Below are 72089 nucleotides of genomic sequence, written 5' to 3'. Positions count from 1 at the left end.
ATTTTTAAATAACTCCCAATTAGTTTTCCAGTAGTTGCCCTATTTTACATTTTCGACAGCAGTGTGTGAGGATTCTAATTGCTCCACGTGTCTACTTTATGCTTGTGATCCACCTATATTTACTGGGGAAACCTCTCCTAGGTGGTTATTCAATTTAGTGATATTACATAGATACTTGGCTAGACTGGGTGCATGCCCTTTGGTGGTAATGTGAATATAAAAGGATCAGCATTCTGTTATGTCCAGACAGCAAGGTTTTATTATTACCACCCATATGGGTTATTATAAGGATAAAGGGCTACAGAGCAATCATTTATAGCCAAAGTCTTTGGTTTGTCAAACCACTCCATCTCTACCCACCTTCCTTCAAGCTCTGCATATTTAACATCCCTACGAAACAAATCCCCTATTCAAGTGTGCACTCTGCAGTTAGTTACTTTTGGAAGAAACTGACCTTCCAAAATTGGACTTTCTATTTACGAATTTGTTGAGGTTTATTTTACTTTTTATATGGCCAAAGTAACTGCTGGTTAGAGCAGCTTTTGAAATTTTCTACAACCATGCTTGGAAGATATAGTTTGCCCAGTTATCCATGTGGTTAAACCAATAAAAGGTTATTCTCTGGGGAACTTGTGGACTGGATGACAAACGCTTCCTCTGATCAATTTTAAGGGGAAATGGAGAAGGTGTTCATCCAGAAACATGTCCTTTCCCTTGTCTTTTAGACAATAACAATCCTACCCCCATGCTCTTGAGTCATTTAATCAATGGTCCTGTAGTTAACTAACACCATGGGATGGCTGCACTGCAGGTACCAGTAGCACACATGGGTGACAGTAACAGGAGCTCATATGCATTAAGCACTTGCTGTTTGTCAGGAGCTATGCTTACTCAAAACTTTCTTCTCAATTATTACAACAGCACTGTAAGATAGATATTATTTTACAGGTGAGAACATTAGGGAGCTTAAATAACCTCTAGATCTCTGAGCTAGGAAATGACAGAGTCGTGATTTTAACTAGGCCGACCTGCACTAATACTCACTCTGCTCTGGCTCCCTGGTACTTGATGGGCTATATAATTTGGAATGCTCAGCTGCTCAACATTTTCAAATGTTCAGCAAAAGAAAAACCTAGGATTTAATTAGAAATGCATGATGGATGTGAAATCCTTTTATTCCTCTAGATACTTTGAAGTATCCCTGGATTAAGGTAGATTTATAAACAGCCATACAGCTGATCCAGATCGCTTTGCTCCCCACAAAGAGTGTTTATTCTTAACTGTGCTGTGGCATGATGCCTTAAGCCTGCATTGAGGGATGTTGTCAGAAAGAGCCTGGTGGCACTGATCTTGGTTTCCAGGATGGAAAGGCAGTGGTCAAGGTCATGGACAGCCTTATTTGTATGCCTGCTCTGTCACTTGTAGCTGGATGAGCTTGGACAACTTTTTAACCTTTCTGTGCTTCAATTTCCTCATCTGTAAAATGCAGGGTTGACTGAACTATGGGGTGAGGGGAAGTTTCTTTCCACCTTCTGAAGTCTTAATAATTTCAGCCTCTGGTATAGACTTGACAGCTGACAGGTTAATAGGAGAAAGGCATGCAGATTTAACATGCATATACACAGGAGCCTGACAAATATCAAAAGACTCAAAGATGGGCAAGGCAGTTGAAGCTTAAATAGCTTTTTGAGCTACAGAAGGAAACAGGATCTTGAGGCTTCTGGTGAGGAGGTGGTGACACAAGCTATGGGTGGGTTAAGGGAGGAGATGCATGATGAGCATAGGCTGTCTTATTATACTGGTAAAGTCCCTCAGATAGCAGTCCTCAAAAATCTCCTTTTCTATAAGTTATCTTCTCTGTTTGATGACGTTCTAGTGGGAAGGCTCATGAAAATTACATGCCTCTGGAGGAACTTCCGGTAGTCAGATAAGGGAACTTCAGAGAAAGCCCCTCCCTGCATTTTGAAAGGGAAAGAGAGGTGAGAGACAGGGGGTGAGAGAAGGACAGAAAGAAAATGGTTCTCCTTTAGTTCCAAGCATTCAACATTCCAAACTGCCATACTTTAGGGCATTGTTTTCCAAACCCAAATAGTACTTCGTGTAACTTTTCTGAGCCCCAGTGGTACCTACTTCAAGTAATTACTTCATGTGATTAGAAGTTAACGTGTGTCAATTACCTGGGACAGTAGCTTTTACTGAGTTGAGGCAAAATGTGTGCCCCACAAGGGTATTTGGATCAAACAGGCATCTTTGGTTCCATGCAAGAGAAATGTACTTTGCCTAAATTGAGCAGAAAAGGCAATTTAATGGAAAGAAGCTCAGAGAACCTGACAAACTGGAGAGGGTCAGGAACCCAGCAATGGTGAGAACCCAGACAGCAGAAAGAGACGGAGAGCCTCTTGAGGATTCACAGTATAAAATGCTATCCATTTGTAAAATCATAAAGAGTTGTGCCTCTTATGAACAGTTGGTTAGTTTTTTCCTTGTAGATATTGTGAAATTTTTAACTGCTCGTGTTTCTTTTATTGGGATGGTTCCTAGAAGGCTTAAAACTATGTTAGTGGCTCATCTCTGGCAAATGGATAAACTGTGTGGCCAGAAATTTTCACACTATCCTGGCTTTGTCATTTTCACTACGTATAATTATCAGTTGCCTCAGATATTTCATTTATTATAAATCCGCTCTGTCTTGGGTGCCATAGTGGCTACCGTTTATTTAGTGGTTTCTATCTGCCGGGCATGTGCTTAGCAACTTAAATGCATTATTTTATTTAATTCACACCCCTTATCCCCCAAAAAAGCCTAAAATGAGACTGCAGCTGTTATCCCATGTTACAGTGGAAGACACTAAGTTTCAGAAGAGCTAAGTAATTTGCATAAGTTCACATAGCTATGAAGGGGTAGAATTAAGTTGAGTTTCAAGCATTTAAAAGTGACAAACTTTTAGTCATATCGAACTTCTCAGTTCAGTTTTCGCACACCCTCAACTATATTTTTAAAAAATAGTGGTGGTGTAAATACCCACTGGTAACATTAATTGACTATAAAATGTATAGCAGCACTGTGCTAAATGAGTCACATTTATTATCTCACAGAATTTTGAGTCACTGCTGTGAACTGAATTATGTCCTCTCAAAATTGATAGATGGAAGCCCTAACCCTAATGTGACTGCATTTGGAGACAGGGCCTTTAAGGAGGTAATTAAGGTTAAATAGACTCACAAGGGTGAGGCCCTAATCCAAAAAGACTGGCGTCTTTCTGAAGAGGAAGAGGTACCAGGAATGTGCACGTGTAGAGGAAAGGTCATGAGAGGACACAACGAGAAGGCAGCAGCTGTGAGCCAAAGAGAGCGCCTTCACAAGAAACCAACCCTGTCGGCACCTTGAGCTTGAACTTCCTGCCCCTAAAACTGTGAGAAAATTCATTCCTGTTCCTGTGGTGGTGTTACGGCAGCCCAAACAGACTCATACAGGCAAATTGTTACCATCGCCTCTTTAAGGAGAGAAAAGCTTCAGACATTGGATTTGGCTATATATATTTATTTTTTGATATGGTACCAAGAGCATAGCAACAAGAGAAAAAAGTTGAACATCATAAGAATTAATCTGTGCATTAAAGGACACAATCAACAGAGTGGAAATGTTACCTATAAAAAGGGAGAAAATATTTGCAAACCATATATCTCATAGGAAATTGTAGGGTCTCTGAGCCCAAGCCTACACGTATACATCCAGATGGCCTGAGGCAACTGAAGAACAACAAAAAGAAGTGAAAATGGCCGGTTCCTGCCTTAACTGATGAAGCTACCTCATGAAATTCCTTCTCCTGGACAATGAGTCTGAGAAGCTCCCCCACCGAGCACCTTGGGACCCCTGCCCCTGCCCAACAGAGAACAACCCCCTTTGACTGTAACTTTCCACTACCTACCCAAGTCCTATACAAACTGCCCCACCCCATCTCCCTTTGCTGACTCTTTTTTCAGACTCAGACTGCCTGTACCCAGGTGGCTGGCTTTGCTCACACAAAGCCTGTTTGGTGGTCTCTTCACACGGATGCGTGTGAAGAAACGCATCGTGTGAAGAAATTACTGTCCAGAATGCTTTTTAAAAAACTCCCATAACTCAACAACCCAATTAAAAAATGGCCAAAGGACTTCAATTGGTGCCTTTTTCCCAGGAAGGCATATAAGTGATGAATAAGCACATGAAAAAATCATCAACATCAATAATCATTAGAGAAATACATCAAAACCACAATGAGATGCCACCTCACAAACATTAGGATGACTACAGTTAAACAGAAATTACAAATATTGGTGAGGATGTGGACAAATTGGAATCCTGGTGCAATGTTGGTGGAGTTGTAAAATGATGTTGCCACTATGGAAAACAGTATGTCAGTTTCTAAAAAAATTAAAAATAAAATTACCATTTATCATCCAGCAACTTCACTCTTAGAGATATATTCCCAAAAAATGGAAATCAGAGGCTCAAACAGATATCTGCACATCCATGTTCATAGCAGCATTATTCCCAACAGACCTTATTCATTTTGGTGGAAACAACCAAACGTCCACTAACAGATGAATGAACAAACAAAATTTCTACCCTACAATGGAATATTATTTAGTCTTGAAAAGGAAGAAAAGTCTGATACGTGCTACAGCATGGATGAACCAGAAGACAGTTATGCTATGTGAAATAAGCCAGTCACAAAAGTACAAATATTCTAGGATTCTACTTATATGAAGTACTTAGAGTAGTCAAATTCATAGATACAGAAAGGAGAATGGAGAACGTTAAGAGGCTAGGGAATGGGTGATGGAGAATAGGGGAATGGAGAATGTAAAAGGCTAGGGAATGGGAGTTGTTTAATGAGAACAGCTTCAGTTTTTCTAGATAAAAAGAATTATGGAATGGTGATGATGGTTGCATACAATGTGAATGTGCTGAACTGTACACCTAAAATGGTTAAGATGATAAATTTTGTTATGTTTATGTTTACTATACTTTTTAAAAAAAATTAAGCCACATAAATGCCACACATATTTGTAAATATTTTTAAAATTCTAACTTTCATAGAAGTAAAAGAAGAAATCAAAATAATTTTTAAATCTTAAAACTGAATCATAAAGTCTCTCTGTAAATAACAGATAAGATAAAGATAATGTGGTATTTTAAATTCTTAACACTTTAGAAGGAAACATAATAAAACAGTCTCTCAACCTCAAAGCAGGAAATGATTTCTTATGAAAAAGAGTGCAGACTTTGAAAGAAAACACGAATATACCACAATCTATAATTTCTGTTCATCAATAACCGCATTAGAAAGTGAAAGGGGAGAGGCGGAGCAAGATGGCCGAATAGGAACAGCTCCAGTCTCCAACTCCCAGCGCGAGCGACACAGAAGACTGGTGATTTCTGCATTTTCAACTGAGACTCCACCTCTGGGGACAGGGCACCGTAAACAATAACAAACGCAGCAGCTCTGCAGACGCAAACGACTCTGTCTGACAGCTTTGAAGAGAGCAGTGGATCTCCCAACACGGAGGTTGAGATCTGAGAAGGGACAGACTCCCTACTCAAGTGGGTCCCTGACCCCTGAGTAGCCTAACTGGGAGACATCCCCCACTAGGGGCAGTCTGACACCCCACACCTCACAGGGTGGAGTACACCCCTGAGAGGAAGCTTCCAAAGCAAGAATCAGACAGGTACACTCGCTGTTCAGCAATATTCTATCTTCTGCAGCCTCTGCTGCTGATACCCAGGCAAACAGGGTCTGGAGTGGACCTCAAGCAATCTCCTACAGCTACAACCTACAGCTGAGGATCCTGACTGTTAGAAGGAAAGCTATCAAACAGGAAGGACACCTACACCAAAACCCCATCAGTACATCACCATCATCAAAGACCAGAGGCAGATAAAACCACAAAGATGGGGAAAAAGCAGGGCAGAAAAGCTGGAAATTCAAAAAATAAGAGCGCATCTCCCCCGGCAAAGGAGCGCAGCTCATCGCCAGCAACGGATCAAAGCTGGACGGAGAATGACTTCGACGAGATGAGAGAAGAAGGCTTCAGTCCATCAAATTTCTCAGAGCTAAAGGAGGAATTACGTACCCAGCGCAAAGAAACTAAAAATCTTGAAAAAAAAGTGGAAGAGTTGATGGCTAGAGTAATTAATGCAGAGAAGCTCACAAACGAAATGAAAGAGACGAAAACCATGGCACGAGAAATACGTGACAAATGCACAAGCTTCAGTAACCGACTCGATCAACTGGAAGAAAGAATGTCAGCGATGGAGGATCAAATGAATGAAATGAAGCGAGAAGAGAAACCAAAAGAAAAAAGAAGAAAAAGAAATGAACAAAGCCTGCAAGAAGTATGGGATTATGTAAAAAGACCACATCTACGTCTGATTGGGGTGCCTGAAAGTGAGGGGGAAAATGGAACCAAGTTGGAAAACACTCTTCAGGATATCATCCAGGAGAACTTCCCCAACCTAGTAGGGCAGGCCAACATTCAAATCCAGGAAATACAGAGAACGCCACAAAGATACTCCTCGAGAAGAGCAACTCCAAGACGCATAATTGCCAGATTCACCAAAGTTGAAATGAAGGAAAAAATCTTAAGGGCAGCCAGAGAGAAAGGTCGGGTTACCCACAAAGGGAAGCCCATCAGACTAACAGCAGATCTCTCGGCAGAAACTCTTCAAGCCAGAAGAGAGTGGGGGCCAATATTCAACATTCTTAAAGAAAAGAATTTTAAACCCAGAATTTTATATCCAGCCAAACTAAGTTTCATAAGTGAAGGAGAAATAAAATCCTTTACAGATAAGCAAATGCTTAGAGATTTTGTCACCACTAGGCCTGCCTTACAAGAGACCCTGAAGGAAGCACTAAACATGGAAAGGAACAACCGGTACCAGCCATTGCAAAAACATGCCAAAATGTAAAGACCATCAAGGCTAGGAAGAAACTGCATCAACTAACGAGCAAAATAACCAGTTAATATCATAATGGCAGGATCAAGTTCACACATAACAATCTTAACCTTAAATGTAAATGGACTAAATGCTCCAATTAAAAGACACAGACTGGCAAATTGGATAAAGAGTCAAGACCCATCAGTCTGCTGTATTCAGGAGACCCATCTCACACGCAGAGACATACATAGGCTCAAAATAAAGGGATGGAGGAAGATTTACCAAGCAAATGGAGAACAAAAAAAACCGGGGGTTGCAATCCTAGTCTCTGATAAAACAGACTTTAAACCATCAAAGATCAAAAGAGACAAAGAAGGCCATTACATAATGGTAAAGGGATCAATTCAACAGGAAGAGCTAACTATCCTAAATATATATGCACCCAATACAGGAGCACCCAGATTCATAAAGCAAGTCCTTAGAGACTTACAAAGAGACTTAGACTCCCATACAATAATAATGGGAGACTTCAACACTCCACTGTCAACATTAGACAGATCAACGAGACAGAAAGTTAACAAGGATATCCAGGAATTGAACTCATCTCTGCAGCAAGCAGACCTAATAGACATCTATAGAACTCTCCACCCCAAATCAACAGAATATACATTCTTCTCAGCACCACATCATACTTACTCCAAAATTGACGATGTAATTGGAAGTAAAGCACTCCTCAGCAAATGTACAAGAACAGAAATTATAACAAACTGTCTCTCAGACCACAGTGCAATCAAACTAGAACTCAGGACTAAGAAACTCAATCAAAACCGCTCAACTACATGGAAACTGAACAACCTGCTCCTGAATGACTACTGGGTACATAACGAAATGAAGGCAGAAATAAAGATGTTCTTTGAAACCAATGAGAACAAAGATACAACATACCAGAATCTCTGGGACACATTTAAAGCAGTGTGTAGAGGGAAATTTATAGCACTAAATGCCCACAAGAGAAAGCAGGAAAGATCTAAAATTGACACTCTAACATCGCAATTAAAAGAACTAGAGAAGCAAGAGCAAACACATTCGAAAGCTAGCAGAAGGCAAGAAATAACTAAGATCAGAGCAGAACTGAAGGAGATAGAGACAAAAAAACCCTCCAAAAAATCAATGAATCCAGGAGTTGGTTTTTTGAAAAGATCAACAAAATTGACAGACCACCAGCAAGACTAATAAAGAAGAAAAGAGAGAAGAATCAAATCGACGCAATTAAAAATGATAAAGGGGATATCACCACCGACCCCACAGAAATACAAACTACCATCAGAGAATACTATAAACACCTCTACGCAAATAAACTGGAAAATCTAGAAGAAATGGATAATTTCCTGGACACTTACACTCTTCCAAGACTAAACCAGGAAGAAGTTGAATCCCTGAGTAGACCAATAGTAGGCTCTGAAATTGAGGCAATAATTAATAGCCTACCAACCAAAAAAAGTCCAGGACCAGATGGATTCACAGCTGAATTCTACCAGAGGTACAAGGAGGAGCTGGTACCATTCCTTCTGAAACTATTCCAATCAATAGAAAAAGAGGGAATCCTCCCTAACTCATTTTATGAGGCCAACATCATCCTGATACCAAAGCCTGGCAGAGACACAACAAAAAAAGAGAATTTTAGACCAATATCCCTGATGAACATCGATGCAAAAATCCTCAATAAAATACTGGCAAACCGGACTCAGCAGCACATCAAAAAGCTTATCCACCATGATCAAGTGGGCTTCATCCCTGGGATGCAAGGCTGGTTCAACATTCGCAAATCAATAAACATAATCCAGCATATAAACAGAACCAAAGACAAGAACCACATCATTATCTCAATAGATGCAGAAAAGGCTTTTGACAAAATTCAACAGCCCTTCATGCTAAAAACGCTCAATAAATTCGGTATTGATGGAACGTACCTCAAAATCATAAGAGCTATTTATGACAAACCCACAGCCAATATCATACTGAATGGGCAAAAACTGGAAAAATTCCCTTTGAAAACTGGCACAAGACAGGGATGCCCTCTCTCACCACTCCTATTCAACATAGTGTTGGAAGTTCTGGCTAGGGCAATCAGGCAAGAGAAAGAAATCAAGGGGATTCAGTTAGGAAAAGAAGAAGTCAAATTGTCCCTGTTTGCAGACGACATGATTGTATATTTAGAAAACCCCATTGTCTCAGCCCAAAATCTCCTTAAGCTGATAAGCAACTTCAGCAAAGTCTCAGGATACAAAATTAATGTGCAGAAATCACAAGCATTCTTATACACCAGTGACAGTCAAACAGAGAGCCAAATCAGGAATGAACTTCCATTCACAATTGCTTCAAAGAGAATAAAATACCTAGGAATCCAACTTACAAGGGATGTAAAGGACCTCTTCAAGGAGAACTACAAACCACTGCTCAGTGAAATCAAAGAGGACACAAACAAATGGAAGAACATACCATGCTCATGGATAGGAAGAATCAATATCGTGAAAATGGCCATACTGCCCAAGGTAATTTATAGATTCAATGCCATCCCCATCAAGCTACCAATGAGCTTCTTCACAGAATTGGAAAAAACTGCTTTAAAGTTCATATGGAACCAAAAAAGAGCCCGCATCTCCAAGACAATCCTAAGTCAAAAGAACAAAGCTGGAGTCATCACGCTACCCGACTTCAAACTATACTACAAGGCTACAGTAACCAAAACAGCATGGTACTGGTACCAAAACAGAGATATAGACCAATGGAACAGAACAGAGTCCTCAGAAATAATACCACACATCTACAGCCATCTGATCTTTGACAAACCTGAGAGAAACAAGAAATGGGGAAAGGATTCCCTATTTAATAAATGGTGCTGGGAAAATTGGCTAGCCATAAGTAGAAAGCTGAAACTGGATCCTTTCCTTACTCCTTACACGAAAATTAATTCAAGATGGATTAGAGACTTAAATGTTAGACCTAATACCATAAAAATCCTAGAGGAAAACCTAGGTAGTACCATTCAGGACATAGGCATGGGCAAAGACTTCATGTCTAAAACACCAAAAGCAACGGCAGCAAAAGCCAAAATTGACAAATGGGATCTCATTAAACTAAAGAGCTTCTGCACAGCAAAAGAAACTACCATCAGAGTGAACAGGCAACCTACAGAATGGGAGAAAATTTTTGCAATCTACTCATCTGATAAAGGGCTAATATCCAGAACCTACAAAGAACTCAAACAAATTTACAAGAAAAAAACAAACAACCCCATCCAAAAGTGGGCAAAGGATATGAACAGACATTTCTCAAAAGAAGACATTCATACAGCCAACAGACACATGAAAAAATGCTCATCATCACTGGCCATCAGAGAAATGCAAATCAAAACCACAATGAGATACCATCTCACACCAGTTAGAATGGCGATCATGCAAAAGTCAGGAAACAACAGGTGCTGGAGAGGATGTGGAGAAATAGGAACACTTTTACACTGTTGGTGGGATTGTAAACTAGTTCAACCATTATGGAAAACAGTATGGCGATTCCTCAAGGATCTAGAACTAGATGTACCATATGACCCAGCCATCCCATTACTAGGTATATACCCAAAGGATGATAAATTATGCTGCTATAAAGACACATGCACACGTATGTTTATTGCAGCACTATTCACAATAGCAAAGACTTGGAATCAACCCAAATGTCCATCAGTGACAGATTGGATTAAGAAAATGTGGCACATATACACCATGGAATACTATGCAGCCATAAAAAAGGATGAGTTTGTGTCCTTTGTAGGGACATGGATGCAGCTGGAAACCATCATTCTCAGCAAACTATCACAAGAACAGAAAACCAAACACCGCATGTTCTCACTCATAGGCGGGAACTGAACAATGAGATCACTTGGACTCGGGAAGGGGAACATCACACACCGGGGCCTATCATGGGGAGGGGGGAGGGGGGAGGGATTGCATTGGGAGTTATACCTGATGTAAATGACGAGTTGATGGGTGCAGCACACCAACATGGCACAAGTATACATATGTAGCAAACCTGCACGTTGTGCACATGTACCCTACAACTTGAAGTGTAATAATAATAAATAAATTTTAAAAAATAAAAATAAAAGTAAAAATAAAAAAAAAAGAAAGTGAAAGAGCAAGGCACAGCCAGAAATAATATGTCTGCAGCTCATGTAACAAAGGAAGAATTACAATCCGGAATATATAAATAACTTCTACAAATCAGTAAGACAAACTACTTAACAGCAAAATGAATAAAGTATATGAAAGGAAAAGTTACAGAAGAGAGAAGAGCAAAGAACAGTAAATATGTGAAAAGACACTTGATCTTGCTACTAATCAGGGAAACGAAAATTCAAACAGTACAGTAGCATTTCCTAACCATCAATTGGCTAAAATGAGAAACCCGAGGCTCTCAAGTGTTGGAAAACACACCAAGCAACAAGAGCTCTCATTCATTGCTGCTGGGTGAGTAAATTGGCACCAACATTTTGGAAAAGAATTTGGCAGCATTTACTAAAACTGAAAGTGTATATATCTGATGACCTAGCAATTTTATTCCTAGGAATATATCTGGAGAAACTCTTGCACATGTTGATCAAGAAGATATATACAATATGTTCATAAGAGAATTTTATAATAGCAAACATTTGGAAATAGCATAATTCCATCAGCCGTGGCATGGGTAAATCAACTGTGGCATATTTATATAATGAAATACAATGCCAGCAATGAAAATATTTAAGCTGAAACTGCACACAACAATATGGCAAAGTCTTACAAACATAATATTGAGAAAAAAATCAAGTTGCAAAAAATATATAATAGTTCTATGCTTCTATGTACATTTTTAGAACATGCAAAATAGTATGTGCCTAAGAATAAAATTGCTGTGTCCTAGGGTATGCTAATTTTTATGTTTACTAGGTAATACCAAATGTTTTTTAGAGATACAAGCACATACTTAATTCTTATATAAATACATAGACATTATAAACATTAGATATTGAAGAGTAGGCATCTGTGTATGAGGAAGGGAAAGTACATACAATTAGAGAGAGGGTCTCTATTACTGAAGGTTACTTTATAAGATGAATAATAGGCGAAGTAGAGTTGTATTTCTCTTCCTATCTTTGGACTTGACATAAAGATTTTATATTAACGATCGAGAAGTAATATAATTGTGTAGTTGGTTCATATTTCTGGTGGCTGCCCTTGGTTGTCTGCCTGGCATCCATCCTTTACTGAAAGAGTCCTAAAGTGCTTAGATACCCAAATTTCATCCAGATGGGACTTCTCCGTATGCAACACTTCTCACTGCCCTAGCTCCAGATCCTGTAGGGATAATCCCTTATCTTTGACAATGAGTTTGTGGTATCTTGACCCAATCTGGTCAACAGAAGAACCTTGTTTTGTGAAAGAAACACGAAGTCTCTCTACTTCTGTGGACATGACAGTGACTGGATATGATGCCTAGAAGTGCAGCTGGGCATCATCTTGAGGCTGCAACTGGCAATGAGTGTGGGAGGATAAAGAGAGGAAAAGAACCTGGGTCCATCTTGACATAATGGAGCCACTGAATTGAGCAACCTGCTGGGCATCTGAATTTCACGTCAACTTGTGGCAAGTTGTTTATTGGTTAGGGTGGTTTGAGTGAGGAATTTTCTTACTTGCAGCTGGACACCTACTGATGTGTGTACTGTAATTGCTTTAGGAGCTTGGAAATGAATGTTCTCTTAGAGCTATAGAAAGGGCAACCTTCAGTACGGAGGTAACTTTTCAGTAGGAATCTTGGTAGGATACAATGTGTTAAAGAGAAAATAAAGACTTGCAAGCCAAAACAACAACAAATCAGCAGAGTTAAAGACATATAAGTTATTAACAAATTGTTTGCAAATGACAGAAAATACAACATGACAGTGACATAAACAAAATAGAATTGTTTCTATTCCATATAAATAGAGTCTAAAGGGGAGCATTTCAGGGCTAGCAGCTTCATGGTTTCCCAAGGACTCAGTCCTCTTTGTGCTATGCTGTCACCATCAGCATGCTGACTCCAACTCGTGTTCCAAGATGGCTTCTAGAGCTCCAGCCATCACAGTGGTGTTTTAAACAGCAGATGGAGAAAGGAGCAAATTAGTGCTTGTCCTTTCCATTAAGTGTACTCCCCAGAAGTCACAAGATGTTTTTGCTTAGCTTGTCCCATTTGCCAGAAAACAGTCACACAGTAACACCCAACTCCAAAGTAGACCAGAAAAATGTTTTTATTCTGGTAGGTAAGCTGAGCTAAAATGCTGGGCTTCTCTTTTTGGAGAAAGAAGGGGAGAATGGATATTGGGGCAGAAGTATCCATTTCCGTTTCCATAACCCTAAGTGTGTGAATGAGAATAGTGATGTGGCGAAGAAAAAGAAATCTGTAACAAAAATTCTGCCTCCTAAAAATTTGTGGAAAAAATTTTAATTTGTGGTAAAAAGGGAATCTGTTTTTCCCTCTCCCTCTCCCTCTCCCTTTCACTTACAGAGAATGGGGTGGAGGGGTGTGGAGCAGGAAGAAAAGAAAAGTAAGTTTCTGAAGATTTCTCTAATCTTATTTTCGCTGCTGCTAAAGCTAGCAACTGGCTTGCTTTCTTCCCTCCCTCCCTCCCTCCCTCCCTCCTTCCCTCCTTTCTTTCTTTCTTTCTTTCTTTCTTTCTTTCTTTCTTTCTTTCTTTCTTTCTTTCTTCTTCTTTCTTTCTTTCTTCTTTCCTTCCTTCCTTCCTTCCTTCCTTCCTTCCTTCCTTCCTTCCTTCCTTCCTTCCTTCCTTCCTTCCTTCTTTCTTTCTTTCTTTCTTTCTTTCTTTCTTTCTTTCTTTCTTTCTTTCTTTCTTCTTTTCTTTCTTTCTTTCTTCTTTCTTTCTTTCTTTCTTCTGTCTGGACTCTCAGTTTGGGATGTGCAAAAGTCAGCCTTAGGCTGAGTAGGAGCTGTCCTATCTAGACTGTGCTGCATATTGGAAAGAGAGGAGTTTCAAGGAAAGTCAGAGGGTAGAGACCTGAAACAACCAGGGGGATGTGACTTTTGGGGACTTTTCAAGTCTTTGAGGTTAGGACAATGAATGATTTGGGCATTTAAAATCCCTCTGCTTCCCAAGTTTTCAGTAAAGCCTGCTGTACACAGAAATGACAAGAGAATATCAACTTCTCCAGGATTTGGAGAAACCTTTGGAACGGGCAGTGGATTTATCCCAAAACCAAGGATAGAGAGGGCTCATTCTTAGGATCCATTTCCATGTTCACAGTGCAACTCTGAAGTAAGAAAGTGGCATTATTATGGTAACTCACCTAAGTATGCATGCCCCCAGCATGTCCCTGGAGGGCTGCGAAATGCTGGGTGTCAGATACTCATTTTTGCCTTTGAAACCACGTATACTTGCTCACAAAACCCAGCTGACCTTGAACTATCTGGACAAGCATCTCTAGCTGCAGGCTGCCCTTTCCTACCCCTGGCCCAAAGTGAGACCCTCTCTGTGATGGTTAATATTGAGTGTCAACTTGATTGGATTGCAGGATGCCAAAGTATCGTTCCTGGGTGTGTCTGTGAGGGTGTTGCCAAAGGAGATTAACATTTGAGTCAGTGGACTGGGAGAGCCAGGCCCACCTTTAATTTGGGTGGACACCATCTAACCAACCACCAGCATAAAAGCAGGCAGAAGAAAACAAAAGGGCAGACTTGCTGAGTCTTCCGGTCTTCATCTGTCTCCCGTGCTGGATGCCTCCTGCCTGGAGCATCAGTCTCCAAGTTCTTCAGCTTTTGGACTCTTGGACTTACACCAGTGGTTTGCGAGGGGCTCCTGGGCCTTCGGGCACAGACCGAAGGCTGCACAATCAGCTTCTCTACTTTTGAGGATTTGGGAATCGGACTGGCTTCCGGCTCCTCAGTTTGCAGATGGTCTATTGCGGGACTTTACCATGTGATCGTGTGAGTCAATTCTCCTCATAAACTCCCCTTCATATTCATCTGTCCTCTTAGTTCTGTCCCTTTAGAGAACCCTGACTAATACACTCTCTCTCTTTCTGAACAAGGGAGTAACAATTACGTTCCTCATTCAATGATGTTCAGAACAGCAAACTTCTCCGCAAAATCTGCCTTCAGCAAATGCAACACAGTGAACATCCCTAGCACCGCTAAACTTGGGGACTCAGGACTCATTTTCCTCAATGGCAACAATGGTATCAATTTCCACTGAGGAAATGTCAGATACATAGTGATTTTTCAGTCTCTGTTTGCTGCTCAATTTAAAAACACAAGCTATTATATCATTATCTGCAGGCTAATCTTTTACGGTTTCATTTCTTAAAGATTTACAGCATCTAGAATGTATTTAGAATAACGAATAAAAGATCCACATGTGCCTTTTTTACAAACAGCTAGCCATTTGGTTCAGAGAAAGTTATTACATAATCCTTCTCCTACTGATATTTAAAACCACCTTTAAGGCCGGGCGCGGTGGCTCAAGCCTGTAATCCCAGCACTTTGGAGGCCGAGACGGGCGGATCACGAGGTCAGGAGATCGAGACCACCTGGCTAACACGGTGAAACCCCGTCTCTACTAAAAATACAAAAAACTAGCGGGCGATGGTGGTGGCGCCTGTAGTCCCCAGCTACTCCGGAGGCTGAGGCAGGAGAGTGGCGTAAACCCGGGAGGCGGAGCTTGCAGTGAGCTGAGATCCGGCCACTGCACTCCAGCCTGGGCGACAGAGCCAGACTCTGTCTCAAAAAAAAAAAAAAAAAAAAAAAAAAAAAAACCACCTTTAAATAAAAGCAATAACTATGCATATTTGGTCAGTGTCTGAGCTTCCTATTTTATTCTATTAAAATGACTATTTTCACTGATATCAAACTGTTTTTAAATAGTTTAGATTTATGTGGTGGCTTTACTTTACTTTTCTTTTCTTTCTTTCTTTCTTTCTATTTTTTTTTTTTTTTTTGTGAGACAGTCTTGCTCTGTCCCCAGGCTGGAGTGCACTCATGCACTCATGCAATCTCGGCTCACTGCAACCGCTGCCTCCTGGGCTCAAGCAATTCTTATGCATGCTTCAGCCTCCCAAGTAGCTAGGATTACAGGCACATGACACCGTGCCTGTTAATTTTTGTATTTTTAGTAGAGACAGGTTTCACCATTTGGCTTTTAACTCCTTTAACTCCTGACCTCAAGTGATCCGCCCACCTCAGCCTCCCAAAGTGCAGGCATTACAGGTGTGAGCCACCACACCCAGCTATATAATGCTTTAATCACTCGTAAGATTGGTGACCACTTTCATTCTTCATTCTCATTTTTAAAATTTCACTGGCTGTTTTCACATATTTGTTTCTCAGCTAACCTTTCCTATCATAAGCTTAAGTTGTAAAAATAGTGCCAACAGTATTTCTCATTGGGAGGACATTGAAAGTATAGATAATGTCAACAGACTTGATATCTCCATATGACCAGTTCCTTCTGGGTATCCCTCTAATAGCCTGAGTGATGTCTTAAGCACCTCAGTCCCTCTGCAAACCTTTCTTCGTGAAAAAATTTAAAGATATTGAAAAGTTAAAATAAGAGTAAAACGATGAGCCGTACACTCACATTTAAATACATATATTGTTATTTGCCATATTTTATTTATAGTTATGAATTTTTATTTAATTCCTTTATATTTTTGCTGAACTATTTGAGAACAAATTATAGGCATCATGATACTTTAAATACTAAATATATCGGCATGTGTCTCCTAAAAAGACTTTGTCCTATAAACCACAATACCTTTATCATGCCTACATAATTTCCTTAATGTGATCTATGCAATCTGTACTCAAATTTCCTCACTTATTTTAAAAATGCCTTTTATAAAGCTTTTGGGTTTTGTTATCATTCGCAGCTTCACTACATTTTTAAATTGATTTTGAAGTACACTGTAAATGTCAACCTTTTAAGGTTTTAAGGTGTACAATTTAGCGGTTTTTAGCACAGTTGTGTAACCAACACTGCTATCTAATTCTAATTCCAGAATATTTTCATTAACACAAAAGGAAATCCTATCCCCATTAACAATGACTCTCCCGTTTCCCCTTCTTCATCCATGGCAACCACTAATCTACTTACTGTCTCTAAGAATTTGCCTATTCTGAGCATTCCTTATAAATGGAATCCCACACAGTATACAGCTTTTGTGTCTGGCTTCTTTTACTTCGCGTAATCTTTTCAAGTTTCATCCATGTTATAGCATGAATCAATCTTGTGTGAACATATACCATATTTTATTTAGTTATTTATCAATTGATGAAGATTTGGGTTTGTTTTAAAACCAAAATCCAATCAAAAGACACTCATTTTACTCTGCGGTTGTGTGCTTCCAGTGTCTTTAATACCAAACGGGCCTCTCACCATTAAAAAAAATTGTCTATGACATTGACTTTTGAAAAGACCAGGCCAAGTGTCCTGCAGAATATATGATTGTTTCCTCAAGGAGTTGTTTTACTTTCTCATCCCTATTTCCTGTAAACCTAAAGTGAAGTCAAAAGTCTTGGCTAGGCCCACCATGTTTTGGTGAGAATAGTTAATAGAAGATGCTGTCTCCTTCAGACTGGATCAGGTTGGCATCAGGTTGTTACAGTGCCAGTGATACTCAGTTTCAGCAGTTGGTCCAGGTGACCTTGGCACTCTACAGGTTTATGTTTTATTTTGTTGTTAGTTAGTGCCTCTAGAGGATGCTACCTGAGCATTATGACTATTATTTCTAGCAAACTTCCCACTATTTCTTATGCATTTTCACATAATATCACTTTTATGCATTCTATTCAGAATAGAATACTTTATGCATCCTATTAAGTTTATTTATAGTTTAAAACTAAGTTTCTCTTATAAATGAAATCTATACTTCAATTATATTTTCAGGCTTGTTAGAGCAGATCATCCCCCAGTATATCACCTCCTCTTATTTCTTACCAGTAGAAACTTCCCCAATAAGACAGAGCATACTAGTGTCTGCATCGCCCACCTCTGAACATGATCTTGCTCAGGCCACAGTTATCTTTGTTTTGCTGTCCCAAATATGCTGGCTATTACGTGTAGCTAGAGAACTTTAAGGTTTGCATTTTAATTTTGTAACCAGCAAGCTCTCTGAATTATCTTATTGCTTACAATATTTTTTGTTTGTTCCTCTCTTTTTCCTAGATTTTCTGGGTAGACAATAAGATGGTCTACAAATAACGATAAATTTTCTGCATTCTTTTCAATACATAAACCAAACACACTCTTCTTGTCTAATTACATTTTACTTCCAGGACAATGCTAAAAATAGTAATGGTGATATACAACCTTGCATTTTTCCTGACTTAAATGGGAATTATTAATTGTTTTCCCACCATTAAGCAGCATGTCCCAGTGCCAGCCAAGAGTCCAGGTGCAAGCCACAGAAACTGGCCTTGGTGACCTTAGGCAAGAAGTAATTTTTGGAAGAGTATCAAGTGGTTCCAACAGTCAGCAGAGGCTAAAAAACCAGACTTGGGGAATGCAAAACCAAGATTTGTCTGACTTTTATACCATTTCTGAGACCTCCACCACTGGACACTGCTATCTTTGACCCTACCTACCATCTCAGATGTTTCTTCCAAAATAAATAATTGTTCATTCTTTTTTTTTTTCTTCCTGTTTGTCTCTTGCTCATGGTTTATTTTACTTTTTATTTATTTATTTACCTATTTATGTATGTATGTATGTATGTATGTATGTATTTATTACAGAGTCTCACTCTGTCTCCAGGCTGGAGCACAGTGGCACGATCTTGGCTCACTACAAATTCTACCTTCCGGGTTCAAGCACTTCTTATGCCCCAGCCTCTCGAGCAGCTTGAATTACAGGTGCACGCCACCACACCCAGCTAATTTTGGTGTTTTTAGTAGAGATGGGGTGTCATCATGTTGGCCAGGCTGGTCTCTTAATTCCTGACCTCAAGTTATCCACCTGGCTCAGCCTCCCTGAGTGCTGGGATTACAGGTGTTAGCCACAGCCCCAGCCCTCTGGTTCATGGTTTAAATTCCTAGATAAAAGTGTAAAAAATGCTAAGCCTAGGCTATATACCTGCAATCTCTCTACCTACTGAAAAGGAATGGACATCTCATTCCCTGGATTTCTGATGTGGGAGAAACGACTGAACTTTTCAATGACTAACTCCATGGGAAAATTTTCCCAAATAGGGAGAATGTCTAGATAGGAAATTCCCCTAAATTAATAAATATTACCTTGCAAACTCCTGGTGTTTGTTGATACATGTTAAAATCATTTTGTAATAGTCAAGTATGTTATAAGGCAATTTGTTTGGTTTTCTGAAAAAATGGGCATTGAATTTGCTTATTTTCTCCTTTAATTGATTTATTTTATGTTACTGTTTAATATTGACTTGTATCATGTTTATTTGTAGTACATAATGTATACAATACATATTTTACTCTATTATTGTAGCATATGTCATATTAATAGATTTATTAATTCTTAGCTACTCATATATGTTAGGGATGAACATCTTGATTTTAAAGTGTTTATAGACTATTGGCTTTTATTTTCATTTATGACATTTTTTTCAAGATTTTTGCAAGTGAGATCAAATTCAACCTATATCAAAACTTTCAATTTATTCTTAAATGATGTTGGTGAATTTCTATATCAAAAACTTTCAATTTATTCTTAAATGATGTTGGTGAATTTTCCTTGAATCCATTAGGCCGGTTTCTCTTGCCCTCAGACCTTCAGTTGGAGGGCTGTGTATTGAGGACTTTTCTATAGCTTAGTGGGTTGGGGGTTGGAGACTTTAGTTTCTATTCTGTCTTTTGAAATTGTAACTTTTATGAGCCAAGGTTCATTCAATCTGGTCTAGGAGATATATATAGATAGCTGTACAGTTCAGATCCCTTTCCCAATTCAAACCAGGCCTCAGGGCCTTCGCTTTCATCAAAGAGCTGCAGTTGTTCCCTTCCCCAGTATCCCTCGCTTCTCTGTAAGTCCATTTTCACATCCTTCCAACATATGTAGGGAAAGTACAGGTGAGACCCATGAGTTTTCCAGAGTGAGAAAGAAAGTTGTCCCAGAGTTCTTACTACCCACCTCTGGCATATTTATTTGCCCTTTAGTTTTCTACCCTGCTAGATTCCTACTCACATTTGGAAATAATCAGTTTCAGAGTCATCATGAGCATTTAGGCTCCTATTTCACCTTTCCTCCCAGCAGGAGACAAACCAAACGGCAAAGACTGTTAGATTTATTTTGTCTCTGTAGAGACCTCAAGGTGGTTGGATGGAGCATTTATTTTCACAGATGTTTCATGTATTTCTGGACTACCTACACATCTTTTTTATTCAGTCTTCCCAAAATTTGAGCACATTTCTCAATATTTTTTCCCACACAACTTCATTCCTCCACCATGTTTTGGGGGTAGGAGCACTAAGCTGTGGTGGGATCTAGCATTGCCATTTTTCAAACAGTAGAGTGTAAAGTTTTGTCCTGTTTTCTCATTGAACTTCTGCTGGTCACCTGTCTTGATATTTTCAATCCTTGTACAAATTGTAGGTTTTAAAAAATAAGGAGTTTGTATACAGCATCGTTTTGCCATTTTACCTTAGAGAATGCAAAATTAATCATTTTAAACTAATGATCTATCAACACATAAGCCGTTACAGCTTACCATTACCAAACACAATTCATACTCACAGTTTATTATTTTAATTCAGTTGTGCCATTTACTTGGTGCAGTATTATGCCACCAAAATTGTATTCAGTGCAATGTGCCCAAAACAACCCAGCTAATACTATTATTTTGAACAGCACTTTTGATTGACAGGCTGTAGGAATATTGATTTGATATAAACTCTAAACTTCAAAAAAGATTGGCAGTGTATACTCACCATAAGTACCTGGAATTTTGATCAATAAATTCAGAAACTAGGATCAACCTGATAGCCTAGCTTCCTGTTAAAATTAGGAACCTAATAAAATTCTGGTGTTTTTGTTTTCACATCTATAGAATAGGAAGACTATGCTGTCCTAATTCCTTTCATTGGGAATTTATCTTTTAGGTGAGTTAGAATTTGCAAGGATTACCTGTGAATGAGGGAACGCAAGTTGGAAAGGAAAATACGGAGATTTTTTATGATAAGGATCCACTCTTATGCAGGCTGCTTGATTGTGCGTGCTCAGAGAAGAACGTTTCAACCTCGTTAGCAACCATAAACAACAAGAAAATGGATAGATATTCAGAAGGCAATTTTTCTCCCCATAATCACTTCCCTTGGGGCATATTCCCTCCTCCTGATTTGATCATGGGCTCTAGGTTGGAATCTTCCCTGCTTATTTGGACTACGGTATTAGTTATTACTAGGGACTATACTATATTTAGCATCTAAACATCCTCAGCTCTTTCCCTGTGTGTGGACTTTCTCCCTGGTCATAGTGGAATCCTATCTACCTGCCTGGCCTCACCAAAAATCCACATTTTACACCTGTTCCACATTTTGGAAATATCTCAAGAGGCTTTTTAATGCACACAGATTTGGCAACCACAGAGGGCTTTAAGTATTGAATTTTACTACTTAAATGCATCATCTTGGACTCTTGTAAAAATGCCGGCTTGATTCGGTAAGTCTGGCTACAGTGTGAGATTCTGCATTTCTAACAAGCTTCTAGGGGATGCCAACATTACTGGCTCATGGAATTCACTCTGAGTGGCGTGGACCAAGTAGATGGAAAATGCCCCCCTTCACATGCTGGAAAGACTTAGGCTTAAATAACATTCCACTACACTTGTGCAGTTATTCAACATCTTTAGAAACATTTCTAAATTTGTGAGCTTCAGGAAAACCTTAAGCACAATTTTAGGACTATTCACAAACCTTATTATAATTCCATTAAAAAAATAGCAATCAAGACTTGGAATGGTCTCTTCAGTAGGGTAATATGAGATGTTGACCTGATTTAAAAGGTGTTACAGATATCAAAGCATTCCAGAAACCAATAGTATTTAAAGCAGTGTGGTGTTGTTACAAAGAAACATAACCAAAAGAAAATAATGCTATTGGAATAGAGTGATCAGTCAAAAAAGACGTATATGTATATAATGTATATTATATATGAGGAGTGGGAGGAAGAAGAAGCTAGAGGGCAGAAAAGAAGGGAAGGAAGAGAGATGGAGGGAAGGAAAGAGGATAGGGGTAGGCATTAACAAATCTACTAAAAGCAAATAATATCAAGATCTTTAAAAGTGCTCATGAACTTGGAACATTTAATCTCCCATCTATGGATCAATCTTTAGGAAATACTTAGGGAGGCACATAAGTGCTCATGCCCAAATGTTCCTTTTCTCCAGGGTCATTTTTGGGTGTAAAAACCTGGAGATTACTAAAACATCTCTCGACAGAGGCAGTATAGTATCTATTGTTATTTTTTTTCTTGTTTTGTGTTGTTTTATTAAGGTATCATTTTATATAACATGAATGCACAGATTTTACGTGTATAGTTTAATTTTTTGACAAATATATACACTCCTGTAACCGCCACTCAAATCAAGATACAAAACATTTCCTTCCCTCCAAAAGTTAGCTGCGCTCCTTCCTCAAGGAAATGCACCCCTCGGCCCCATAAAAAACAATTACTATTCTGACAGCAACCACCCTAGATTAAATGTGCTTTTGTTCTGGAGGTTCCTCCATGTTGCTGTGTGCATCAGTAGATCATTAGGTTGCTGAGTGGTATTCCATTCTACTACAATTTATTGAGGCTGACATCAGCAAGATGGCAGAATAGGACATTCCAGCAGCCACCCTCCATAGAAACATCAATTTAAACAACAATCCGCTCATTAATCCGAAGGTATTAAAAATACCTTCACAAGAGCCAAGGAAATCAGATGAGAGATAACAGCACCTGAGTATAGCACAGAAGTAAGAAAAGATGCACTGACGAGGATAGAAAGCATCGTTTTACATTATCTGCACCACCTCTCCCCTAACCCCAAGCAGCACTGCCTGAGAGAGAGATAACTGAAGCATGGGGATGAGAGGGACATGAGCACCGACTTTGTCTCAGTCTGTTCTGGCTGCAACAACATAATACCTGACACTGGGTAAAGAAATATTTTAAAGAAGGTAAATTTGGCTGGGCATAGTGTCTCCCACCTTTAATCCCAGCACTTTGGGAGGCTGAGGCAGGAGAATAGCTTGAGGCCAACAGTTTGAAACCAGCCTGGGCAAAATAGCAAGACCCCATCTCTACAAAAAATAAATTTTTTTAAATAGCTAGGCATGCTGGTGCACACCTGTGTCCACCGTCCTAGCTACTTGGTAGGCTGAGGCAGGATGATTGCTTGAGCCCAAGAGGTTGAGGCTACAGTGAGCTATGATCATGCCACTGCACTCCAACCTGGGTGAGACAGCAAGACTCATGAAGGGAAGGGTAAAAAGGGCTGAATGCTGTGTCCTCACGTTGCAGAAAAGATGGCAGGGCCAGGCAGCTCTCTGAAGCCTTTTTTGTAAGGGCATAAATCCCATTCATGAGGGAGTATAAAATAAAAATACTGGAAGAAAACATAGGGGGAAAGCTCCATGACATTTATCTGTGCAATGACTTTTGAATATGATCCCAAAAGCACAGGCAATTAAAACAAAAAAATAGACAAATTAAATTGCACTAAACTAAAAAGCTTTTGCCCAGCAAAGGAACTAATAAGCAGAGTGAAGAGATAACCTGTGGAATAGGAGAAAATATTTGTAAACCATGCATCTGACAAGGGGTTAATATATAAAATATATAAGAACTCAAATAACTCAATAGCAATAAAACAAATAACCCAATATAAAAATGGACAGAGGACCTGAAGAGACACTTCTCAAAAGAAAACATACAGATGTCCAACTGGTATGTTTTAAAAAGTGTTCAGCAGCACTGCCGAGAAATGCAAATTAAAACCACAATGAACTATCACCTCACACATGTTAGGATGGCTATTATTTTTTAAAATATCAGAAAATAACAAGTGTTGGGGAAGATGTGGAGAAAAGAGAACTTATACACTATTAGTGGGAATGTAAATTTGGATATCCATTATGGAAGATAGTACAGAGGTCCTTTAAAAATTAAAACTATAACTGGCATATTATCCAGAAATTCTACTACTGGGTATATATCCCAAGAAAATAAAATCAATATGTGAAAGAGATACCTGTAGTCTCCTATGTTCATTGCAGCATTACTCACAATAGCTGAGAGAAGGAATCAACCTAAGTGTCCACTGATGGATGAATGGAAAAACAAAATGTGGTAGATATACACAGTAGAATTCTATAATATTAAGCCTTAGCAAAGAAGAAAATTATGTCATTTGCCACAGCATGGATAAACCTGGAGGACTTTATGTTAAGTGAAATAAGTTAGACACAGAAAGACAAATGCCACATGATCTCACTTATATGTATAATCTAAAAAAGCCTATTCCATGGAAAAGTGGAGAGTACAATGTCAGTTACCAGAGACTGGGGGTCAGTGGGGAGGGCTGAGGAGAAAAACATTTAGTTAGATGGAGAAATACGTTCAAGAGATCTATTGTACAACATGGTGACTGTCGTAAATAACACTGTATTGTGTTTTTAAAATTTCAAAGAGAGTGAGTTTTAAGTGTTCTCACCACAAAAACATAAGTAGTTGAGGTAATGCATATGTTAATTAGCTCAACTGATACGTTCCACAATGCATACATATTTCAGAGCATGACATTGTACACTACGTGTGTATGTGTGTGTATGTGTGTGTGTGTGTGTGTGTGTGGTGTAATTTCTGTTTCTTAATTTTTAAAACTTACAATGTATTTATCCTTTCTCGTCTCTTCGTTTTTAATCCCACAACTCTGCTTCATAGTCTTTGTGGAGTAGTCTGTTCTTTAAATGCCTTTGTTTCTTAGGCTTTGATCTTCCATCCTCCTCTCACTCCTGAAACAACCATGGTCAGTCTGTGACTTCAGCAGCTTTTTACGGACCAATGGGCCCCTTCTTGTCAGTACTGACCTTTCCCGAATGCTTCTGTAGCATACATGTCACTGCTCACCAGACGTCTTCACTTAGTTCCTGGTGCGACATTGGAATTAATTCCCCTCTTGATCCCTCAGCCCCTCAGGATCCTTCAGTCTCTTGAAGGGCAGGGGTACCTCACAACTGAGCATATTTGCCTGGTGCATGGTAGGAGCAAATGTCTGTTACACTGGTGCCCACAGTGAATTGTGCCTCCTGGTATTCCTGCTTTTGTGTGTCCTCTCCTCTTGTATCTGGTCTGTGCCTGTGACGTGCATAACCAATACAATGGAGCAAAATGACAGTGTGACTCAAACCTTTAGCTTGGTAACCAGGTCTTTAGAGGGCGGACCACTGTATCTTTGCACATGCTGTTCCCTCTGCTTGGAATGGCCTTAAAATTTAAGTCTCAGAAAGGTGAATCTTATTTACAACTATAGTTGTACTGTTTAAAACAGTACATCTCATTTGGCAGTTGCTCAGTTAATATTTACTAAATGAACAAGTCAACAAATTTTCCCCCACTTTTCTCCCGGTTCCTAAAGTCTAGTCAGCTTTAATTCTCTGAAAGAAAAGTGGGCCAGTAAAATTTATAGAATACAAGAGGATTATTAAATGAAAGTTTGAAAAATAGCAGAAATATCTAGAAGGGAAACAAATTGTTGAGAGATTTTAAAGATATTAAAAACATTAAAAAAGAGAATCCAGTAGAGAAAAACTGGGGATGCTCATTGAAGAAAGCAGTGGGGTATAATTAAAACAAAAAGTGCCCACTGGGCGCGGTGGCTCATGCCTGTAATCCCAGCATTTTGGGAGGCTGGGGCAGGTGGATGACCTGAGACCAGGAGTTCAAAACCAGCCTGGCCGACATGGTGAAACCCCATCTCTACAAAAATACAAAAATTAACCGGGCATGATGGCAGGTGCCTTTAATCCCAGCTACTCAGGAGGCTGAGGCAGGAGAATCGCTGGAACCCGGGAGGCAGAGGTTAGAGTGAGCTGAGATCATGCCCACTCCACCTAGGCAACAGAGAAAGACTCTGTCTCAAAAAATAAATAAATAAATAAATAAAATAAAAAGTGCTAAACTCCCCAAAAGATGAATAAAATAAATGATATTAATGACCAAAACAAGTAGTGTGTATTCTTATTGAAAAAGTTCTCATCAGAATGCACAAAAACACACATACACACACATACCTAGTATGCTCACACATACATATACATACAATATGGAAATACTCCCAAGTATATACACTCCTACACACACAGGCAAACACTGAAAATCATAATCATATTCACACACTCATACACCCTCAAATGCACCTACATTCACACACAAATGCACATACATAAATACACACATCCACATGCTGACATACACACACATAAAGAGTTCATGTGCTTTCACGCATACATGCATGCTAACAAATATGCCAGACAAGGCAGCAGTGCCTTACAAAGAGTAATTCCACTGTTTCAGAAAGCTCTGGTATAAAATGGTAACACCTTTTCAAGAGGTAACCTCTGTCAATAAAATGCCAGAATTTGAGGAAATCCCACTGATGGAGCTGGACATAGCCCACGGACGCTTTGCCTGCACCACACTCAGAAGTGTGGTCTCATGAAGTGAAACCTACCTGGAAGGGAGAGGGTAGCCTTTTGAACTGCATGCATGGACTCACCCTGGATACAAGATCCAAAGCTATACCAGGAGAGCACTGGCGGCTGGGGCCCACTGGTGGGTGCTGCACTTGCTGGAGACATCAGTGTTGTCCCATTTCCTCTCTTGACCACCTCAGAGTACTTTCTCCACTCCAAGGAAGCAGCCAGGCTGGAGCTGGGGGACAGGTCCACAGCACACACACTGATGGCCAAGGGGACGTGGAACCCACAGGAAAAACACTGCAGAAACGCGCCATGGTGGTCTAGATCCTCAAATCACTGTTTCCCAATTGAGAGGATTTTCCTGTGGCCCTTATTCATGCCAAGTCCGTTTTTTTCCAAGGCTATCGTTTCACATTAATATTCCTTGAGATGATTTGACTCTTGGGTCAATTTTTACTCAATTTTTCATTGTTTTATTTTCTGCTGATTATTCCTATCAAGTCTAATTTTTCTCAACCATTGCAGTTTTCAACACTTCCTTTATACTTTTTAAAAGTTTTTCCTGTAGATCAAATGTTATAATGTGAAGTTGCCACACTGTCAAATTGATTTTGTGTTTATAATTTCTGCCAGTGATAGCTATTGTCAATTGGATGACTTAAATTTATTTCTCACCTAATCCACTTAAAAAATGTGATCAATGTCCTCACCTATGACAGAATTTCTCTTCTGTCCAGGATTAACCTATTTTATTCCCAATCCAACTCTTTGGTATAATTCTGGTCATTTTGCAGATCGCTCACGGTGCTCCATGAGATGTCAGCAGAACACAATGGCAAAAAGCAGAAGTCAGAACTGTGGGATGAGGCTGGGCATGGTGGCTCATGCCTGTAATCCCAGCAATTTGGGAGGCCGAGGCAGGCAGATCACCTGAGGTCAGGAGTTCAAGACCTGCCTGGCCAACATGGTGAAACCCAGGCTCTACTGAAAATACAAAAGTTAGCCAGGTGTGGTGATGCACATCTCTAATTCCAGCTACTCGGGAGGCTGAGGCAGGAGAATCGCTTGAACCCGGGAGGCAGAGGTTGCCGTGAGCCAAGATAGAGCCACTGCACTCCAGCCTGGGTGACACAGTGAGACTCCATCTCAAGATAATAATAATAACAGTGGAGTGAAAACTAAAACGAGGAGCTGAAAAGTCCTTTTTAAGGGCAAGCAGCTTTAGGCAGGCCCCGCACATAAAGCGGCACGTAGTCCCCTTATAACCTGTATTCATGCATTCTGCCATGATTTTCCATAACACACATACCTAAAATACAGTGACCTGAAATAAATGTTCATTTGTGTATGGGTCCATGGATCAGCTGTAGGTCAATCGGCTGGGCTGGGCTGGACTCTAGGCTTGTGTCAGTTTCAGGTTTGCTCCTTGTTATTTTCACTCTGGGACTGAGCTGAATGAGCCATAGCTGTGTGGGGCATCCTCTTCTCATGGTGGACTCAGAAACTCAAGAAGGCAAGCTGCAACATGGCACACCTTTTGAAGCCTCTATGCAGAGCTGTCATTATAGACAGTCACATGGTCAAACCCCAAATCAAAAGGGTCGAAAGCAAAGTCTTCCCACAAGGAAGACATACCAAGGCCATGGAGAGAGAGAATTGTAAACAATATAATCTACCATACAGCTTTTTTCTAGTGTAAGGGGGCCAGATTTCCATAAATATACAGCAGAACAGAAAATAATATTTTCTCAGGTGACCCCATGTTTCTGCTTACATATACATACATACATATATATATATATATATATATATATATCTGAAAAAATTTCTGTGTTGAATTCTTCCTCACTGAGCACCCTGGTACAATAACTACATAATGAAAACTCTGAGTGTTCCTTGAGAAAAACAAAGGGTCTCTTGATTAAGCTACATTGAAAGTATTTACTCCCGGCTGATTTTACTTATAACTGGAGCCCTCTGTATCTCTGTAGTTTTCTCTCTACTATCTGAGAGTCCCCAAAGAAATCTGGGTTTGCAACGTGTACTCCCTCAGCCTGGAGCCAGCTAGCAGGTTGTCAGAGCTATCTAGATGACCAGTGATGGGGACCTGCCCTTGAATGATGGGGTTATATCATTTGAGGTGAAAGAAGAGGCATAGTGAGGAAGAAATTATTAGGATGTGACTGTAGGCTGAGCATAGCAATGAAGGGAGGCAAAGGTCAAGGAAGAGTCTTCTAAGTTCGAAGAAAGGAAGATTAGCGGTCTCAATAAAAAAAAGAAAAGAATTATTGGAAAAGACCATTTTAGTGTCAGAAACTTTTAGAGCCAAGTTCTTATATGAATCCATGACTGGGGAGAAACCTTCTGGTGATCGGACATTGAGAATGACAAGCAGTTGTCACATTCCGCAAGTAGCTGACATTACAGTCAGCTCTGGTAAAAAGGTCCCTTTTTTGCTTTTCACAGACTTTCTTTAAAAAGTAAGAAGTATGTTCTTACAGGAAGGAAGGGCCAGAATGTCTTACTTGACCTGATTTTCTGGGTATTTTGGGAAATAAGAATGTTGTAAATGCCTGGAACATCTTGAAACTTCTTCCCGATACTAACATTTCCCCTCTACTGCCACCAGTCAGCCCCCGACCCCAAGTCCCAGTCCTCTGGCTCCCCAAACTAGAACCTAACTCATCTCTTATTGTCCTGTTTGCATCCATGTTGAATAGAATTAGTATCAATGAAACTCTGTTTTAATAAATATGTTTCCACTGAGCTGGCCAAAATAAATATCCACCACAGCTTCCAACACATACTTAGTGCCTTATCATTATTCTTCCAAGAGAATTATCCTAACCCCCAAACCACTCAGTTCCTGAAGACGACTTATGCCACTATTTAATGACATCCTTGTGTTTTATATATGAGTGTAAGGCAGCAGCTACACTCTGGCAAAAAGCAAAAAAAAAGTACCATAAGCATGTGTATACACTGGATTCCTGCCTTTTTCCCTCCTTCCCTCCTTCCCTCCCTTCTTTTCTTTCTTCCTTCCTTCTTTTCACTGTTACACATCAAAGCATCTGATATATGCCTGGTACTGAGGGTACAGCAGCAAGCAAAATGAAATTTTTAATCTTTGGAGCCTATATTCGAGAGGTAAGAAATAATTGATATACAGTATACAGCCACACCTAAGGGATCATGCAGGTCCATTTCCAGACCACTGTGATCAAACAAATATTGCAATAAAACAAGTCATATAGTTGTTTAGTTTCCCAGGACATTTAAAAGTTATGTTTATACTATACCATATTCTAATAATATGCAATAGCATTATGTCTAAATAACAATGCATATACCTCAATTAAAAATAGTGTACTGCTTAAAAAAATCATCTGAGCCTTCATTATCTCTTTGCATATAAAGGGTCTTGCCTCAGTGTTGATTACTACAGACTGATAAGGGCTGTGGTTGTTGAAGTCTGGGGTGGCTGTGGGAAATTTTAAAAATAAGACAAAAATGACTTTTGCCACATTGATGTATTTTTCCTTTTGTGAAAGACTTCTCTATAGCATAAGATGTTGTCTGATAGCATTGTACCCATAGAAGAACTGTCAAACTTAGAGTCAATCCTCCTAAACTCTGCTGCTGCTTTATTAACAAAGTTTATTTCATATTTTAAATCCTTTGTTGTCATTTGAACAATGTTCATAGCATCTTCACCAGAAGTTGATTCTTTTTTTATTATTATTATACGTTAAGTTCTAGGGTACATGTGCACAACGTGCAGGTTTGTTACATATGTATACATGTGCCATGTTGGTGCGCTGCACCCATTAACTCGTTATTTACATTAGGTATATCTCCTAATGCTATTCCTCCCCCCTCCCCCTCCCCCACAATAGGCCCCAGTGTGTGATGTTCCTCTTCCTGTGTCCAATTGATCTCATTGTTCAATTCCCACCTATGAGTGATAACATGTGACGTTTGGTTTTCTGTTTTTGTGATAGTTTGCTGAGAATGATGGTTTCCAGCTGCATCCATGTCCCTACAAAGGACACGAACTCATCCTTTTTTATGGCTGCATAGTATTCCATGGTGTATATGTGCCACATTTTCTTAATCCAGTCTGTCACTGATGGACATTTGGGCTGATTCCAAGTCTTTGCTATTGTGAATAGTGCCGCAATAAACATACATGTGCATGTGTCTTTGTAGCAGCATAATTTATAATCCTTTGGGTATATACCCAGTAATGGGATGGCTGGGTCATATGGTACATCTAGTTCTAGATCCTTGAGGAATCGCCATACTGTTTTCCATATGGTTGAACTAGTTTACAGTCCCACCAACAGTTTAAAAGTGCTCCTATTTCTCCACATCCTCTCCAGCACCTGTTGTTTCCTGACTTTTTAATGATTGCCATTCTAACCAGTGTGAGATGGTATCTCATTGTGGTTTTGATTTGCATTTCTCTGATGGCGAGTGATGATGAGCATTTTTTCATGTGTCTGTTGGCTGTATAAATGTCACCAGAAGTTGAATCTATCTCAGGAAACCACTTTCTTTGCTTATCGATAAAAAGCAAGTCTTCAGTTGTTAAGTTTTATAATGAGATTGCAGCAATTTAGTAACATCTTTAGGCTCCACTTCTAACTCTAGCTCTCTTGTTATTTTCACCACAACTACAGTGACTGTCTCCACGGAAATCTTGAACCCCTGAACGTCTTACATGAGGTTTGGAATCTAATTCCTTCAAATTCCTGTTAATGTTGATATTTTGACCTCCTCCCATGAATCACAAATGTTCTTAATTTCATCAAGACTGGTGAATTCTTTCCAGAAAGCTTTTGTTTACTTTGCCCAGATCCATCAGAGGAATTGCTATCTACGGCAGCTATTACCTTATTAAACATATTTCTTAAATAAGACTTGAAAGTCAAAATTAGTTCTTGATCCATGGGCTGCAAAATGGATGTTGTGTTAGCAGGCATGAAAACAATATTTATCTCCTTGTACACCTTCAGCAGAGCTCTTGGGTGACCACGTGCATTGTCAATGAGCAGTAATAGTTTGAAAGGCATCATTTTTTCTCAGCAGCAGTTCTCAACAGTGGGCTTAAAACATTCAGGAAACCATTCTGCAAACAGATATGTTGTCATCCAGACTTTGTTGTTTCATCTATAGAGCATACACAGAGTAGACTTAGCCTAATTCTTAAGGGCCCTAGAATTTTTGGAATGGTAAATGAGCATTGGCTTAAGCTTAAAATCACCACCTGCATTAACTTCTAACAAGAGAGCCAGCCTGCCTTTGAAGCTATAAAACTGGCCATTGACTTCTCCACTCTAGCTATGGAAGTCCTAGATGACATCTCCTTCCAACAGAAGGCTGTTAGATCTGCACTGAACATCTTTTATTTAGCCACTTTCATCAATGATCTTAGCAAGATCAGGATAACGTGCTGCAGCTTCTGATCAGCACTGCTGCTTCACTTTGCACTTTTATGTTATGAAGATGGCTGATTTCCTTAAACTTCAGGAACTAACCTCTACTAGCTCCAGAGTTTTCTTCTGCAGCTGCTTCACATCTCTCAGGCTTTCTAGAATTGAAGAGATTTAGGGCCTTGCTCTGGATTAGACTTTGGCTTAAGGGAATGTTCTAGCTGTTTGATCTTCTATCCAGACCACTAAAACTTTCTCCATATCAGGAATAAGACTGTTTGGCTTTCTTATTATTCATGTGTTCACTGGAGAAGCACTTTAAATCTCCTTCAAGCACTTCTTGTTTACATTCACAATTTGGCACAAGAGGCCCAGCCTGCTTAAGCTTTCAACATGCCTTCTTTACTGAGCTTAATCATTCCTAGCTTTTGATTGAAAGCGATAGACAGGTGACTCTTTCACTTGAATACTTAGAAGCCATTGTAGGTTTATTAATTGGCCTAATTTCTATATTTTTGTGTCTCAGAGAATAGGGAGGCCTAAGGAAAGCAAGAGAGATGGGGAAACAGCCAGTTGGTGGAGCAATCAGAACATGCACATTTATCAATTCAGTACACCATCTTATATGGGCACAGTTTGTGGCACCCCAAAACAATTACAATAGTAACATCAAAGATCTCCGATCACAGATCACCATAAAAGATATAATGGTCATGACAAAGTTTGAAATCGAGAGAGTTACCAAAATGTGACAGGGACACGATGTGAGTACGTGTTGTTGGGAAAATGGTGCCAGTAGATTTGCTCAGGTAGGGTTTCCACAAACCATTAATTTGTAAAAAAAAAAAAAAAAAAAAAAAAAAAAAAAAAAAAAAAGTAATACTGGTGAAGTACAATAAATCAAAGCACCAATAAAATGGGGTATGCCTGTAGATAGAGAAAGAGAGAGAGAGAAGAGAGAGAGATCAACACATAGATACATGATGTAGTGATAAGCACTCTCTAGGAGGATTGTCCCATGGACAGCAAACAGCAAATGCTAAAGTCTTACATTTTAAGACTATTTCCCAAAGTTACTGACAAATTTTCTTTTTGGTGGGAATGCTTGGTAAGTTTTAGACCTATAACATCAATTGAATTAATTGAATATGAAAATCAGTGTTTAATTTCATTCAAAAAATGTTAACTTATACTCAGTTCTCCAGGGTCTTCTGATCTAGTTGGAGACAGAAATAGACACACATGGAAGAACAAAGAAGCATAGGCCATTTTGGAGAGCAATCGACCCCATTCCTCCCAAGAAGTACATTCTGACTTTCTATAGAGCAGATGCCTGAGTTGGCAATAATAGATGAGTAAGATATTAATTAATAGAAACCTATATTTCTCATACTTATTTTCATACAAGGTGGTTCAGGTAAGGAATCAAAGGGAAGAGATAAAGAAATAAAGTAGAGGAAGGTAAAGAGAAATCTGACTAGTTTACAACCTTGTCTACAGCAGCAGAGATGCTCTGTAAAAAAAGATGTTACAACCACTAAGTTTGGAAAATGTAGTATTGAGAGACTTGCACCATACATCAGCAAAATAAAAATTCTGAGAAGTCCTGCAGATTAAAAAACAGAACCGTTTCCTTACATGAAGTCTATATACATTCTCACCGATGCAAATTTGACTGGGGCTAGTCAGATTAAAAAACTTTTATTAAGGCAGCGTCCCCACCTTATATTTTCAGGGATCATTTCTATAGTTTGTCACTAGGGAAGTTTTTCTGAATGTGTAGAGCACCAGAAACATGAGGAAGAGGTGCAGGGTTCTCTCCTGACTGTGAAGCTGGCTCTTGGCGCTGCTTTCCTGCAACTGCTATTTGCCATTGGTGATTGCTATTGCCATTGGAGAGTCAGAGGGAGAGGATGCAGTCTGAGTGGTTTCTGCTATAGAAAGAAACAGAGAAAGGCAGGAAGGGAGGGAGGAAGGAGGGAGGAAGGAAAGGAAGGAGGGAAGGAGGAAAGAAAGGAGGGAGGAAGGAAAGGAAAAAGGCAGGAAAGAAAGGAAGAAGGGAGTCAGGGAAGTAAGAAGGGAGGGAGGGAGGAAGTAGGGAGGGAGGAAAGGAGGAAGGAAGGAAAAGAGGGAGGGGTAAGGAAGGAAGGGAAGGAGGGAGGAGGGAAGGAAGGAAAGAAAGGAGGAAGGAAGGAAGAGAGGGAGGGAGGGAGTAGGGAAAGAAGGAGGGAAGGAAGGGAGGGAGGAAGGGAGAAAAGCAAGAAGGAAGGGAGAAAAGGAGGGAAGGAAGGGAGGAAAGAAGGGAGAAAAGCAAGAAGGAAGGAAGGAAAGAAGGAAGGAAGGAAGGAGGGAAAGAAGAGAGGGAGGAAGGAAGGAAGGAGAGAAGGAGGGAGGGAGAGAGGGAGAGAGGGGAAACAAAAGAAAAAAAAAAGAAGAGAAAAGAAAGGAAAAAAAAAGAGAGGCAAGTAAGGATTGGATTTTCTCCTAACACCAACCGTGTCTCTGAGTTCTAGATCAGGAGAATCCAGATCTCTTCACTGTGTTTGTGTAAATTCACCACCTGGTACCTCCCAATTCTCAGGGCAAATGTCCTGTGTCCATGATAAATGGTAACCAATACATCAAGAAACGTTCTGAGTAAGTTAATTATGACACCTTTTTCACAGACTCAGTTTAGTTTCCAACTTATTGTCAACTTAAATAGGTTTCAGTAGAAAACTATTAACTTCTGTTGACTGAGAAGAAATAGAATTATTACCTTGTTTATCAAAAGAGCCAATTTGTCTGTCTCCCTAAATGTATTCATTAAAGTAAAAAGGTTACTTTTTATTCCCATCATTGGAAGATTGTGGCTTATTGTCCTTCCAGTTGTTTTTTCGGATATATGAGAGTTCAGAATACTGTTGCTATCTACACCTTCCTTTAGTGTTCTGAGGAAATGTTTGTGGGCACTATCTGTAAGAGAGTTTACAGTCTGAAGCCGGCCACCAATGCTGAGCAGAGAAGCTCTGCTGAGGATGTGGATAGATTAAACTATCCTTTGGAGAACATCTTAGACTGAGTCTTCAGGAGCTGATCCTGAACAGGAATTTGTCAGGAATTTATTAAGGAAGTGCCCCAGGAGAAATCAGTGAGGGAATGGAGTCGTAAGACAAGAGAAGGGGAAGTCATTTAGCAAGAGTGCAATTCTGGGGAGGATCCCAGCCTCTCCTCGTCCTGCAGGAGAGCTCTAGAGCATAAATTACATCTCAGAGTTTGTACTGACAGGAGGCAAAGGAGCTAGGCTCTCATATCTCCATGCTCATTAACCTTTGCTAAGGGCCATCCCAAAGGGTCTCAAACCCAAAGCACTTCAAAATCCACACATGTGGGCAAAGTGGCTCCAGTAGCACAATGACAGGCCTCCAGTGACAGACACTCCTTGACAGTGTCAAGGTAAAGGACATTAAAAGCAAAATCAAACAGAAACAAAGGTAGGAGTAAAGGAATGGTAAAGGGGATTAATGAGATGTGGGCAGGGCACCTAGAGTGCCTAGAGAAAGTTGTGTAGAGCCCATGTAACCCCTACCAAGTCAACTATCATTGTATCTAGGCCATGAGCATGTAAGTCAGTTTCTCTCCTCTTTCACTTCCAATAATATTTATCCCTTTCCTACGCAAATGGGTTCAATATAATCAAATGTAACTCTTCTTCCTCATAAAGGAGTAAATGCTTTTAGTATAGTTGCATTGCTTTTACAGTTTTTTCTCTTTGAGTCTGGATATAATAGCTTCTTTGCAACAATCCACCTCTACCTCTTATTTTTATTGTATGATTATATGTTTGCATTGTACAGAGATTGGGATGGACTTTTATGGAAAAGCCAGTTCACAGCACTGAACAGAGGTGCAAAACTAGCTACCTGAATGCCAATGGACTCTGTGCCACTTGCTTACACCCAAGTGGATTTCTACAGGGAGGAGTATTTCACTTTCCTCCAGTGGAAGTGCCATCTGTTAGTACTCCAAAAAGTAGCATTGATCTATGATTCATTAGCTTATGTATATTCTAATACAATTTGAGTGTTAAAATCATTTTTTCAGACCTTGTGGATCTTGTGACTCATTTTGGAATATTTTCTCCTTATTTCCATTTTATTATTTGACTCCAGAATCAAAATTAAAATCTGCAATGAATATTTTATGGCCCACACTGTCTCTTGGTTCTCTTATGCATAGTACAAAGTATTTGCAATTAAATGAAGCCAAATGAAAGATTTCAGAAAGTAATACTAGTGAAAACTAAAGAAGCTTGAAAAGGTTGAATTTCTAGTCCATGGAATTTTTGTTCATATATAACTCATACTTTCCTTTAGAACCAGGAACAGTATTTACTTCACTGACTCTCATCCTGTCTAATATAGCAGGCCCTCCTTAGAACAAGCCCCATACATATTTCTGGGTGTGCCCCATACTTGCTCTCAAACAAATATTGTTAGAAGTCGAGCAGCTGCCTCCATTTCCTTTTTCTTCCACTCCAAGCCTCCTCAGGGTAACTTCGAGTTTGAGGAGGCTCTAGAAAGATGTTGGTCTCATCTCTGGAATCCCCTTCATATACACTCTTGTTATATATACTGTTGTGTCTTGGCTAATGTTCAGAAATCCTCCCCAAAACCAAATTCAGGAGGCAGTGAGATAGTACCAGATATTCAGGGAGCCCTCAAGTAATATTAAACATTGGAGCTTTAGTATTCATCCCAGTGTTTGCTTATGAAACTCCTCTTTCCTAGGACAAAAACAGAGGCAAGATTCTGAATGCAAACCAGAAAAGACTTCATGAAAGCCAAGAGACTTAGTGAAGATTTCACTAGGGAAGTAGGGAGTAGGTCTTCACTAAGTCCCAATACTTTTAGGGTTACTTTGGAGCCTTGATGGAGGAGACAGAGGAAACAAAAGAGCATACTGCAATGTGCTCACAGGGCACAAATAGGCCTCACAAAGAGAACCCCACTATGTATGCATTTTCTGAGTAAGTGCATTAATGGAAATAAGAAAGTCTTATTTGACATATAGTATTAACACAGTTTTGGGGAAAAACAGCTATTGCAGTTTAGACTGAAGTGTCAAGTGCCATAAAAACTATAGATGCATCCCTTTGTGTAAAAATATATTGAAAATACCCCTTTCAATCAACTTATTCCCACCCACTGTGTGTTTCTCCAGCTCCCACACTGGCTTGGAGAATGTCAGAGAAATTTGTTTCAAACTGTCTGTCACAGTAATAAAACACTTTTGCTGCTGCTGGCTGTGTCATAATAAACCATAGTTACACAGGGTTAAAGGAGGCAAAAAACTTACTGAGAGATTATAAGATTGAACCAGCCAGTCGTGGTGGCTCACATCTGTAATCCCAGCACTTTGGGAGGCTCAGGCGGGGGGATCATGAGGTCAGGAGTTCAAGACCAGCCTGACCAAAATGGTGAAACCCGTCTCTACTAAAAATACAAAAATTAGCCAGGCATGGTGGTGTGTGCCTGTAATCCCACCTACTCAGGAGGCTGAAGCAGGAGAATCACTTGAACCTTCAACCTGGGAGATGGAGGTTGCAGTGAGCCAAGATCGCACCACTGCACTCCAGCCTGGGTGACAGAGTGAGACTGTCTCAAAAAAAAAAAAAAAAAAAAATCGATGGAACATTTGCTTCCATATTTAGTTAATGGCAAAGAGAGAGTCTGACTCCTAGCAGGACAGAAAGAGAGATAAAGTCAAGAGAAGAAAAATGTTGAAAAGCCTTAGAATTCTTGAGTCAGGAAGAAAATCTTGGCAATCAGTCAGTGAGATAGTGTCAGAAAGTCTGAGACTATCAACACAGAGGAGATGAGGTAGGAAACTAGATTAGTCAATGCCATACCAGAAGCATCTCATGAATTTGACTATATTAGAAGTAGTAACAGTACTACCTAACATACCTCCTCAAAGCTCTGTCATTTAAAATAATAAGCACATGTTTAGTCCTTGAATCTGAGAGTTGGGAATTTGTGCTGGGCTCAGCTGGTTGGTTATTCTGCTCTCAGCTTGGCTCTAAACATGTGTGGAGGATGGCTTGCTGTGTGGAGAATGGCTTGCTGTTAGCTCATCAAAACTGGGTGACCTGGGTATCCTCCACATTTGTCATTCTCCAGCAAACTAATCCTGCTGTGTATGGCAATGATAGAGCTGCAAGAGAGACCAAGACCATTTCATGCCTCTGCTTGCATCACGTATGCCAGCATCCTGTTGGGCAAACCAAGTCACATGGCTGAGCCTAGAGTCAAGGGGCAGAGCAGGTTTCCCGCAATGGGAAATTATATTACAAAGTCAAATGGCAAAGGACTGGGAACAAGGAGAGAAGAGTACTGGGTTATCTTTGTACTCTAGCCCATTAGTCATTCTGGGCTTATATTGATTTGTCATTTCAGAACTTTATGAGCAAAACAATTTTCAGGTACAGTTTATGCTTAGAATAAAGCTGAGAAACCTATTGTGTGAAAGATATTTTTAACCAGCGGTGTACAGGAGAATAATAATTAAAATGATGATAATTTCAAAACATGAATACATCTCAATCTGTTTTCTTGAGGGAACCCTTAAATAGAGCATTTCATGTTTGTTATTTAACAATTTAATATGTGCCATGAGTCTCACAGCAATATTTAGGAATTACCCTCACAACAGCCTGGAGACAGCAGTGCTATGATTATTTCAGTTTATCGTGGAGGTGGTTAAGATGGCAGATGTGTACCAGCAATACCAAACTAAGTAACTAAAATATGGAAAGTTTCAAGGGTCCCCTGAGTGTTCAGTTTATACAAGCAAATATATTTCTGGCTGAACTGACTGACTATTGGACTGAAGTAAATAAATTAAACAGATGTTTTAGCGACATGTTTTCACAGCTTCAAAGCATACTAAGAATTTTTAAAACACCCATTTATTTGCTTCAGATTGCAACAGATGAGTCAGTATTACAACTCACAACTTATAGGTTGTAGGTGAGGTGAATCACTCTATGACCTAAAATATATAACTGCAGTAAGCTTGGGGTATCATACTGTTTTAAATTGGGTTCCTCCAAAAGCAGTCCTGAGACAATAATTTCAGGAAATGTAATCCAACAGTACAAGCACAAAATGCAGCTACTGTCCAGGCTGAGGGAGAAAGGTGGCCAGTGAAGGAACCAAGAATGAGCAGAGGGACCCCTGTATCCCCAAGGCAAAGATTGAGGTGAGGCTACTTATAATATTGTAATTTTCAGTTATATATACATATACACTCACACATATATATACATACATATATGTGTTAGTCCACCTTTCCTGGTGTAGAGCTACTAAAACCCTTGGAATCTCTAGTGATAAGAGTGTCTTTTGTATGCTAACGAAAAGAATGGTGGGTGGGGACCCCAAGGTAGCTTTAGGATGGGGACTGTTCACCAGAAAGATCTAGGCAAATTACAGGGTTGAGACTTCTGGGAGGGGAAGTGAAGTCTGAGTTTATCACCAATGGCCAATGATTTAATCAGTCATGCATAGATAATGAAGCTTCCATAACAACACAAAATGACTGATGTTGGGGAGCTTCTGGATAGCTGAGCACATAGAAATTCTTGGACAGTGGTGTGCCTAGGGAGAGCAGGGAAGCTCTGTGCCTCTTCCCACATAACCTCACCCTATATATCTCTTCCTTCTGGCTATTCATTTGTATTGTTTATTATACCCTTTATTAATAAGTGGATAAACTTAAGTAAAGCGTTTCCCTGAGTTCAGTAAATCACTATAGCAAATTAATCAAGCCTGAGCAGGGGGTTGTGGAAACCTTCCAGTTACAGCCAGTCTGCCAGAAGTTTAGGTGACAAACTATTACTTGCTATTATTAATTCTTACCGTGAGAAATCTGCTCTGCCTCTTGACTCTGGACTCAGCCATGTGACTTGGTTTGACCAATAAGATGTTGACATACACGATGCAAGCAGAAGCCTGAAATGGGCTTGTATATTGGAGTTTACTCTCTCTTGCAGCTCCATCATTGCCATGGACATTTGGGTTAGTTGACTGAAGGATGGAAGACGTGGAGCATAGCCAGGTCACTCAGTTTTCATCAGCTAACAACAAGCCATCCACCACACAGCAAGCCACCCCCCACATGTGTTTGGGAATTATCCTCACAACAATCATATGGAAAAGAAGCTCAACATCACTGATCATCAGGGTAATGCAAATCAAAACCACAATGAGATCTCATCTCACATCAGTCGGAATGGCTATTACTAAAAAGTAAAAAAATAACAGATGCTAGTGAGTGAGTTTGTGGAGGAAAAGGAACAGTTATACACTGTTGATGGGAGTGTAAATTAGTTCACCCATTGTGAAAGACTGTGTCAAAGATCTGAGGACAGAAATACCATTTGAGCCAGCAATCCCATTACTGGGTATATACCCAAAGGAATATAAATCATTCTATTATAAAGACACATGCACACATGTGTTCATTGCAGCACTATTCACAACAGCAAAGACATGGAATCAACCTAAATGCCCATCAATAATAGACTGGATAAAGAAAATGTGGTACATACATGTTACAGAATCCTTGTGGTGCCACTTTTCTGACTGGAAGCCTCTGTGGCCCGTGGCATCTTTGCCTGAGTTTTGCTGGAACCCACCTGGCCTGGCAGGCTGTGCTTGGCTCATGCTACTGGCCTGGATCCCACGCCTGCGAAGGGCCTGGATCCACACCTGCCAAGGGTGAGTCAGGTGTGGAGCGGCGAGCGGTGTGTGAGCAAGTGTGGGGTCCAGCCACTGCACAGTCAGACAAGCTGGCTGCTGCAGCGGCTCAGGCAGCTCCAGGTGTTGGCACAGGCCCCAGCTCTCTGTGAGGCTGCAGCTGGACCACGCACACTGCAAGCAGCTTCCACGGCTGGCACCGGGGAATGTGGTGGCACTCGGAAGCTTGGAGACACCAGGAACCATAGGGCCCCAAAGAGGGAGTCACAGTCCTCGTTCAGGGAGCTTCTAGGTCCGGGTTCCCCAAAGGGCCACAGAGCTTCTCTCCTTCTCTTTACCTGCAAGGTAGTGAGCAATGAGCACGTCTAGCCCTGCTCCTGTTACAGCTCTTTTAGCCTTGCCATTCAGTGGGTCTGGAGTTCTTGTCCTGCAATCAGGAAGAACGAGGTAGGCAGACAAGTGATGGGCGAGCAAGGTGAAGAGGAGCTTTATTTAGCAATAGAACAGCTCAGAGGAGACACGCAGGGGGCAGCTCCTTTCTGCAGCCAGGGTGTCCCATCAAATGTTCAGCTCCTAGCGGAGAGGGTAGTTTCTCTCTGCAGGCAGATTGTCCCAGGAAGTGTTTAGCTCCCAGCAGAGAGAGCAGCTCCTTTCTGCAGCTAGTCATTCCATCATCTGCTCAGCTCTGGCTGAGCCCTGGGCTTTTTATGGGCCTCAGAGGGGAAGACGTGTGTGAGGTTTGGTCCATGGGCGGCCACGGGCGACCGGAAGGCCCCACAAGTTCTCACTCTGGTCTGCGGGACAGGCAGCCTGGCCCCAGCCTTCAGGATCTCCCTGGCTTGAAGGTGGGGACTTACTGGGGACCCGCCCCCTTCCACCCAGGAACCCAGGAGTCTTCCTGCCTCCTGTCGCTGTCCATGGCTCCCAGACTGCTAGCACCAAGGGTCACCTGCAGGCCAGCAAGTAGCTGCCCTTAGTCCCACCTTGGCATCCCCGCTGAACTCTTCAGCAACCAAAGTCTAGAGGGGACCGAAGCGGCAGGGGGATGGTGTTGTCAGTGCTGCCATGAGCATAGGCAAACCCAGCCAGCTTGTGACAGCACCTGGGCTTGGCCCTAACCCTGCTCCGAGATTGAAGCGAGCACCGGAGCAGGAAGAGGCCAGGCAGCAGGAGCAGGCACCCCCAAGCCTGCAGGGGTAGTGGGGGACTTCCTGGGTCCCCAAGGGTGCACAGTGCAGAGACATCCAAGTCCTGCACCTGGGAGAGTGGGGCACCTGCCCGCTCCATGGAGTGTACAGGCAGCCCTGGCTGTGCTTCCTTGCAGCCTGGGGTAAGGGCTCCAGGTCCTCCCTGGGTCCCTCTCTGCCCACCCGTACCTGACCGCACTGCTCCCCAACTGACCGATGGCTCGGCTGGGCTCCATCATGGTGGCCCCCGGGACAGCGGGCTCTGGGAGGGTTTGCACTTGTCCCTGGCTCCCACCCACTCCATGGAGCAAGGAAGCACGCGGGACCTAGCTCTGTCTCCCACCCTGCACCTTCGCCACAGCAGCGGTGGGTGACAGTGGTTAACAGGGAGCCAGGGTCTGCAACGGCAGAGGCTCCAGCCCTGGTGGCAGGTCCAACCTGGCTGTGTGAGGGTGATGGCAGTATCGTCAGCTGCCTTGGGAATGCAAGGCGCAGGGGACCCATCTCTTCCACTGCTGCTCCCGCAGCTGCTACTGCCACCATTGTCACACCTCCCTGCTGCAGTCAGCGCGGTGGCAGCGGCCACTCTGGACGCCCACTGCTGCCATCATATTCACCATGGAATACTATGCAGTCATAAAAAGAATGAGACCTTGTCCTTTGCAGGACCATGGATGGAGCTAGAGACCATTATCCTTAGAAAACTAACACAGGAACAGAAAACAAAATGCTGCATGCTCTCACTTGTAACTGGGAGCTAAATGATGAGAACGCAAGGACACATAGAGAGCAACAACATACACCAGGGCCTACTGGAGAGTGGAGAGTGAGAGGAGGGAGAGGATCAGGAAAAATAACTAATGGGTACTAGGGTTAATACCTGGTTGATTAAATAAACGGTACAACAAACCTCCATGACACAAGTTTACCTACGTAGCAAACATGCACTTGTACCCCTGAACTTAAAATAGAAGTTTATATATATTATATTAAAATCTAGCACCTATTTCTTGTTACCTTTTCTTTAGTGTGGATACTAGAAAATTTAAAATTACGTGGGAGACTCACATTTATAGCTCACATTATACTTCTCCTGGATGGATGCTGCCTTAGAAAAGCCACATGTAAGTGGATCCTCAATAAATATTTGATGACTAAATTAATAAGGTGGGCATCGTTTTTCTAGAGATTCTAAAATGTTTGAATTTCACTGTCTAGTATGTTGCTGTTTTTTTTTAATTTGAGGACTAATATGTGGTCATCAACTTTTTAATTTTACCTAAAGCAAACATAAAACCGAAAAAGTCATCTACTATAAGCATTATTTCGTAAAAAAGGAAACATTTCAACACTCAAAAGCAGGAAGTAAGTGATCTCAAAGGTAACAGTGGTCAACATGTACAATTATTTTTAAACCAACAAAAGAGACAGACACCTATTTAAATTTTCAGGTGCAGAACAAGTGCACAAGAAAATGCTACTCTGAGTCATGACATTGTGAGTGATTGTTTTCTTGACACAGTCGTCAGTTTTAGGGTAGCTATGTTGTCAGTCAACTGGAAGTAAAACTGCTCGGTCCAGCTTGTTTTTGCTCTTTCTGTTAATTATTTTTGCTGAAAACTCATTTGGCAAAGGAACAGCAGTAAAAATGGAATGGACACAGTTAGCACTATTTCAATCCCTTTGGAATATTCTGGGGTGACTGATTGCTGCCAGAGAATAACAAGACCAAATTTTCACACTCACGCCACCCCTGTTAATCTTATCAAGCATACTGATGATTTCTCTACAGCCGGAACAGACCACAGATCCAGCTTTTCAGGGCCACAGGACGGAGGCCGCAGGACTGGCCAGTGAATGGCACCTCAAATCAGACAGTGGTAGCTCAACATGGAAAAGGGGGAATTTATCTGAGAAGGATGCTGTTGCCATGAACATTGCAGAGCTGGTGACTAACCTGATGAAAATTTTGCCTGGAGAGTCTTGGTATTTCATCAATAAACTGACAAGATGACCCTTTTATCACATCCATAAAAAGGAGACTTAGAACCTCACTTGTTTTCCTATCAATCCAAGGGTTAAATAATCACTGCCTTCACAGCCCCTTAAGTTTTTTCTTTAATTTGGGAACTAATTAAGTTGTTCCTCAGAGATATATGTACACCTCCGCCCCACATTGTCATTTGCACTTACGGACACCAGACATGGAGAAAGGAAAGAAGAGATGGAGACGGAGGAGGTAGTTATTTGACTACAGCTCTTTGGGTTCCTCAGCTGTCAATTTCCATGAAGCATCATCACTAGCAAATTTAGAGGATCTCGAGCTGAGTTGAACAAACATTATCCTCCAGATGGGAAGCTGTGCTTTTTAATCAGATTTCTATTTACTTCACATCTCTCCGGAACACAAAGACATTTTCTTAAAGCCTCTTTCCAAGGAAAGAAGACAAAAATAATGGAAAATAAAAAATGTTTTTAAATTAATTTTCAGGAAAGTATTTGCTATTGATGCTGCCTTTTCTTACAACTTCTTCTGGAAATTTCCTTAATTATAAAGATCTGAAAATTAGAAAGTCGTTCTTTTTTAAGGGAGAAAAAAAAAAACTTGTTTTTTATCTCTGCACTGATTTTAGGAATCCAGTGATGGAATCTAGCAGTCTGACATTTGCAATCTATCGCACTGAGATCCGTATTTACAACAATAGCTTCCCAAGCATTTGTCTCCTTTTATGCTCTGTGGGTAGACCTCCTGGAAAGGTAAAGGTGGTTGGTGCCTGCCAGCTGCACCGGCCAACCCCAACCTGAAAGTATTTTGTAGGCAACAAAAGAGAAAGCTGGAAGGAAGATAACCTGCCATCTTGTCAACTTTGTATTTCCTTTAAGTATGTAATTATTTATCAACATAATTAGCATCAAGCATTTTAATTATGTCTAATTGCTATGTTTAAATACACAAATATAAACATTAAAATATAGTTAAGACCAACACTACAATTTGTTATCTTTCCCATACCAAACTTTACTTATGTCCAGTCACTCTTAGGGCTCACCGCGATGAGAATTGTTGTACCATCTTTGCTGTGCACTAGAAAAATGAAGACCTAGAAACATGATTCCATTTATCTATTGGACCCAGGTAAACTCTAATTTGCCTTCATCTGCTTTTACTTTCTTCATTAGAGAAGGGTTTCCTCCACACTTCCCATTAGCATTTTCTCCTGGCTATGCCAGAACTGTGTCTTTCTTGCTTTTCTTTCTTACTTTTATTTGTTTTCTGAAGAAAGCCCCTTTGCCCCCAAATGATTTAGCCAGAGCCAAAAGAAAATCACCCTGAAATAAATGGGAATCTTTGAGTTTTCTGTCCTTTGAAGCTTAAACAGATTAAATTTCTTTGCTCTGAATGCCAAAGATTAATCTTTAACCATGCCAGAATCCTACAGCCCATCCTAAACCTGTTCTGAAAAGATGTTTCTCTGGGATTTTTTTCTATTTTTAATATGTTCAAATGGTACAGGTTTCACACCGAGCTTGCTGGATCTCTCACAAGCATTCATTTTGAGCTACTAAATGGGAGAAATTCACCTCTCTTTTGTAGATTTTTAAAACAGTCAACTTTTATGTCCTGCCTGATGGTAATCTGTTACACATTTGTGTAGCAGAATTCAGGCCAGACTTGGCTGTTTAGAAACCACTTTAATTTGCTACCATCCCTGAGAGTTTAAGTCTGTCAAAAATACTACAATTTTAGTTATGAGAAGGCAAAAGCAGACAGACGTCATGTGTGCCTCCCACAGTCTCTGGCTGAAAACCCACTCACGCTCCAAAATAATTTTCTCCGACAGGATCTCACTGATTTGTACGAACACAAAGCAATCTACACCAAGTTATTACAAAACTAAGAGCAGAATCAAGAAAATCCTGAGTGCCCTTTACTCAAAATTCTGATATTTACCCAAAGAAGCACATCATACAGTACTTATAAAACAATGTATTAATACAAATGCCTGAGCTTCCGCTGATTGTCTCTCTTCTTTTGTGAAATTTTTTCCTCATTCCTACCCTTAATTCAAGGATTTAAAAAGAAGCCCTATGAACATAAGGATGAATATCAACAAACATCGTATGTACTTAATTTAATCTTGAACAAAAGGCTGGAAAAATATTTTATAGTCCTAGACAGTATCTCCGTAAGAGAAGAGATTAAAATACGTCAATTTGGCTGGGTGCAGTGGGTCATGCCTGTAATCCCAGCACTTTGGGAGGCCGAAGCAGGTGGGTCATTTCAGGTCAGGGGTTTGAGACCAGCCTGGCCAACATGGTGGAACCCCACCTCTACTAAAACTACAAAAACTAGCCGTGTGTGGTGGCAGGCACCTGCAATCCCAGCTACTCAGGAAGCTGAGGCAGGAGAATCGCTGGAACCTTGGAGGTGGAGGCTACAGTGAGCCAAGATTGCACCACTGTATTCCAGCCTGGGTGACAGAGCAAGACTCTGTCTCGAAACAAATAAATAAATTAATTAAAATACATGAATTCCAAATTATATGTTACAAGAAGAATGAATTGTTTTCACCCTATTGAAATAGTGATCTATATGGACAAATAGACCACTTAAGAGGGTGATTTGGCTTATGGAGGGCTGACATATTAATAGTTAAATTTGGGAATTAGGAATTGACATGTAGGAGATAGCCAGAGGCTGAAGTTGCAGTTTGAGGATGATAGCAGACTAGGTCAGTAGAGGTAGCCTAACAGGGTCAGATGTTGAGGAAAATAATAGAGTGAGAGATGTCAGAAATAGAGGGACATGGTGCAGGTACAGATTTAGATAGCTGAAATGCAAGAAACCATTCCTTCCTGGTTTTGCAAAAAGATGAGATGTTGGAGAGGAGAGTGAAGAGTCAAAGTTTTTGGTGACAATCAAATTTATCATCCAAACCAGGACACTTTGAAGTTTAAAGGTGGACTTTTGGTAATATTTCAGGGTATAGGGACTAAAATTATATCCTCCCAAAAGATATGTTCAAGTCCTAGTCCCCACTACCTGTGAATATGACCTTATTTGAAAATAGGGTCTTTGTAGGTGTATTCAAGTTAAAATGAGGTTATACTGGAGTAGAGTGGGCCCTTAAAGCAAATGACCTAGTGTGCTTATAAGGAAAGAAAAGAGATAAAGACACACAAAGGGAGCACCATGTAAAGATGGAGGCAGAGATTAGAGTGATGTGTCTACAGGTGCCAAGGGTTGCTTGCAACCACCAGAAGCCAGGAGACAAACATGGAATAGACTCTGCCTTAGGACATCCAAAAGGAACAACCACAAGGACACCTAGATTCCAAACCTCCAACCTCCAGAACTCTAGGAATATAAATTTCTGATATGGTATTTGGGAATCATTGTAAACCAGCATAATGCTACCAATACTGGGACACGACCATCCAAATTGAAAGTAATTTTCATGTTTCAGGTCTGCACAACCAAGATGGTAACATTATTAGCCATGTTTTGAACCAACTGAAGTTACAGTTTCTTCAGAAAAATAAAAATGTTGAGTTGGACTTTGGACACAGGGGACTGAAGCACTAATGAATATTCACTTAAGTAGAGTTGAAGGTGGAAGCTCAGAAAAGTTTTATACAAACCAGTTGTGCAGGAGAAAGGCCAAACCTTGAGGCTTTCTCGCGTATGACTACATTGCTAAACTGGCTTAGTATAGAACTCTGATTTTTCAAAGCATTTTCACATCAATTATCCCCATTTGATTTTAGCAGCAACCCTGGGAAGTATAATTATCTTCGATTTATAGATAAGTAAAGTGAGGTTTTGAGAGGCTTAGAAACTCATCCATAGTTACATAAAGAGCTGATTTATCAGCAGAGTAAGAAAAGGATCCCAGAATATTTCCTTCCTAGTTAGTTTCAATTTCTACTCTTGTCATGCTGCTCCCTTTAATGTTCACATTCAGAATAATGTAAAATTTTGCTGATTAGGCCGATAACCATTGAAAAAGAGAATAATGTGAAGTTATTGAAGAACAAATAAAATAGCTATCTAAACTAAAGTGCTTTCAAATAAAAAAATAAGAAATCTCTATTAAATTAACAAAATTTTGTTGAGAAGCAATTTCAAATGGGTCATGAATTATAAAACCAGGACTTGAAGAAGAGGTCAAAATAAAGAGAAACTTCACCAGGATTTTATGTATGACAAACACAATGACAGAAACTCAGATGCAGGTGAGTGAGGCAGGAGAGGGCAAAGGCTGGGTGGTGGCAGTGTTGAGAAGCAAAAGGGGAGGATCTATGAAAGAAGTTATGAAACCATTAACTCTCTTAGAACACATGAAAGTGTTAGAGTAGACAGATAGGCAGATATGAGCAGGGCAGGATATGACCCCAAGCAATGTCAGGTGACCATCAGGTGACTGTCATGCCATGGCAGCCTCTTCAGGAATGATGGTCACAGCTGGTACCAGGGAGGGGAAATTTTCCTAACAAACAGGAAACATCTTGAGCTTGTGGGCAATGACTTTCTGATAAGATCCTAGGAATTGAGCAAGTGTGGCCAGACATGCACAGTAAGGGGCAAAAAGGCAGTTTGACTGGTGTATGACCTTCCTCTGGGGGCGCCAGACCAGTAAGGGAAAATTTCCCTCAGAGAGCATGTCTTTAACTTCAACTACCCAATGGCACATGCTGTCCCTCCCAGATACTGAGGAGTCACTGCACATGCAGCGGCTAGCCAACAGCCCACCCATGGGGAAGGAGGAAGGGAGAAGATCAAGAAAAATAAACAGGAAGTAGTAAATCTATAAGATTCCTGAACCAAAGATGGGGGGCATTCAATCTTCCTAGTTGCCCAAGTGTACTCTTCTTTGCTTCAATAAACTCTTGTTTCTGCCCTCAAATCTATGTCTGTCTCTTGGTCAAATTCTTTCCTCCAAGAAGACAAGAACCAAATACTGAAGACCCCACCTAGACTTGCCACTGGTAACAAAATGAGAACCACCACAAAAGGTAAAAAGCGTAATTTAATAACCCATCTACAGTTTCTGTAAATACACTTAATTCCACAGGAAGGTCTTCTAATTTCATACTTAATTCAACAATTGAAATTCAATTTTAATTTGATTTAAAATACTTATTAGTCATAACTCTTAGACATTATAGGGATAGATGGGAGAGCATAAGACAGTGTTTCTACCCCAGAACTTGCTTTTATTGTGCAGTCAAGACCTCAAGCTGGTAACAGAGACTACATTAAAAGAACCATTGGTTTTCCCAGCACAGATAATTTGGAGGACAGGGAGAAAAAAACAGCCTCTGTAAGTCCTCTTGAAGAGTCATTTTCCATAGGACCTGAGGTGTATTAACGAAGATGAATGGCTCACACCAGATGAACAATTTTATATCATTGAATTATGTCTATTAAAGTACATTTCATGCCTCTTAATTGTTGAATTAAAGAGGTCTCTTAGAATAGCAATAACATACTAAAACTGGTCATGATTCCTGCTTCAACAGCTATTTTATTAGAGCAATAACTCATAAGGCTGAACTAATCGCTTATTAATTAATACTTAACTTTTTTTTGAGATGGAAGAAGCAAGGTGTTCTCAGAGTAATTGCAATGCAGTTTGTGGAATGTGTACCCCAAGCAGCACCCTGCTGAGACACTTCTCTCAAATCAGTTCAGCATTTGCTGTGTATTTATTCAATTGTGTTTGTCCTTACTGGTGGCTTTTTCCCCATGACTACTTGTCTGTTATCAGAGATGTAGTGAAGAATTGCAGAGTGATGAATTACTGGAAAAGAGATTTGTGGTCATAAATATATTCCTTCCTTTCCTGAGGCCCAGAAGGAGCAAGGTGAAAAGCATCAGGGAAGCAAGTGGAGAGCATGGGAAAAAACAAAAAAACAAAAAACCACCATTAAATAAAGAGAGAAAAAGAGTTAGAAAGTTAAAAAACAAAGGCAAAAAACAAAGCTAAGGATAAAAAAAAATGTGGCAAGAATCAGTAGTGTTTATTTAGCTCTACCAGTCCTGGACGTTGGTATACAAGGGCCAGGAGCAGCTCCCCATGGTCCTGGGAAATGGTAGAAGTACAAGTACAAACACCAGGTTTTGAATCCTCTGTAAACAGAGGCTGTGCTATGCATGAATAGGTAAGGACAGGTACCAGTTAAGGAATTCTGCCTCTGTTATTCCTAAACTAGTCACAAGCTGAGAAATGATGTGTTTCCAGTGAGGCCGAGAGACTATATAACAGTGTATACTAAGATCCTCTAATGGAAGCCAATGTGGCAAGTATAACACAGAAGAATCCCTTGCGTCTGTCATTTGCAAACTATTTCCTGCTGAGCAGAGGTGCCTCAGGGTACACTAGCTGGGAGAGAGAGGGAGAGAAGGAAAGAGTGAAGCTCCTACTCTTCTCTTTCTTCTGCTTCTGCCTCCACCAAAGCAACCAGCTCCTATCTGTGGGTCTTATGTCAGATTCTGTGCTGCTCAGAAAGAAAATAACTTGAAAAACACTCTAAAAAATATCTGTAGAGAAGTGCACCTTCCACATACATGGTATTATTATTATTGTGTATTTTTTGATGTTATCACCTTAAGCAATCCAGACTGATGGTGGGAAAAAACAAATTCTGACAAAATATACTTTAAAGGACTTATTCTGAGCCACTATGAGTGACTGCAGGGTGGATTACACAATCTCAAGAAATGCTGAGAAAGTGTACTATTTGGTTTTAGTTACAGTTTTTTAGTTACAGTTTGATTTCACACATTTTGGGTAAACCATAAATCAACACAAGGAAGATATACATTGGTTCAGCCCAAAAAGGTGCGACATCTCGAAGCAAGAGCTTATAAGTCATAGGTGAGTTATAGAGATTCTTAAGTTGAAAGTCGGTTGGGAGAGTTAAGCTATTGTCTAATGACTTGAAATCAGAGAAAGGAATACCTGAGTTAAGATATGGGGGTTGTGGAGACCAAGGTTTTTATTATGTAGGTGAAGCCTCTTAGGTAACAACCCTCAAAAAAAAATAGATGGTAAATGTCTATTTTCAGACTTTGAAGGTGTCAGACTGTCAGTTAATCTCTCCCAGGTGCAAGAAAGGCCTAGAATGGGAGAGGTCTGGCTACATTAATGGAGATTTTCTACAGATGCAAATTTTCCCCACAAAAGAGCTTTGCAAGGCCATTTCAATCTGTTAACTCTGTGGCAGCCATTTCAAAATATGTCAAGGAAATATATTTTGGAGTAAAATCTTTGTATTTCTTTCAGCATCTGCTATCTGCCATGTGATGCTATACCAGAGTCAGGTTGAAAAGTAAGTCACATCATATAGTATTAACAAAACCCATCTGATGAGATCTTATGGTTTGTAGAGCGTGACTGCCCAGGTCCCTTTGACAGGAATTTGGAGAAGTGAAAAATGGTCAAAGTTTAGTTCTTAAGACAATTTGCAGAAATGAAGGTATGATAAAAGCAATACAAAAGCATAAACTTCCAAATCCAGTATTTTTCCCACTCTGGCTTTCTGAATCTTTAAAAGGATGCTTTCATTACCTTTTGGGCAGTTAGGAGGGAAAAGTAGAGTTTTTATTTAATTGAACTCTTTTCCATGCTTATTGAAATGTCCAGACTTTAAGTGTACAGTTTAAGTTTGCAAAATATAAACACTTCTGGAACTACTACCCAATCAAAATATAGAACATTTCTGTGACCTCTGGAAATTTTCTCATGACCATTTCTAGTCAGTGGTCCACAGAGTCAACCATTGTTCTGATCTGTATCATTATGAATTAGTTTTGTCCTTGACCATCACATAATCAGACTCACATTCTGTATACTGCTTAGATCTGACAGCTTTCATTCAGCATTTTGAAGATCCATCTGTATTGTTCACATCAGTAATTCACTCATTTTTATTGCTGAGTAGATTTCCATTTATGAATACGGCACAGTTTGTCTAACCTGTTGATGGACGTTTGAGTTGGTTTCAGTTTGGGGCTACTACAAAAAAAGCTGCCATGAATATTCTTGCAGTTTGTGCATATGAGTGTACATGAGTCTTAATTTATCTTGTGTAAATGCTTAGAAATGGGATTTCTGGTTCACATGATTACTATATGAAAATTGCCAAATAATTTTCCAAGATAACTGTAGCATTCTACAACCTCCTCCACAGAACTAAATGAGAGCTCCAGTTGTTTTACAACCTTGACAAGATTTGGTGTGAATGGTCTCTTAAAACCTTTAGCCATTACAATGGTTGTAGTGGAATTTCGATGAGGTTTAAATTTTTTATTTCTGTAGTAACTAATATATATTTAACCCCTTTTCCACGTGCTTATTGACCATTCTTACATCTTCTTTTGTAAAGTGGCTATTTAAACCTTTGACCACTTTTATGGAGTTGTTGCCTTTTTATTATTAATCTGTAGGTGTTCTATAGCAAGTCCTCTGTCCTTTTCCACAGTTTATGGGTTGCCTATTCACTTTCTTAATGACATCTTTATTGAGAAGTTTGCAATTTTGTTGACGTTAAATTTTCCTTTTTTAAAAAAACTTTTATACTTAGTACTTTTTACAAAAAAAATTGGGCTACTCCAAAACAGGAAAATATCCTCCTATTTTTCCTTCTGGAAGCTTTATAATTTTAGCTTTTACATTTAGGTCTATAAACAGTCTCTAATTTGGAGGTATGTATGAGGTAGGAATCAAAGTATTTTCCATACAGATATCCAGTTGTACCATCACCATTTCTTGAAATGAGTTTTCTTTGTTTTTAAATCTCACTGGATCTTTTGTTTGGAATCATTTTGCCATGTATGCACATTCCTATTTCTAGGCTCTCTAATGTGTTTCATTTATTTACATGTCAATAATTATTGTAGATTTATAATAAGCCTTGAAATCAAGGAGTATCAGTCCTCTAATTTTGTTCTTTTCCAAAATTGTAGGTTTTTTATTTTCATAAAAGTTTTGCATTAGTTTTTCAATTTCTGTAAAAATTCTGTTTGGGTTTTCATTAAGATTACATCAAAACTACTGATCAATTTAGAAAGAATTGCCATTTTTAACAACATTGAGTATTCCAATTCATAAACAACACATATCACTTCATTTGCTTAGGACTTCTTTAATTTCTCACAGCAATATTTGTAGTTTTTGGCATAGTATAGTTTTGCACATCCTTTTTTTAGCTTTTATTTTAAATTCAGGGATACACGTGAAGATTTGTTTTCTAGGTATACTTGTGTCATGAGGGTTTGTTATGCAGATTATTTCATCAACCAAGTATTTAAACCGAGTACCCATTAGTTATGTTTCCTGATCCTCTCCCTCCTCCCACCCTCCCCCCTCTGATAGACCTCAGTGGGTATTGTTTTAGCTCCCACTAATAAGTGAGAGCTTGAAGTATTTGGTGTTCTGTTCCTGCATTAGTTTGCTAAGGATGATGACCTCCAGCTACATCCCTGTTCCAGCAAAGGACATTATCTCATTTTGTTTTATGGCTGCATAGTATTCTATGGTGTATATATTTTCTTCAAGTATCATATTTTCTTCAACCAGTCTACCATTGATGGACATTTAAGTTGATTCTATGCCTTTGTTATTGTGAATGGTGCTGCAATAAACATACACATGCATGTGTCCTTATGACAGACCGATTTATATTCCTTTAAGTATATACTCAGTAATAGGATTGCTGGGTCAAATGGAAGTTCTGTTTTCAGATGTTTGAGAAATTGCCACACTGTCTTCCACAAATAGTTGAACTAATTTACACTCCCACCAACAGTGTATAAGTGTTCCTTTTTCTCCACAACCTCACCAGCATCTGTTATTTTTTGACTTTTTAATAGTAACCATTCTGACTGGTGTGAGATGGTATCTCATTTGTGATTTTGATTTTCATTTCTTTAATGATCAGTGATGAGCTTTTTTTCACGTGCTTATTGGCTGCATGTATGTCTTCTTTTGAAAACTGTTCCTGTCCTTTGCCCACTTTTTAATGGGGTCATTTGGGTTTTTTCTGGTAAATTTGTTTAAGTTTCTTATAGATGCTGGATATATAGACCATTGTCAGATGCATAGTGTTCAAAATTTTCTCTCATTTTGCAGGTTGTATGTTTACTCTGTTGATAGTTTCTTTTGCTGTGCAGAAGCTCTTTAGTATTTTTATTAGATCTTATTTGTAATGTTTTTGGCTTTTGTTGCAATTGTTATTGGTATATTCACTATAAAATCTTTGCCTATTCCTATGTTGATTTGGTTTGGCTGTGTCTCTACCCAAATCTCATGTTGAATTCCCGTGTGTTGTGGGAGATACCCGGTGGGTTGTAACTGAATCATGGGGTCATGTCTTTCCCATGCTGCTCCTATGATAGTGAACAAGTCTCACTAGATCTGATGGTTTTAAAAAGGGGAGTTTCCCTGCACAAGCTCTCTCTTCTTGTCTGCTGCCATGTGAAACATGCCTTTCACCTTCCACCATGATTGTAAGGCCTCACCAGCCATGTGGAACTGTAAGTTCATTAAACCTCTTTCTTTTGTAAATTGGTACCAGGAGAGTAGGACATTGCTAAAAAGATATCCAGAAAATGTGGAAGTGACTTTGAAAAATATGAGGGTAACAGGTAGAGGTTGGAACAGTTTGGAGGGCTCAGAAGAACACAGGAAAATGTGGGAAAGTTTGGAACTCCCTAGAGACTTGTTGAATGGCTTTGACCAAAATACTGATAATTATATGGACAACAAAATCCAGGCTGAGGTGGTCTCAGATGGAGATGAGGAACTTGTTGGGAATTGGCGCAAAGGTGACTCTTTTTATATTTTAGCAAAGAAGCTGGCAAGATTTTGCCCTTGCCCTAGAGATTTGTGAAACTTTGAACTTGAGAGAGATGATTTAGGGTATCTGGTGGAAGAAATTTCTAAGCAGCAAAGCATTCAAGAGGTGACTTGGGTGCTGTTAAAGACATTCAGTTTTGTTAGGGAAGCAGAGAATAAAAGTTCAGAAAATTTGCAGTCTAACAATGCAATAAAAAATAAAATACCATTTTCTAAGAAGAAATTCAAGCCGGCTACAGAAATTTGCATAAGTAACACGGAACTGAAAGTTAATCCCCAAGACAATGGAGAAAATGTCTCCAGGGCATGTCGGAGGACTTCCTAGCAGCCCCTTCCATCACAGGCCCAGAGGCTTAGGAGGAAAAAGTGGTTTTGTGGGCCAGGCCCAGGGTCCCTGTGCTGTGTGCACCCCAAGGACTTGGTGCCCTGTCTCCCAGCCACTCCAGCCATGGCTGAAAGGAGCCAACTTAGAGCTTGGGCAGTGGATTCAGAGGGTGCAAGCCTCAAGCCTTGGCAGCTTCCACATGGTATTGAGGCTGCCGGTGCACAGCAGTCAAAAATTGGGGTTTGGGAATCTCCACTTAGATTTCAAAGGATGTATGAAAACTTCTGGATATCCAGGCAGAAGTTTGCTGCAGGGGTGGGTTCCTCATGGAGAACCTCTGTTAGGGCAGTGTGGAAGGAAATGTGGGGTCAGAGTCCCCACACAGAGTCCCTACAAGGACATTGCCTTGTGGAGCTGGAAGAAGAGGGCCACTATCTTCTAGATCCCAGAATAGTAGATCCACTGAGTGCTTGCACTGTGTGCCTGGAAAAGCCACAGACACTTAACACCAGCCCAAGAAAGCAGCCAGGAGGGAGGCTGTACCCTGCAAAGCCACAGGGGCGGAGCTTCCCAAGACCATGAAAACCCACCTCTTGCATCAGAGTGACCTGGAGGTGAGACATGGAGTCAAAGGACATCACTTTGGAGCTCGAAGATTTGACTGCCCAACTGGATTTCAGATTTGCATGGGGCCTGTAGCCCCTTGTTTTGACCAATATCTCCTATTTGGAACAGCTGTATTCCCCCAGTGCCTGTACCTCCATTGTATCTAAGAAGTAACTAACTTGCTTTTGATTTTACAGGCTCATAGGCAAAGGGATTTGCCTTGTCTCAGATAAGACGATGGACTGTGGACTTTTGCATTAATGCTGAAATGAGTTAAGTCTTTGGGTGACTATTGGGAAGGCATGATTGGTTTTGAAATGCAAGGACATGAGATTTGGCAGGGGGCGGGGTGGAATGTTATGGTTTGGCTGTGTCCCCACTCAAATCTCTTGTTGAATTTTCAAGTGTTGTGGGAGGGGACTGGTTGGAGGTAATTGAATCATGGGGCAGGTCTTTCCCATGCTGTTCTTGTGGTAGTGAATAAGTCTTACAAGATCTGATGGTTTTAAAAAAGGTAGTTTCTTTTCACAAGCTTTCTTCTCTTGTCTGCTGCCATGCTTTCACCTTTCATCATGACTGTGAGGAGGCCTTCCCAGCCATGTGCAACTGTAAGTTCAATAAATCTTTTTCTTGTGTTAATTGCCCAGTCTTGGGTATGTCTTGATCAGCATCATGAAAAAGGACCAACACAATGTCCAGAATGGTATTGCCTAGGTTGTGGTTCAGAGTTTTTATAGTTTTGGGTCTTACGTTTAAGTCTTTAATCCATCTTAGTTGATTTTTGTATATGGTGTAAGGAAGGGGTCCAGTTTCAATCTTCTGCATATGATTAGTTAGTTATCCCAGCACCATTTATTGAATAGGGAATACTTTCCCCAATGCTTGTTTTCATCAGCTTTGTTGAAGATCAGATAGTTGTAGGTTTGTGGTCTTATTTCTGAGTTTTCTACTCTGTTCCATTGGTCTGTGTGTCTATTTTTGTACCAGTACTATGCTGTTTGCTTACTGTAGCCCTGTAGTATAGCTTGAAGTCAAGTAGGACGATGCCTCCATCTTTGTTCTTTCTGTTTAGGATTGAGTTGGCTATTTGGGCTCTGGTTTGGTTCCATATGAATTTTAAAATAGGGCTTTCTATTTCTGTGGAGAATGTCATTGGTAGTTTCATAGAAATAGCACTGAATCTATAAATTGCTTTGTACAGTATGGCTATTTTAATGATATTGATTATTTCTACCCATGAACATGGAGTGTTTTTCCCTTTGTTTGTGTCACCTCTGATTTCTTTGAGCAGAGGTTTGTACTTCTCCTTGTAGAGATCCTTCACCTCCCTAGTTAGCTGTGTTCTTAGGTATTTTATTCTTTTTGTGGCATCTGGGAATGGGATTGTGCACCTGATTTGCCTCTCGGCTTGACTGTTGTTGGTGTATATGAGGGTGAGTAATTTTTTTATGTTGATTTTGTCCTGAGACTTTGCTGAAGTTGTTTATCAGCTTGAGGAGCTTTTGGGCAGAGACTGTGGGGTCTTCTAGGTATAGAATTATGCCATCTGCAAACAGGGATAGTTTGACTTCCTCTCTTCCTATTTGGATGCCCTTTATTTTTTTCTCTTGTGTGATTGCTCTGACCAGGACATCCAATACTATGTTGAATAGGTGTGGTAAGAGAGGACATCCTTGTCTTGTTCTGGTTTTCAGTGGAAATGCTTCCAGCTTTTGCCCATTCAGTATGATGTTGGGTGTGGGTTTGTCATAGATTGATCTTATTATCTTGAAGTATGTTCCTTCAATGCCTAGTTTATTGAGAGTTTTTAACATGAAGGGATGTTGAATTTTATCAAAAGACTTTTCTGCACCTACTGAGATAATCATGTGGTTTTTAGTTTTAGTTATGTTTATGTGATGATCACATTAATTGATTTGTGTATGTTGAACCAACCTTGCATCTCAGGAATAAACCCTACTTGATCATGGTAGATGTGTTTTTTGATGTCTTGTAAATCTTTCATTGGGTTTATTCCAATGTAATGTTTTTTGATGATAATGTAAATAATATAGTTATTCTTACTGTCATTTTCAAAATTGACACTTCTGGCCTAGAAATACACTTGATATTTTTACATTAAACTTAGATCCTGTGATCTTGGCAACTTAACATATTTGTTCTGAGAGTTTATCAATTCTTTTAGATTTTCTACATATACAATATGCTGTCTTCAAATAAAAAATAGTTTTACTTCTTATTTTCCAATATTTTTAACTTTTATTTATTTTTTGTGCCTTAATGTATTGGCTAGGACTTACAATACAACGTTGAATCGAAGAAGAAGGGATGACAAAGAGTGCCCTGGATATTTCTTTACTGTCCTCCCAGAAGGAGGGAGGTGGTCAGCTGGAACACACCCTTGCCTGCTGTGTATGGTCTGCTTGACCACTGTTTCTACATCTCCAGGCCATTTGCTCTCCAAAACAGTACCTATAAGAATCTCCTTATCATCCTCAATATTTCAACTTAATTAACATCTTGCCATAGATTCCTTAATTGACAACCCTATCTAAGTAGCATCCCTCTCTATCCTGGTGCAATGCACCACACCCCCTCATACATTTCTAACCATAATTATTATTTTTATTTAGTTAGTTGTTTATTATCTGCATCTCACACAAAATTTAAGCTCCCCACAAGCAAGAACTTTGCTTGTCTTCTTTATTAATGTATCTGGGGAGCCTAGCAGAGAACCTGCTGTTTAAACAAATGTCTAGCAGATGAATAAATATGCCTTTTAGAAAATACTTGTCCTGCTCAGAGGAGAAATCATAGACACTCCCTTTACTCCATACAGAGGAAGACAACGAGGAGAGGGGACACATTGCATAACCCTGAGCACATTGCTGCCAATCCTTAGGTATGAAAAGTGTGGATTTATGTCACACCTTTCCTCTAAAATGTTGCAGGTGTCATATGAAGAACAGGAAAAAGGATATGTGATCTGCTTCAAGATCAGAGCAGGAGAGAAGAGAACTGGTTAGGTCATTATTAGCCAGGATTCTCTAGAGGGACAGAATTAATAGGATAGATGTATATCTAAATTGAAGTTTATTAAGGAGTATTAGCTCACATGATCACAAGGTAAGGTCCAACAATAGTTCGTCCGCAAGCTGAAGAGCAAGGAAGCCAGTCTGAGTCCCAAAGCTGAAGAACTTGGAGTTGGATGTTTGAGGGGAGGAAGCATCCAGCATGGGAAAAAGGTGTAGGCTCGGAAGCTAAGCCAGTCTAGTCTTTCCACGTTCTTCTGCTTATTTTTATTCTGGCCGAGGTGGCAGCTAATTAAATGGTGCTCATCCAGATTGAGGGTGGGTCTGCCTTTCCCAGTCCACTGACTCAAACGTTAATCTTCTTCAGCAACACCCTCACAGACACACCCAGGAAAATACTTTGCATCCTTCAATCCAAAGATGGCGCTCAATATTAACCGTCACAGTCATGAAGGGACTTGAGGGTCAAGATATCATAGGATTTTGAATGAGGGACTCATAGAATTACATCTGGGCTTGAGAAGGTTGTGTTCAGCGGCCACGTGGACCAAATGTAGAGAGTTGAGAGTGGAAGCAGCATGCCAGTAAGAAGTCAATGCCTTGGTCCACTCAGTCCATTGGTCCAGGCTGTACTAAAATATCATAGCTCAGGGGGTTATCAACAACAGAAATTTACTTCTCACAGTTCTGGGGGTTAGGAAGTCTAAGATCAGGGTGTTGGAAAACTTGGAATCTAGGGAGGGTCTGCTTTCTGTTTCATAGATGGTTGCCTTCTCACTCTCGTCCTGTGGTGGAAGGGGCAAGGCAGCTTTCTGAGGTCTCTTCTCTAAGGGCACTAATCATGACCTAGTCACCCCCCAAGGGCTCCATCTCCTAACATCATTACATTGGTGATTAGGTTTTAACATACGAATTTGAGGGCACATAAACGTTTAGACGATAGCAGCCAACAACAAGAGTGAAAGGCAAGGAATAGTGATAGTGACAGTGGATGTGGAATCAAACGGAAATCATAAGAGAATCTGTGATCAGGTTAGCATGGGGGCCAAGAGAGCAGAGTAGAGTTAAACGTGTTGCTTAGTGTTAACAATTAAAAAGAAAACAAAAGTGCAAGGCTCAACTCATCCTAATCTAACGTGCCCTCTTGACTTCCAGCACAATCTCCAAGCACAACTTGTTGGAAAATCAGGGCTGCCTTTTTGCAACTGTCCCTTGCTTCCTCACTGTTGGAAGTTCTCACAGAAGTCTAAATGAATCCCACATAATGTAAAGCAAAAGGAACAAATAGCTTACTTAAAACTCAGACCTTTTATTTTTTTAAGATTCAGGGAGTACATGTACAGGTTTGCCATGAGTGTATTGTGTGACGCTGATGTTTGGGCTTCTAATAATTTCAGCACCCAATTAGTAAACATAGTACCTGATAGGTAAAAATTCAGATTTTTAAAAAATAAAATGTTACTTTTCTTTATTTCTATCATCTTAGGAAAAGAGAAAACCTCAGTGGCTTTCTTTTTTCTTCACCACATTTGGGTTTTCTTTGGGGAAAAAGCTCAGGATAAAACTAGATCTGCATTAAGCACCTGTTTCTCTGCAAAGTCACAGACAGCTCTCTGCTTTAACAGCACTTTTTATTTTTTTTGGTTCCCTCTTCAAGAGCATTTGGATAATAAAAGAAAAGGCCATTACCCTACACACACACCCACTACCAGCTGCATTGAGAACAGGAATGTGAATTCTGTCAAGTAGTTGGCAGAGGAAGCCCAGCTCCCAGCTCCAAGCAGCCACACCACAAATGGCGTCAACTTCAGGCTGTATTTTGTGTCCTCTCTGAGGTGAGTAGTTTGTTTTCAAACCATGTAGATGATACTAGGATTCAGGTTGGTTTTTCAGTGCTGTCTGCAGGGACTGAAGTTTCAAAATGAGGCAAAAGGGACTGTCTGAGGGTAGAGGGGGCCATGCGGGATTTTCAGAATCCTGTTGCCTCGTCTGGCACCAGTGGGCACAGCAAGGCTGGAGCATGGGGTCTCCCTGCCATGGATGCCCAAATAAAAGGATTTGGAGGGCAAAAAGTTGACTTCAAACTTTCCAACTTCATCAGCTTCCCATAGTATCTGGCAACCTCGAGTCTTTTCCAGCTCATATTAAAATGACTCTGCTTCTTTAAAGAGATGTAAAAATGAAGGTTGAGTGATGGAACATTACTCCTCAAAGAGGCTCAGATGAATTCCAGATGTACAGAAGAGTGTAGTGGGGAATAGGGAGGAGATGTCTAGTGTCTTTCTCCCAGTTCTGCCATGGATTTGCTGTGTGATCTGGGGAAATCCATATAACCTCTCTGATTTTTTGTTTCCTTATCTATAAAATGTGGGGATATGTAAAAATGATCTGTGCCATCCCTTTCAGAAAAATAGCAAAATAAAGACAAAACTGATTCTGTTATCTCTGCCATGCTGACATCTAGTTTCTACTTGAATGTTCCCAGTGACAGGGAGCTTGCTACATTTTAAAATGACTCAGTTTGAGTGCTGGAGGTTTGTTTTTTGTATCTCTTCCTTTCTCTACTGTGTCAGTACAAAAGGAAATTCATTTCTGAAGGGACCATTTCTAGGATCAACACTAATGTATTAAAGTTCTAAAAATACCATATCACTTTAGTAAGAGCTACCCAGCATTTATTTACTTGCTGCCAGTTTCCTTGGAATTTTCTTAGCTTGACTCAAAATATTCATGCAAACCAAGCTATAAAGGAAGAGAAGGCAAAGGAAAACACAGTAATTCTCTTTTTAATTTTTAATTTTTTCTACCTGAACAATGATAGTTTTTAAGGACAACATTTCTCACAGAATGGAAAAAAATGAGAGCTAAAATTGCTGGTTATCTTCATCCAACTCTTCTTTTGATCCAGTAGAGAAACTAAAGACAAGATAAGTGATGTGACCTACCCAAGGTCACACAGCTGAGATTAAGCCCACATTTCTGGACTCCTAATTCTCAACATTTAAATCCATAGATGTTTTCCAAAGGGTGAACCACGAAACGGACTTTTTAAGCTACCAGAAGGTGGTTTTGCGGAGAAGGGGAAATGGGGAGTCAGGTTCTATGGTCAAACGTATTTGGGAAATGCTAGTTTGTTTTGTTTTGTTTTATAGCATGGATTCTCAGAAATTTAAGTATGCTATATTGTTGGGACACAGTCAGGAAAGCAGTAACCGCTGTAGATTTCTAGCAGAAAAATATTTAATGCAGGCGATTGGGAGCTTACAACTTTATTGGAAGGCCTGAAGTTGCAAAGATCAGGTAAAGCCACCATTAGATCCAAAGAGCACCACAGTTAGGAAGTTGCTGTTGCTATCACTAGTGTCTCCAGACCTGAGGTAACTAATATTCAGGAGAATGTCTGGAAAGGAAATGAAAACATTGCATCTAACAAATCTCAGAGGTGCTCCAGCCGCTTGCTGGAGAAACAACAGTAGATCTCTTCCTTTTGCCTTTTATTTTTCATGTAAGTGCTTCTCCATTGGCAGCATCTAGTCGGAACTCTGTTCCCCCTGGAATCTTAGTAATGTAGTTATCAGGCTTCTAGCCCCTAGAATGCAGTAGAGATCACAGAAGAGAGTGGTCTATTTTGTTTATTGTTGTTTTTGGAAATGATATCCTCACTCAATTTGAGGTCCCCACTGGAAGCCTGTCAGTTCCCTTTCTTGAGCAACTGATTAAGCCCACACTCAAACCATTTTCCTTATTGGGCTCTCACACTGAAAACCGCTATGCACTCACCCAAATAGCCTGGGGCCAGAACTCAGACAATTAGGGACAGTCTCTATGCACTGGAGTCCACAAAATTATTCAAATTAGCCAATTCACAGGAAGCCTGTGAAACCCTGCTTGCCATACACCAGACATAAATTTCTCTCTGCATCTCCAGTTTGCTGTTATCCTATCCCCGGGTGCAACTCCCTGTGTGGCCCTGCGTGGCAGCCTTCTCTCCTTCAGAGATGTAAGTAACTAAGAGTTCTGCCCTTCATTTAGCTGAATATATTTGTTTTGTGCCCACCATTAAAGAATTTTTGGATTTTATAAAGTAGGGGGCAGGAATGGAGCAGAGTTACTACAATTAATCTAGTGCATCTAATAATGAGCATTGAAGCTGTCCAGTGGAGATACGGTATTTAGTGTTTCTGAAACTTCTTTAACCACATGTCTTCATTTTCAGAGGCAACACTTACTGATATATGTCAGAAAGTATCAAGGTTTCATGAAACTCATTTGGGGCATTATTGTTTAAATTATAATTTCAAGGGTTCATATACTTTGAAGGCCCTATGACCCAGGAGGAAGCAGGACTGGTGATGTAGTGGCCTGGGCTATATTATCAGGGCATTCATGATCACCACAGGATTATAGTGTAATCCATAGTACAGTTGCCATTGTACTATGGATTATACTGTACATAAAGATTATTATTCTGCCTAGATAGTCCCAGCTGGTAGATATGTACAGGACTTACCGAACTCATATTTCTGTAATCAAAGCCAACTTCTTCTTTGTTTCCTATCCAAATCCTAGTTGATTATCAATATCCAACTCAAGTCCTTTCTCTTCAACAGGAAATTCAATGATTAGCTCAGTTTTCTCTCATCTCTTCATTCTCTGAAATCTTGACACGCTGTCAGCTCTTGTCACAAATCTGCCTGTGACATCTCTTGTACTACTTCCTTGCTCTATTTAACAGCTCTTCTCTTATCCCCAGCTGCATTGTAATCTTCTCAAAGGAAGCTTGGATGCTGCTGGGCACCTCCTTAAACGTTTAGAGCAATGCTAAGCACATAATGGGTACACAGATAATTGTGGGCAGGATGAATTAATTAGTTGGCCACTTCAGTTTCTAATACGAGGATTTTCTGTTATCGTTTAGTGTTGTTTTCGAATTTTAGTTGAAGCAGGACCTAGCTTGCATGTGGGTATATTTGCTCATACAGATGAGAGCAAAAGCAGAGTTCCATAAAAACTACTATTATCAAGTGGTAGAAGTGATTTTCCTTACGTAACATTTCTTAGCTATTTTGGTGTTCTTAAACCATGAAGAGCAATGTGACACTTACAAAGTCCTAAGTGACTTTCTTCCTTCCAAGAATTATTTCAGGCTTGGGTTCCCAGCAATTCAGAGGCAATTTCTATTTCTGCCATGTTCATACTTTGCATCTTTATAGCCTTTAAATTTTTTAAAATGTATATGGCCTATTTATCTTCCAACAATGATTCTTATGATCTGGGTAGAGCTAACACAATATTATTGTCCTTATTTAACCATTGAAGAAACTGAGGGGCAGAGATTCCATCTAATAGGTGGCAAAATCTGGACTTGAAACAAAATCTGTCTCCCAATTTATAGCTCTTTCTAATGTGTTCCAAAGTAAAGAGAAGTGTAAGAATGTATGTATGCATGTATGTATGTTATATATGCATGAAATGCATGTATGCATTGTTTTGTTAATCAGATAAAGGAAGGAATTTAAATTTTGAAATACCCAATTTTTTTCTCCTCATAAGTTTTCCAGTAGAAAGATAACCATACACGCAATTCCCAAACTGATTTTTATCCCCACATACAAAAATAATAAAATAAAAAGGTCTCTCCACTATGTCCCCAAAATCACTTCTAGAAATTTCACAGCTTGCAGGCTGCCTTGGACTACTCATTTGCCATAACAAAATACCATAGACGGAGTAACTTAAATAATAGAAGTGTATTGTTTCACAGTTCTAGATGCTAGAAGAACAAGATCAAGGTGACAGCATAGTTGGTTTCTGGTGAGGCCTCTCTTTCTGGTTTATAGTTGGCTGCCTTTTTCTGTGTCCTCACGTGGTGGGAGGTAAGGGTTGAGGCAGAGAGAGCCAGCTCTCTGGTGTCTCTTCTTATAAGGACAGTAATCCTAACACAGTCACAAAGGGATAATGACCCACACACTCATGACCTCATCTAAACTTAATTATCTCCCCAGGGCCCTGTCACCAAATACCATCACACTGGGGATTAGTGTTTCAACATACAAATTTTGGGGAGACACAAGTCAGCCCATAGCATTCTAGCTCTGCCTTTTTTTTTTTTTTTTTTTGACAGAGTCTCACTCTGTTTCCAGATTGGAGTGCAGTAGCGTTATCTCGGCTCACTGCAACCTCCACCTACCAGGTTTAAGTGATTCTCCTGCCTCAGCCTCCTGAGTAGCTGGGAATACAGATGTGCACCACCAAGCCAAGCTAATTTTTCTGTTTTTAGTAGAGATGAGGTTTCGCCGTGTTGAAAGGGATGGTCTCGATCTCTTGAACTCGTGATCCACCTGCCTCGGTCTCCCAAAGTGCTGGGATTACAGGTGTGAGCTACCATGACCAGCCTTCCATTTTGACAACCCCATACCAGCATTAACTCTAAAATCTAAAGTTTAAAGTCTTATTTAAATATCACATAAATCAGATGGGGGTGAGACTCAAGATACAATTCATCCTGAGGCCAAATTCCTCTCCAGCTGTGAACCTGTGAAACCTGACAAGTTACATGCTTTCGAAATGTAATCATGGGACAGGCATAGGATAAACTTTCACATTCAAAAAGAAAGGTAGCAGAAGTTCCCAATCAAATCCAAAACCTAGCATGTCAAATTCCATTAGATCTTAAGGCTCAAGAATAATTCTCTTTGGCTCCGTGTCTCACCTTCCAGGCTCACTGGCATGTCAATGCCACCCCATAGCTCTAGGTAGGGGTCCTGTCTCCTCAGCTCTGTCCCCAAGGCTCCAGGTGGAGGGCCTCTGCCTGTTGAAATGGAGGTGGTAGCCCTGATTATCTCTAAATTGCCTTCAGCGTTATTCTCCACTCCTCTTGAAGAGTAGGACATGTTCACAGGCAAATAACTCTATGACTCTGTCCTGTCAAAGCCCCAAAGTCCTGCAGCCTTCCTTCATTACATCTCCATCCCCACGTTGGCCATGTTTCCGCATGTATCACACCATAAGCTCTTTACTAAATAGTTGCTCAGCCACACACTCAGTATGGCTAAGCATGGCTTATGTGGCTCCTTAGAGTAAGCTTTTTCATTTTTCCAGTCCATTGCAGGCACAGAGTTATATTTTTAGAAGTGGAAGTTAAACTTAGAAGTCCTGTGCCACTTGCTAATGCAGAGAAAAGAATCCTGGAAAGTTGTTTTATCCACCACCACGCCTTGTCAAAACCATTCTTCAAACTCATTCCTTTCATGGGCACCAGAATGTAAAAATAAAAATTTAATCATGTTTCCCTGCCATTGACTCTCCAGCAGCAAGACAAAGCCCAGACCTGCCATTTAAGAAACTTCCTTGTTTGTGTCTCTCCAACCTCATCTACCACTTTCAATTTCTGAACTGAATTTCATACCAAATACAGTCAGTTCTCATTATTTGTTGTATTTATGTTCTATAAAGTCACTGTGAACAGTGAACTAGTAAATACTGAACCACTGTTCCTAAGGGGAAATATAAGATTAGGTTCCTAGGAGCCTCTGGTTGCATTTTTATCAACCGATTGACACATCCTTGTTTTATTTGTGTTTCTGTTTAAAAACCCCTTTTTAAATGTATGTTGTGGATTCATTAACATTGGACTCACAGCCAATGGCACTAGAACTCATGCCTGATCAAAGTCTATCTATCACATGTATTTCCCTGTAAGTCATGTCACAGCCTTTTTGCACCTGGGAATATTGGAGAGCATGGCCTATGGTTGGGATCTGTTTTAAACAGCAGAATCACCAACAAAAACTACAAAACTGTGGAAAATGTGGCACTACATGGACCATGAGATGGACACTTGTTTACGGTATGAGAGCTCAAATGAGGAGACAGAGCACCATCTCTGCTGGGAACAGCAATGTCAGGTGACTAAAATTTTTGCTGCTCTGTACATGTCTTTAAATGATGGTGGAAGTGTGGCATGTATTGATTTGGGGGTTACAAATGAATTTTGGCAAATAGGTGAATTTGCAAATACAGAGTGCACTAATAATGAGGACCCACTGAGCTTGCAATCACCTGCTCTAGTTCACAGTGCTCTGCCTGAGTGTCTGTTTACATCCACATGAGAGTGAAAATGCCTGAAGGTGAGGAAGTACACTCTGTAGATCCACAAGTGGAAGGCACTTGTTAAATGTCTGCTGAAATGAACCAAACTTCACATGTGTTGTATTCTTACAGTATGCCAGCCAGGATTCCATCAAGCCAATTGAGGTACAACAGCCTCTGGTCCTTTGGACACATACGATGAAGCCCTTAAACAGTATGTGGAGTTCTCATATCATATCTAATGACTAGAATGACTGAGAATCTCTTCTGACCAGCTTGTTCTCAGTACTCATGACTTAAGGGGGGAGTAGAGGAGCAGGTTGTTTACCTAGCATGGTACAGGACACTATGTGGGTTCCTCAGACAGTGAGAGCTTCCTAGAGAGATGACTGGCCCAGCCAGTTGCCTCTAATGTTTAAAATTCTCTTGTTAGAATCTTATTTCTTTAGGTTAAGCATTTTCAGACAAGTATAAAGGAGGGAAATTAAAATTTCTGAGGGTCTAGTATGTATAAGAACTTTGCATATTTACTGTCTCTAATCCATATAATAATCCTATAGAGGAGATAGAAATATCCCCTTTAGAGGTAGCAAAGAGGCAGTAAACTCAAGGGACATGCAGAAAGACACTATGTGGTGTTCTGGCCAACATTTGTAGCCAGGTTCGTTTCATCACTAGCTAGTTATTTTCATTACCCCATGCTACCTTTTAAAATACGTGTAAGCACAAATACTTCTCAGCAGGGGATCACACAGCCATTAACAGTCACATGTTATTTCTACCAGTTATTCAACAAATATTGGTAGAGAACTTCTAGTGTGCAAAGAAATATGCTGGGACTAGAAGAAATGCAAAGTTGAATCCGGCATGGCTCCTAGATACACAGAACATGTGCATAAACATTTAGAATGTGAGTGGAAATTATACACGTCATAGAAGAAATATCAAAGAGGTCTGTCTCAGCTGGGAACGTAAGAAAGGCTCCATGGAGAAGGGGGCCCGTGCTTGAGATTGAGGGAAGAATGATGTCAGCATGGGAACAGCACAGGCACAGGCCAAGGAGTGAGAAAGTGTGGGTTAAAAACTGATGCTCAAGGGAGCTGAATGTAAAAGTAAGTAGGGCACTGTAAGGCAAGATGAAGGAGGATCATTATAAGAATGACTTCACTGCCAGGGCCAGACCTTTGCACTGTAATCGTTAGGCAGCAGAAGGGCACTCTCAGTGCCTGAGGAAGGGCATGGAGTGATTTGTGAGGTGGCAGTGTATACTAGTTTGCCAGGGTTCTATAACTAACTATCACAGACTGGGGAGCTTAAACAACAGAATTTTATTTCTTGCAGTTCTGGAGGCTGGAAGTCCGAGATCAAGGTGGTGGGAGGGCTGGTTTCTGTCAGGCCTCTCTCCTTGGCTTGTAGGCAGCCGCCTTCTCCCTGCGTCTTCACATGGCCTTCTCTCTGTGTGTCTGTGTATTAATTTCCTCTCCTTACAAGGACACGCATCATATTGTATTAAGGCCCACTGTAATGACCTCATTTTAACTTAGGTACCTCTTTAAAGACCCTATCTCTAAGTACAGTCACATTGTGATGTACTGGAAGTTAGGACTTCAGTGTATGAAATTTGGCCCATAACACAGGTGTGAAGGATCACGAGAAGGAGAAAGTGGGGAGGCCGGTTAGGAGACATCACAGCAATTGCGAGTAGATGGTGATAGTGGAAGAGATAAGGAGGCACACAGTGGAACTTAGTCTGATAGTTTTCCCCTCTGCAAGGAAGACAGCAGCAACAACTGGAATTAACTTGGGAAGCCTTCCTCAGCCCATAGAGACATCCCCAAAGCTATCACTTCTCACTGCCTCCTGGTAGCAGGAAGGTTGCTTCTGATTCTCAACCCACACAGGACAAAATGTCTCATTGCTCTAGTCTCAGAGTGTTTATGTTACATTCTCCCATGACTAGAATCTGAATCAGGGCCAGGGCATTCCTGAGTGACAGCTCCCATGAACTAATTATTAATGTTCCTGGCACAAAGTCTGGGTGGGCATTTATTCCTGTTCCCCAAGCCTGTGATGAATGGAGCTTTGCGCAGGCTGCATAATTTCTTGATTTCTCCATAAGTCTGTGCCTTCTGCTGGCATTTTAAGGAATGTATTTTTATGGAGTTTGGAGCTATTCAGTAATTTTCCAGGAGGGCACATTGCCCAGGCCAGATGGGCAGATTTTTTTTTCTGGTTCTAGTTAGTGAATGCCTGTCTGATAAGATCTTATCCCATCCTACTTGAAAGGTGATGCACAATTTGCTTGTGAGGTGGGTGGTGAAAAACAACTCTATCGGAAGCTTCTTATGGGTGGCTGGGGAGGGCCACCCTTGTGTACCTAAAACCTCCCTGGTCTGGAAGGGAAGTAGAGTCAAGGGACTCTACAACGATACATGCAAACAATGCCAAAGAAGGGCATTTTTGTCTTAAGATGTACCTATGTTATAACATAGGATGTGATGGGACAGGATGTTATGAAGTCACTCTATCTAAGCAGAGCATTATTCAGTTACTACATTGAGGGCCCGGTATTTCTCTGTGAATTCATTTGTCTTCAGAAAGAGAAGCCTGATGCAGTGAAGCATGATAAAGAAGAATCAACTTTGACTTTCCCAAGAGACTCACATAGACTTTCAGTTATACTGTATTGTTGGGTCACTTATATTCTATTGTGTTCTGCAGTTATTGGACCAGAGCCTCCTTGCACGCTGAGTCCTCAGCAAGGTGGTGTCAACACCAAATAAGGTGGGTTGGGGGCAGCATGTGTAGTTCCTGGCACAAGTGCTGGCACATGGCAGACACTCCTTGTAAGAGACACTTTGACTCTGTTGTATGGGATCCCCTTTCTTTTTTTTATTTTTATTTTTTTTGACTGACCTTCTAAACGGAACTGAGGCCAGAAAATACTTCCGGAAAAGAGTACCTTTCCTCATGAAGTGGTAATGACGCCATCAATACATAGAAACAGCTGGGGTTTTTTTTTCTATGTCTTTTCAGTTTTTAGACAAAAACCTGAATAATAATAATTTTATATTGAATAATACAAATTTGAATAATACTTTTTTATCTGCTTCTAAAACTTCCACTTCCTGCTTGAGGGCATGTCTGTGTCAATGGGAAGGTGCTCCCTCTTCGGATTCCCTCTCCTGCTGCTTCTCCTTCTCTCCCTACAGGCGAGGAGCCCCTGACATCACTTTATTCTGTCAGGTCTTTTGCTGTATATCCTTACTCCTTCTTGCCTCTTCCACCTGCTGCTGCTACTGACATAAAGCTCTAAACGCCCAATCATTTTATCATTCTCACTGCAGGCAAATATCTTGACTTTTACCAGAAACAACACAAAAATTTCCCAAAAAGAAGAAATTTTTCTTCCCATTTAACCTATAAGAAAATGACGTCACCTGATGGCTGAGTGACTTGTCTTAAATATGGCCTTAGAAACCATGACTTGTATTGTTTTTCAAAAAAATCTTACTAAGGTGAAGAATTCAGACAAGGAGGTTTAACCAACAACCAATCAACCAAAACAAAGAAATGTTAGCAGAAACCACAAAAGGAAAAAAATAATAAATTGGACTTCATCCAAATTTAAAAGTTCTGCTCCATATGGAATATATAAAGAGGTCTCAACATTTGATAATAAAAAAATGACAGAATAAGAAATGGGCAAAATATTTGAATAGATACTTCAGCAGAGAAGATATATTTCCCTGGCAGTCTCAGGAATGAAAAAAATTAAATAAAAAGGCAAATATGCCCATGAAAAGAGAGCTAACATAATTTGTCTAAAATAACAGGGGGGACACTCACCCTAGCTTTCAGTGTTCTGGTGAGGGTGAGGAGAAACTCCCATATAGTGCTAGTATTTGACTATGCAAATACCCTGCTTCTCATCATACTTTTACCCATTAATTTTATCACCCATTAAAGATTCTTGCTTCTCAATAATTGTCACTGTGATGTTTACTTAAAAGTAGTTTTCTATTTTTATCACTTCTATGTTTTGAAGACAAATGAATTCAGAGAGAAACACTGGGTTCTCAATGTAGTAACTGAATAATGCTCTGCTTAGAGTGACTTCATAACATCCTGTCCCATCACATCCTATGTTATAATATAGGACAAAAATGCCCTTCTTTGGCATTGTTTGCATGTATCATTGCAGAGTCCCTTGACTCTACTTCCCTTCCAGACCAGGGAGGTTTCAGGTACACAAGGGTGGCCCTTCCCAGTCCACTTGGGAAAGAGGTTTGGCAGCATCTTCTGATGTCTACCATATACTTACCGTATGACCCAGCCTTTTTATTTCTAGGTATGTTCTCATGAGAAATGAAGACATAAGTCTACATGCAAAAAAAAAAAAAAAAAAAAAAAAGAGGGGGTGGTTCATGAATGCTTGTGGCAGTTTTAGTTGTCATCCTCAGAACTGGAAGCAACCTAATGTTCAGTGTCTGGTGAATGGAGAAACCATAGTAAATCTATAAAATGGAATATTACTCAACAATAAAAAGGACAAAAGTACTGATAGAAACAGCAATATGGATGGATTTCACAAGAATTATGGTAAGTTAAAAAAAGTCAAATTCTAAAGTCTCCATATTTTACAATTCCAGTTATACAACATTCAGAAAAAGGCAAAACTAAATTAATAGAGAATAGATCAGGGGTTGCCAGGGGTGAAGGTGGAGGTAAGGGTGAATGACCATAAAGAGGACAAGGAAGCTTTTTCAGGGTGGTGCAAAATTTCTATATCTTAATGTGATAATGATTACCTGACAGTATACATTAATCAACATTCATAGAACTACACACCACAAAAGTGAATTTATCTCTGTATGAATTATACCTTAATAAATATGTTGCAATGTTCAATGTAAAAAAGGGGGTTGTGACAAATACTCTATTTTACATTCATTCATTCTTCATCTAACCCTTCCCAGGGAGGTCCTGTAAGTCAGACATTGGCAGATAGCTCAGGAATCTAGAGATAATGTGATCTTTACTCACAGTGTGGTGGGACTCGTAAAAGAAAATGTGGCTGTTTTGTGATAGCATATTCTTTGCTGTGACAGAGAGAGCACACAGAAGTGCTAAGGTTGTGGAGGAAGAAGCACAGGAAAGCTCCCT

At 40.1% G+C, this 72089-nt stretch overlaps 1 non-coding gene across 1 annotated transcript; it reads left to right on the top strand.

Moving 5' to 3' along the window:
• Window positions 1–33797: 33797 nt before the first annotated feature.
• Window positions 33798–34007, top strand: LOC119622323 (small nucleolar RNA U3). The gene has a single exon (XR_012091647.1). It is a non-coding gene; the product is annotated as a small nucleolar RNA U3 (small nucleolar RNA).
• The last annotated feature ends 38082 nt before the right edge of the window (window positions 34008–72089 follow it).

The sequence above is a fragment of the Chlorocebus sabaeus genome, chromosome 2 (genome assembly GCF_047675955.1).
Source record: "Chlorocebus sabaeus isolate Y175 chromosome 2, mChlSab1.0.hap1, whole genome shotgun sequence".
NCBI lineage: Eukaryota > Metazoa > Chordata > Mammalia > Primates > Cercopithecidae > Chlorocebus > Chlorocebus sabaeus.
This window is presented reverse-complemented; position numbering and strand designations above follow the sequence as displayed.